Here is a 72,089-nt window from a genome sequence, read left to right as displayed (position 1 = left end):
CATGATCCTAGCGTATATGCCATTTAGACTCGCCAATCTTTGTATAACAGTCCAGACGTCAGCCGAGTGCTGAGGATCTACATTATAAGTGGAAACTAGCCTGTATATGTTAATCGGACGCTTTGCTTTTTACTGTTGGTCTTTTCTGGAGTGAAACGCCACGGTAGTATACCGTTTCTCTCGCCACTGCGATCTCTGTTGCAGTTTGGGCATTTTTTTACAAAAATGTGATGCTGCAGGCTCATGCCTGGCCACCAGGACCTTGATTGTAATTCTTCCAGAGAATCTTTTAGTTTGAGGTGTCCGAGACCCTCACCCATATGTGCGTCTGCAATTAACAAAGTTCTCGTGTCCATGTTTGGAATTACTCTATCCCCCACTCCAGGGATTCGAGCAAAAGGGACGGAGTTTGCATCGATTATGTATGTGTAATTGAGTGGATAGTTGATCGGTAGCGCTGAGCAGTCGCCTTTTGATGACGTTTTCACCGCCAGCACTGTTTCACCGTCAATGTATTTTAATGTACGCTTTTTTCTAGCTACGGAAGCCGATCTAGTTGCTACCGCTGTGGCTGTCTCAGCCAATGAATTCCCTGCAACGTGAACGCCATCACGCTGATGACTCAGTGAGTGTGTCACGTGAGTCTTAGGTAGTTCTTTTTGTAACAGAACTATTTGTTCCCAAAGCAGTTTTTGCTTTATTGTTGCACCTGTGTCATCTTTGTAACCGTTTTGAATCCATGTCTGCAAATCGTTGTTATATGATTTGACACAGTAATATGAATCGGACACTATAAGTGTCGGGAATTCGCGATCCGCATTATCTAGCGCCATTTTCAATGCTATTATTTCAGTCTGTTGTTCTGAATTAGTTTCTACTGAATGTGTTTTTATTAGCAGAGGTCTCAGTTTTCCTCCGCGCCACACTTCTTTTGTAATCTCACATGTGGGGTTGTATGCTTGTTCTCCCCAAACGGAGGGTTGAGCATATCCGTCTGTATAGATTACACAAGCGTATTGTCGTAAGGGCAGAATGTCGGTTGGCAGAGGGAATATTCTTTCATATTCTACATTTTTTAATTCCTTTAGTTCTGGATCAGAGTAGTAGTATACTTTGTCCGTTGTTATTGAATTCACCCATTGTATCCACTTTGGATTCAATGCTGTTGTTGGTAAATTACACGGGGTTGTTAGTGTCTCAAAGGCTGATTCTGCTGTTCTGACTGTGATACGTCTACCGTCAGCTTTATCTTTTTCTCTAGCTATTGCGGTTTGAACTGCATGAACAATGTTTTCTTTAATACTGAACTTCTTTTCAGCCTCTGTGTACAAGTGTGATTTGAATGCAATTGGTACCTTTTCTCCCTCATTAGAGGTCAGGTATGTGAATCCGCATCTTCCTGGGCTGACTCGAATCACAAGATTGCGTGTGTTATCACGTGTTTCTAATTTTGTTTTAATTAACATGTCTGTTTGTAAGGATCTCAGAATTTCTGTGTGTATTTGAGTCCAATTGGTTCTTTTAAAATCTGGTTTTATTAGATCATAAAGGGGTTTGACCCTCTCTGCGTAATTTGCAATGTATGTTCTTCCGAAATTTAGGAAGCCTAGAATTGACTGTAGGTTTTTTAGTGTTCTAGGTGCTTGGAGTACGGCACATTTCTCTAGGAAATTGTCAGCCAGGCTTTTGCCTTCACTTGATAATTCATATCCTAAGAACAGGACTGTCAGATGGGCAATTCTGGATTTTTTAAAGTTGAATTTGTAACCCTCTGCTGCGAACCCAAGTATTATGGTGTTCACTCTCTTCAAGTGAGTATCCAAGTCATCATCTGTTAGGTATATGTCGTCGACATAAGATAATGCTTCGTCATCATATGTTTGTAGTAATTCTGTTACTCTCGCTGAGAATACTCCCGGGCTGTTCTTGTACCCCTGGGCTAACCGACAGAATTGTTTTTGAGTGCCATTTATTGAGAACGCAGACAAATATCTGCTCTCTGGTGCTATGTTTTGACAAAAGAATCCATTAGAGATGTCTAATGTTGTTTTGTATTTTTTGCGCACTATGTTATTCATTAGTGCAGCACTATGCGAGTTTTGCACTGCAAAAGTTTTGCAACATGAGTTTAGGTGTCGGTAATCCAAAAATAGACGATATGAATTGTCTGGTTTGGAGACCGGAAACAAAGGGTTGTTCATTTGTGAGGTGCAAGTTTCAATCACCCCTTGGTATTCTAGTTGATCTAGGATTTCTTTTACCTGTTTTTTAGCTTCTTGCTTAATTGGTACTGTCTTTGTGCAGTAGGTTGTGATTTTAACTGGATTTTGTGAGGAGGAGAGTCCTCATCCCATCCTACGTGATTTTTATATAAAGCAGGAGCTTGAGCTACTGCCCACTTTCTAGCAAGTGTGTATTTTTTATGAATTGGGATATGATTTGAGAAGGCAGGAATAATTATTTCTTCGCCATGAGGGCAGACCCTGACAAACTCTGGTGGCCAGTCTTTTTCAGCTAGAAGGATGTCATAGCCCTTGGAGAGATTATCCAAAAATAGTCCCCTTATTTTTCTAGTCTTATCCCCCTCTATACGTAATGTTATTTCATATATTTTATGAGGTTTGCTAACTCTGGTGTCTGCAGTTTCCACTTGAAGATATTCATTCGTGTCCACTGTCTCCAGATGATTCATAAGGACTTTGCGAGCTATGCTCACTTCTGCTGCGCTGTCTAGCATTGTCTGAGCCCATTCTCCGTTTTCAGTTGTGTCCTCAGTATTCTCGGCATTGTTAACTATTTTAATGCTGGCTACCTTCTATTTTGGAAATTGTAATTTCTTTTTTAGATGAGCAGGTTCCTTGTCTTTGGACTTGACGTGCTCTTCTCTTTGTTCTGATCGTCCTCTTTTTTCCGATTTCTGCGAGGAAGTCTGAAAAGATTGAGAGGGACGTGTATCAATGTCTTGATATCTATCAGGCTTCTTTATATTATCCCTATTTCTAAGGTTGTATCTTTTCCCAGAGGGCTCACTTTGGGGAGACCTGTGTCCTTGGTTCGGAGATTTTTCTCTCCGCCGAGGAGATCTTCCTCTGGACTTGAATTTATTTTCTTTAGGATTGGATTGTTTGTTTCCAACCCAGCTCTTTTTTTGTGATGTTGAATTATTATTAAAAAATATTTTTTCAGGACTTTCAATCAGTTGTGGTTTTACTGGTATTCCACCTAAACTATCTCTACCTAGTTCTTCATAGGATTTTTCTATAATTCTGGCAATTTCAGCTGGTTGGTCTGCTATATCTGTTTCTTTTAACCTTTGGCGGATCGCCACGTTTGCTGCTTCTCCCTTTATGTTGGCTAGTAATATAGCCGAGACCTGCTTGAAGTCTTTCAGTAATTTCATACCAAGAGTTAAAGCGGGTTCTGGACCGTATTCATCTTGAATTTGTTTTAGCACATCTGGTATTACCGAGATGGACGGAACGCCATGCGTTTTTGTGTAAATGGAAGCAAAAACTGTACCCCAAGTGTCACAGTCCTCCACGTGTGGTGCGATTCCCATTGGAAGACAGATAGTCAGAATCCTGTGTTTTTCTAACGGGGTGGTGTCTGGAAACACCGCCTCTATTTGGGTGATTTTTTGTGCTAGCCAGAATGGTATTTGTTCCCGTTTAGCTGGTACTTTACCTAGGCAGGACTGTATGTTCTGTGGTGTAATTTTATTTGTGTTCCCCTGGTGAGGGGTCAGCTGTGCAATTTTAATTGCTGGTTGGATTGTTGAAGTCCGCATCACATATTGGACTAACTGTCTATGTAATTTTATTAATTGTTTTAGCTGTGTTAAAAGCTCTGGTGCAGGCATTCTTTCGATGTCTGGATGTGGTGTGTATCCGGCTAGGACCGGCCACGTTGCTCCTGGTCTACCTAAGGGACCGAGCCTGGTGATGTGATTATTATGTTTTAGGGCACCATTAAATAAGAGCAGGTGCTCTTGAAATTTAAGTGGTACTTCCACCTCCTCGAAAGGAGTGTACTCATTAGGAGGTTCCTCTGTTTTGTAATAGTGGAAGACCTTTGTTACAGCATTTGCTGCTGGAAAGTTTATCCATGTGTAGAATACCTCTGTCTGCCGATATTCGTGTGCCTCAATTACGAATATGACTGTGCCACCTCTAGGTGTCAGTCCATTTTCTATAAGTTTTAAAGTTATAGATTTTCTTATGTTGACCGGGATGATTATTATATCCGGGTCTGCGTCTTGCATTGCATTATCAGCTGCTGCGAGTTCAGTTGCTATTCTAACTGTCTCTCTTTCTTCATCACTGTCTACCATTTTACCGACAGGAAGGTTTTTTCGTTTGTTTGCAGATCAGGTTTCTTATGGAAACAAAAATTAGATGCACAATATTTTGGAACAGTGTATCCTTCAACGTTGACTAAACCAAGAACCATACATAGGAGTTTATTCCTGCGAGGTCTGGCGGATATTACCTTTCACCCACTCCAGACGTCTTCGGAGTATTATGGGAAAAAAGGGGTCTGAGTGAAAAAACACGACTGAGTTACTCTAAATGTCTTGATTTGTTTTATCGCCTATCCAAACGAGTTGGGCGCCATGTAGTGTAGTTCCTATTATCCCAATAGGCTCTGCGCATTGGAATAATACCTTTAATAGTATAGGCCTAGACCAGACGTTAACTAGGTCTACTACTGTCGATATTAGACTTAAAGTTTTGGGTTTGCCAGCTAGCTCAGAGTTCACTAGAAACTTTCTCGAATAGGCAAGGAGGAGTTGAACCTCCCTGGATAGACAAGAAGGGATTTAGTTTCTGACAACCATAGAACATGACAACTTTGCTCTCCCCTAATCAAGAGTGTATCTCTAGAGTCGTGTGAAAACAAAAGACGACTTATTTTACTCAGTCAGTACGTGCATTCTTAGTCTCACCAGATTGTAGAGAAAAGGAAGAGACGGGCGTGTTCAATAAAAGATGTTATTTATTGATCAGTCTCTTTTCTCATACAAGAGAAATGGATCGATATTATCACAATACTTATGGTTAAGTAAAGTGCATACAATAAAAGCAGAAGTATAAAATAATACTGTAAAAACATTTATATGGTTTCTAAGCCATATGAAGGTTTAAAATGAATAAAATAGATACATACACATATACATTTGACTAATCGTACTCAACTGGTGTTTCTAACTACGCCTACCCCAATGTACCTGACCTAAGCCTAATACGTGGGCGGGAATGGAAAGTAACAGTTTAAGTTAAGTTTGTTTTGCCAAGTGACTGTCTCAAGAATTCTCTGCGAGGGGTTATTCAGTTCTGTACCTGGAATTTAGGATGAATGAGGGATGGTATCTCTCGTCTCTGGTCTCGATATTCCAGGCTGCCTGCGAGGGCTGCTTGGAAGCGCCGGAGCTGGATTTCTCGGCAGGAGAAAGGCAGCGTCTCGTTCTCAGCGCGTCAGGAAGGCGGGGCTGCGCCAGGGGGTCTGCTCTGCTCTGGGCTTCGGCAAGTCTGGCTGCTCCGATCTCGTCACCACCGCGTGTGTTTGCATAGGGCAATATTGGTAATATTTATACCTTTAAGGTGCCGAGATTGACGTAAGGATGGACATAGATACGTCAATAAGGATGTCATACGACCTGGTCGTTAGCACATTCCTTTGCTGAAGTTCTCGGTGAAATCAAAACAATGGCCGCAGGGTTTTTCCCAGGTTGTCATAGGTTTGATTTGTTTTGAGAACTCCGTATGCCTTATCAGGGGCTGGAGGAATATCGCTTGTCTAATTAGATGGCAAGCGTTATGACCTAATCAGATAACACGTTCCTGTGCCGTAGTGTGGCTTAGTCAGATAACGGTTCCTGCATCATGGGGGTTTTCTGCATCATGGGATGGCTGCTAGTTAACTTGTTAACCAGAATAGGGTCAGGAATAGGGGGATCGATACAGAACCTATAGGAATACATCACACCCTAGCTAGGAACTATGTTTATAAAATATAGAAGGTCTCTTAGGCTTGAATAGGGGACCCCATACCTCCAAGATCAGCAGAAGTGAATCACATCAGGATCTGCAATAGCTCCCTGTCTCTCTGGAAACAGGCTTCCTTTCAGAGTGTCTAAATCATGCATGCAGTGTGATATTATAGATGCTAGGATTTCAGTTAGCTGCAGCTGCATGCATGTTTTGTCTAGTGCATAAGTCGATCAGCTCGAACAACACCGAACATTGTTTTGCTAACCTTGGAGGCTTCAGCACCCACTGTCCAGACTAAGGTCGAGCTGCAAGTCTAGGGATGTTGAAAACAAGCCATTCTTATGTGAAGCAATTCACGCAGCCTAACTTATAACAACATTTATATTTAGTGATGTGCGCAAAAGCAGCAAAAAGGTAAATTGGCGTTTAAACTTGTAATAAGCCTATGCTAACATAGCAATGTGCTCAAGTAAAGCCCAGCCCTCACTACAGTAGGCAATGAGAAAGTAATTAGCACTGATGAGTTTGAAGAAGAAATGGAAAATTTAATGTAGTGTGCTCTGAAATACCAAACTATGTTTGTTTTTGTTGTCGACGTACTAATTATAAAAGTCATAGTAGGAATGTTGATTTGTGATTGAAAAGTGAAAAGCAGGACAATGGTACGTGGGAAGAATTTGCAACTTGTTTGTTGAAGGTCAATTTGAGTTAGGTAGTGAACAACGTATATGTAAATATTGTTACGATAAATTAGGAAAGAACACAACATAGCAGTGCAAAAGAACTTGGAATTAGTAGCTATACCGGAGGAGCTGGCAAAATTGAGTACATATGAGTTCGTTCTAATTCAATCTGTATATCCTTTTCAAACTATATTTCGGATGGGGCCTAAAACAGGTAAACTGCCACCAACAGACTTGCAAAGAAAGCTGAAAGGAAGAGTGGTGTACTTACCTTTTGATTTTAAGAAAAACATTGAAACTATTGCTGAAGAGAAATTTGAAGATGAGGCAGTAGTTATTTTAATAAATCGTGTACCAGCAAGGAGTCGGAAAATATGGCTAGAATTTGTGGATGTTAATAAAGTTGAAAAGGCTACCTTATATCTCATGGAGAACAATTTTTATTACAAAAATGTAAATGAGAATGAACAGGAAATTTCAAGTCGTCAAATAGAGAAAGTGGACAAGTCAAGGACTAAAGAGATTATTGAACATTACACAATATGTCCTTTGCATTCAAAAGAAAGTGATAGGAAGTAGCATTGAGTCATTTCAAATGAAAAAAGCACAGGGAACTCTATTGAGTGTATGGGAGAAAAGCTTGGAAGCTCATTGTTTTCCACAGTTGCTTCCTACTGGAGAAGGTGGACAATATGATGACCAACATGCACAGATTCCAGCTTCAGAATATCAGTCAACAAGATTATATTCTGAAGATCCTAGATTTCAACAATGCATTCCAAACATATTTCACCTTTTGTTCGAAAGTGATATGTCTTCTCTCTCGTATGCAGTGAATCATATACTTAAAACTGGAGTTCATCAATGACTTCTTTCTGCGAAAGAATTTGTGGAGAAAGTTCAAGAAACAGATGAAAATTTAGAAGCACAGTTAATCAACTTGATGGTATGTCAATGTATAACAAATTAGTATTGGTATCGTAGTCATGGAGAACTCAAGTGTATGTTACGGAACTTAGGTACACCAACATGGTTTTTCACACTTAGCTGTGCAGAGTATGCATGGAAAGATTCGCTTGAGTTTCTGAGACAAGCGAATTCCAATATAACAAATGTGGAAATAAAGACTCCTGGTGAACTGTGTTCATTGGATCCTGTAAATGTATGCAGATATTTTAATCATCAGTCTCAAGCTATGATGCCTTTTATCTGTAATAAAAAAATCCACCTCTTGGAGAAGTTACCGATTTCTTTTGGAGAAAGGAGTATCAAGCAAGAGGTGCACCTCATATACATATGCTACTATGGATCAAGGATGCACTTAAATTTGGAAATGATTCTGATGAAACAGTATTGTCTTTCATCGAACAGTATGTGACATGTGAGATTCCAAGAGAAGAAGGAGAAAGAAGCTTGAGACAGCAAGTTTTACGTTTCCAAAATCATCTTTTTGGAAAGTATTGCAGAAGAAAATACAAAAGTAAAGGAACATTTTACACCAAATGTCGGTTTGGTTTTCCCCGTCCAGTCATTTATAAAGGAAGAGTAAATTCTTTTTTTCTTCTGTAAGGCACACAATAACTCGGAAATCTCCAAAGAATACTTATAACTTAAAAAGAACAGAAGTGTCAAAGTGTATCAATGACTACAATCCAGTAATTTACAAATGCGGAATGCGAATATGGACATCCAGTATGTTGCAGATAACTCAATTGCTGTTGCACGTTATGTTACATCATATATAACAAAATCTGAAAAAACAGAGATGAAACAATTGTGGAAAGAAATTGCACAAGTGAATAACCTTAGCAAAAAATTGTACAGCTTTAGTTTGAAAATTATTTTGCACCGAGAAAGTGGATCGCATTAATGTTCAGACCTTTTGTGCTCTTCAAGTTTATATTCAAAGTCATGAGGAATCATTTGTGTAAGTTTAGGTCTTGCATGCAAATGAAATAGAGTATTGAAATCATTGGAGAAAATTTAACAATTAGCAGCAAATGAGGTAGACAGTACAGACCTTATTAAAACTAATATGACATATACTATCCGGAAAGGAGTCAAGATCTGGCACAGCTATGTCTGTATGAAGTACCCCAACATTACAGCTTTAAAAGAAATGTTAAAAAGAGTTCAAAAGAAGGACAGTTTTCAGTAGTTGGATGTCGTTGTTTAGTAAAACATGCAAAGGGTAATCTTATAAACCACAAGAAACTTTGTTGTGAAACTCCAGATAAGCGAGAATTTTACTAATTAGCACTTCTGCAACTGTTTAACCCATGGGGAGGAGAAAGTGAATTACTTGGAGACTTTGACTGCTACTAAGATTGTTTTAATGCTTGTAAAGATTGCATTGGATGTCCAATTTTTCCAACATATTTAAAAATGTTGAATGATGAAGTTGAACAGGAAAAGACTATTATAGCTGAAATAGCTCATGAAAGTTCTCAAAATAGTCAAAGTAGTGGTCTATGTAGTCAAGATCCTCTTGGACAACCAATGCTGGAAAATGAAGCAGCGATTGCTATGCATGAAGTCCAAATTGCAATGCAACAAGCACACAAGGAGAATATTACATTGGAAAAGTTATAAGAACAATTAAATGTTGAACAGAAAGAAATATAAGTGCAAGTGAGAGAACAGATAGGTCATGGTTTGTTGCATGAAAAAAAAGAATGTCTGTGTTCATCTTTTAAACCTATTCTGATGTACATCAATGGTCAAGCTGGGACAGGTAAAACTTTTTTAATTAGCGTTTTGACCAGTTATCTTCAAACAACTACTGGTTCACATTTATGTTGTGTGGTAACAGCTCCAACTGGACTAGCTGCACACAATGTTAAAGAAGTTACTTTGCACAGATTATTGACCAGTGGAACATGACAATAAATTACAATATCAAAAGTTGTCTGTAGTGGCTTCTTAAGAAGTGTCAAGAGTGCTGAAGAATGCAACAGGTATTAAAAACAGATTATGACGTTCTCTTTGGGGGAAAACATTTAATTGTATTTGGAGATCTGCGACAACTAACCCCTGTAAAAGGAAAAAAACAGTGTTTAAAACTCCTCTACACGAAGACACTAAGAAATTTTTGGGAAGTATTGCAAATGTGAATCTTTGATTACATTTTGAATATGAAGAACTCACTCAGAATATACGACAAGCAAGAGATGAAGATTATACACATATTCTAAAAGATGTAAGAATTGGTGTTCTGAGCAAACATGGTAAGCAAGCTTTTCAAAGTCCTGTACTAAAGAACTTGTTTAGAAATGAAAACTCACCAGCAGAAGTAATGTACAAGAAAATGAAAGAAAAAAAGTCTGTAGTTTGCTTAATGCCTACAGTGGAAGAGTGTTATACATTTAATAGAGAGCTTATGAAATTGAAAAATCAAGAAATAGTTCACATTGAAACTATTGATAAAATCGAGCATCAAGGTATAACAATGGTTCTTTCAGAAAAACTACAGACTAAATTGGATTTTTTGGAAAAGTCTGTGTCAAAAACTGCTGGCTTAGAATTTTTTTTAGATGTGTGTTTAAACTGTCGGGTAATTTTGAAAAGTAATCTGAATTCAGAAGAAAGTTTAGTGAATGGAGCAATGGGGAAAGTTGTTGGTTTGTGCTGATTTTAAATGTGTAAGAGAATATTATCTTTTGAGAAGGCCTTGTGCTCCCATTTAGGTGAATATCCTATTCATGAGAAATGTGTTGTGTGTTCAAAATGGAAATATGTTGCCACCTTCTTCCACCGCAAGGTAGCAGACATCCATGAAAGCTTCAACACCCAGACAGCCCCAACAGATAGCAGCACAACAGACACCATTAACCACCACCGCCTGCTAGCCCGGGCCAGCATAAGCATCGATGACACCATTAAGACCATGTGCACAATTCACTCCGGCTCTCCGTCAGACCGATTCCCGCACCACATCTTCAACAGAGCATGCAGCTCCATCGCACCGGACCTGCACAACGTCATAAATCTCTCCCTCGGGACCGCCAACTTCCCAGAGATCTGGAAACACGCCAAGATCAACCATCAACAGACAGCTAACCCAATACCTCGAAGACAACAAAATCCTGGACCCTTCCCAGTCAGGGTTCTGCAGCAACCACAGCACCAAGACTGCCCACATCTCTGCCACCGATGACATCAGGACCCTGCTGGATAACGGCAAGACCGCAGCACTCATCCTCCTAGACCTCTCTGCCGCCTTCAACACCGTCTGCCACCACACACTACGCGCACGCCTCCATGCTGCAGGGATCCGAGACAAAGCTCTGGATTGGACCTCTCTGGCAGAACCCAGAGTGTCCGCCTCCCCAATTCCATTCCAAAGCCTCCGAGATCATCTGCGGCATACCACTGGGATCCTCCCTCAGCCCGACGCTCTTCAACATTTACATCGCCCCACTCACACACGTAGCCCAACAGCACGACCTCAACATAATCTCCTACGCCAACGACACTCAACTGATCCTCTCCCCCACCAAGGACCCCATCACAGCCAAAGCCAACCTCCGCGAAGGAATGAAGACCATCACCGACTGGATGAAGACCAGCCGTCTGAAGCTGAACTTGGACAAGAAGAGGTCCTCATCCTCGGCTCCAACCCTTCAGCCTGAGACTATTCCTAGTGGCAGAAGGCACTGGGGGCAGCCCCAACACCCTCTGACCACGCACGCAACCTGGGAATCATCTTCGACGCAAGCTCTCAATGACCAAGCAAGTCTAGGCCGTCTCCTCCTCCTGCTTCAACACCCTCCGCATTGCTCCACAAGATCTACAGATGGATCCCGACAGATACAAGAAAGACAGTCACCCTGGCCCTCATCAGCAGCAGATTCGACTACGGAAACGCCCTCTACTTGGGAGCCCCAACCAAGCTCATCAAACGACTACAATGCATCCAAAACGCCTCGGCACGACTGGTCCTCGACATACCACACAACGGCCACATCACCCCCCCCCCCACCTGCAAAACTTGCACTGGCTCCCCGTCAACAAGAGGATATCCTTTAAGCTCCTCACCCACGCAAACAAGGCACTCCACAAGACCGGCCCAGCCTACCTCAACAGACGACTCTCTTCTACATCCCCAACCGTCAGCTATGCTCCGCCAACCTCTCACTCGCTACCGTCCCGCGCATCCGAAGAACAACCACCGGTGGGAGATCCTTCTCCCACCTCGCTGCCAAGACATGGAACAGCCTCCCACTGGGCCTACGACAGACCCAGGACCTGCTGACCTTCAGGAGGATACTAAAAGACCTGGCTGTTCGATCAGTAGCGCCCGCCCACAGCACCTTGATACCCACGCGGGTATGTAGTGCGCTTTACAAATGATTGATTGATTGATTGAAGAGTTAACTATGGTTGAAAAACAGAAACAAAATCAACAGAAAAGAAAAGATTTAAAGAAGCAGAAAATACAAACAAGTGTTGATGTTCTTGGATATCATTTCGAAAATGTTTGTTGTGTCAATTGCTATGGTAATATTATTCTAAATGTTATATTTTATCTTGAAGTCATCAGTGATGTCACTGACCCTGTCATGAGTGATGTAATATGTGACAACATCAGCAGTGCATTGCGGGCATGCAAGTTATGGTTAGCTCAACCAACTATAACAGGCCAATTTCGCTGGTTTTATATGAGTCAAATGTACAACTAACTATAACGTCCATGTAACCTATGTTTTTTTCAGTGAATTTCTACGTTTTTTAAAATGCTTATTCCTAACTATAACATCTGCAAAACCTATGTTTTTTTTACTGTATATATATTGTCGCCAGTAGGTAGGTATAGTTAGGACCTAGTTATCACAGGAAAATTGCAGCATTCTATTCCCAATAACTTTGGCGTCAATCACCTAATCTTCACAACATTTTCAAAACATGTGGGGCACTCCGGTCCACTCTTATCTTGAAAGTTTTGGGGTGATTTGTCAAGAGGGGGCGGAGAAAAAAGGGGATCCCAAAACGTGTTTTCCCCATGCAATTTTCCATAGGAAACTTTAGCCACGGCTACATCCCGAACTGCTGAACGGAATTGCACCAATTTTTGCAAAAAGGTAGCCCTTGGTTCAGAAAGAACTCTTTTTATTAAATGGTGGAAATCCATTCAGTAGATGCTGAGAAAATCAAATACAAAAAAATAGTGATATCTATGGCCATACTGGATCCGCGCACCCTCCCGATCATGAGCTTTATGCTAATTGCCTGTCAACACTCCAAACCACGGGAAACATGGCGGCCGCTGGTTAGGGCGGTGCACGCGTCTCTAGCAGACCTCTCCTCCACCCTGGGGTAACGAGCGAAGTTTCACACCGGCATTCTGCATATTTTGTGTTCCAAATCCCTAATCTCTTGCGAATCCTTCAACTGGCAGCCTTACCGTAGCTCTCTCCTTCCCCACCCACATCGGTAGCTAGCACCTCGAGGCGGCGTGTGAAAGATGGCTCACTTTCATCAGGGTTAGCTCAGCGCCGATGTGCCTGAGCCTGAGCCTGACACTGCCCCCCGCCTCCCTCCTGCGGTGGAGGAAAGCCGCGGTGGAGCTTTGGCGGGGCCGCAGGGCGGCAGGGCACGGTCTCCTGAGAGGGAGTACTCGCGTTTCTGGTGGAGAGAGAGAGCCTGAGATTATGTCAGAGACAGAGCTGAGGACTACTGCAACGACAGCCCACAACTAGCAGTACTATTGCTAAGTATGGGCGAAATCAGCAAATTCGCGGTCCGCGAAATCGCGCGAATACGAATTTGCGATCCGCATAATTCCCGAATTCATGCGAAATTGCGAATGTTTGTTTTTTTGCGTGTTCGTGGGGCTTTTTGCGTGTTCGTGGGGCTTTTTGCGTGTTCCGCTTGCATGGCGAAGTTACCCATGCGGTCGTGCATGGGCACAGCACCCTCTGGTTCACCACTGCCACTCTCTGATTTATCACTGCCACCCTCTGGTTCGCCACTGCCACCCTCAGGATCATCACTGCCACCCTCTGCTTCATCACTGCCACCCTCTGGTTCATCACAGCACCCTCTGGTTCACCCTGCCACCCTCTGGTACAGCGCTGTCACCCTCTGGTTCACCACTGCCACCCTCTGGTTTACGACGGTCACCCTCTGGTTCATCACAGCACCTCTGGTTCACCCGTGCCACCCTCTGGTTCACCACTGCCACCCTCTGGTTCATTACTGCCACCCTCTGGTTCATCTCAGCACCCTCTGGTACACCCTGCCAACCTCTGGTACAGCACTGTCACCCTCTGGTTCACCACTGCCACCCTCTGGTTTATGACTGCCACCCTCTGGTTCATCACAGCACCTCTGGTTCACCCCTGCCACTCTTTGGTTCACCACTGCCACCCTCTGGTTCACCCCTGCCACCCCCTGGTTTACCACTGCAACCCTCTGGTTCATCACAACACCCTCTGGTACAACCTGCCACCCTCTAGTAGAGCACTGCCACCCTCTGGTTCATCACAGCACCCTCTGGTTCACCCTGCCACCCTCTGGAACAGCACTGTCACCCTCTGGTTCACCACTCTCACCCTCTTGTTCACCACTGTAGATTATGGGGGGAAAGCACACCTGCCCAGCCTCAACTGAGATGAATTAATTTCGGGCTGGTTAATGTGTCACTGAATTTGTGCTTCAAGTCTTGCACCTGCTTCCTTAGCTGTAAGTGCTCCTGTTGCAGTTATTTTTTTACAGGAGCATTGTGCCATACTTGTAACTATTCTCTGACCCTGCTTTGAGGGTCAGAGCAGGGTCAGAGAATAGTTGCAAGTAGGCAACTGAACACTGGAGGGGCCCCTCAGGAAGCACTACAGGGAATGGTTACAAATTAGCTTGAACTTTTGCACCTGCTAAGTGCTTTTAGTTTTCCAAAATTCGTGCAAATTTGCTGATTTCTTTTTTTTGCTTTTTCGCGCGGTTTTCTGCTTATTCGCGGACCGCTTGCAGCGCACCGACCCCGAGGTTGCCCATGAGGTCGTGTATTGGCGTGGCCATCTTGTTTGCGTGACGTGTTTCCGTTTCCGGGCGCTTGTTGCATGCTCGAGTCGTATGCGGCGCGCGATTACGTGTTCATGGGCGTTTTTGCGTGCTCGCGGGGAAAATATCGCGCAAACTTTCCCACGCGGTCCTCTACGGGCGCGGCCATCTTGTTTTTCATTCACTGCTATGGTTTTGGGCATGCTACCTTTCTATCCATCTCACATCTTCGTAATCCTATGTTTTTCTGAACTCTTTTTTGTCTTTTTTTGCTTATTATCTCTCTCGTCAATTTCCTACATCTATATTTTGTGTTTTTTTTTACTTTTTGTTACTTTATTACCTACTTTATTTCTTTCGCTCTCTCTCTTATTTTTTTCACACCTATTCTTTTTTCCTTCTTCTTGTGCCCAGGACCATAGCTAAGGGAGGCGACAAGGGCAAGGCGAAGGGCCCAGCACCCCGTACCCGGCTCCCTTGCGGGCGTTTGAGGGGGGTGGAAGTCCAGGCCAGGGAGATCTTCTCTGCGGTGGAGGTGGCCGCCTTGATGGTGTCTGTGCAAATCCACCTCCCTAAAACCGTGGCAGCAGGTGGGCGGATTGCTTCCGGTTACGGCCTCTGGGAGCGTCGCCAACTGTGGGAGAAGGTGTGCCGGCGCATGTATAAGAAGTCTGGGGTTCCGGCGCACCTACCAGCAAGTGACGCACCGGTGGAGTGACATCTTGGACCGGGAGCATGACATGCTCGACCTGCTCGGTGTGGAGATCCCTGGCCTTGGTAAGTAGCTATTTAATAACTACTTTTTTTCCTTCTGCTCTGTTATATTGCTAATCTATTTTTTTCCTGAAGAGTACGAATGCTGCTGATTCGATTACATTGCAGGTAAATTAATGTTTAAATAGCTCCTGTCATTGCAGGTGCTCGCCTGGTTATTGGCGTTGCTACTATGCTTACTTGTTTGCAACTTTTTAGTCATTTGAGAGCATTACTACGTAATGCTAGAGACAGTAGACTCAAGTCTAGTCCTTCTTTGTACTCCTGCCGCTGCAACTTTGAAGAGATAGTGGTGGATTGATACGTTGAGTATATTATTTATTACTTGTTATAGGACAAATGTTAGTGGTCTGCAATCATGATGACGGACTGTGTCTGTCACGCGACGTCTCGTGCTGCTGAGTGATGGCAGTCGTAGTAGAACCTTTTTGTTGTTGATGTAGTTAGTGAATTACATAACTTTCCTATTAGATGGTCTGCAAATCCTGACCATGACCAGATCAGATGCAATTGATGTTAATTTGTTTCCCAGACATAATTTTAGATTGAGTACAAAGAAAACAAATATTTCCCAAAAAACAATCATCCATGTTGTGTTTCATTATTTCATGATCACCAGGACCTCCCAGGGGCAAGGCGGCGGCGACATAGACTCCGGTGGCAGAAGGTGGAGAGGCTCAGTCCCTTGCAGGCTCTTCTGCTGGCCCCAGTAAGTTGTTCTATTGTTATATTAATACTTATACTTCCCTAACTTTTACAGCTCCTATTCATTACAAACTGGTTCCTAATAATTCTATGTTTTACAAAATAGTCTTTGATCTTTTTCTAATGTAGACTACTTTCTACATTCTTATCCTGCCTCTACCATCACTCTCTGTGCTACTACTATTTACAATTATGAGTTGGTCTGTGTAGGTAGCTAAGCTTGCCCATTCGGCAAACGGTGTGAAACAAAACTCTGATACAGCAATAGCTCTAGGCACTGAGTGCAGTCCTCTGGGTTGCACTTGCTGTCTATTCCAGTCTTCTTAATGTAAGTGCTTTGACAATTTCCAAAGACAAAATTTCATTGTTTACACCAAGTAAAAGGTAGCAGTTGCCTTTTTGATTTGAGAGGAGCACATCCCATACTGCTATTGTTTCAGGGACTATTCTGCACACGAAGAAGTATGGACAAGATAAATAGGACATTGTTGATGATAGGTGCAGTTCGACTTTCGACATACCTCATTCCGAACAGAAGTTGAACCCCGATTCCCCTGACCGACTATCTACAATGTCTGACCAATGATTTTACGACCCAGAAGAACAGAATAAGACTACCTCCGAGTCCCGGCCTATCTGAGTCACTGAAACATGACTGCCAAGTGCAGTAGTTCAAACCTTTCCGCTCACTCACTCGTGAACAAAAACCACACAGTGTTTGTTAGTTTTAAAGTTTTATTTTCAATTAAGAAATGAAAACATTATTTCTTTATTTTTAATAGCGTAGTATTCTGATGGATGAAGATGATGTTATAGTTTAAACAACATTCCCATGAATGAAATTAGTATGACTCAAACTTAATAATAGTTAACAGACACAGGAAATTATTAGAATAACTGTGTGTGAGCCCCCACCTTCTTTAAAGTTCTTAAAGTACTGCTGGTGATGACTCAGTAGTAGTTGGTGAATCGTCTGGCAGAAGGGCAATGGAATCTTCTTTCCGAAATGAGAAAAATAGTGCACGTTAAGCAAGCATTCATCAGTTGTCATAAGAAGAAGTGTAGCATTTAATGGAATAAGCATATAAAAGGTTAACACCCTCCCCAAAACCGTTACTTTTTTTCAATCACAGTAATAAAAAATGTGTTATGTAACATTTTCTTCCATTTCGAGACAAAATAGGGGCTTGTGTATGGCATCTGAAAATATGACATGTTTTTCCTAGACGTCACATCATCTGATGTGGTACAGATGACCACCAGTGCCGGGGGCAGCAGTGCGGAGGGGTCCTTTCTGGATGCGGCGGCACCAACAAGAGGAGCTGGGGGGGAAGACTCAGCGGCGGCGGATGGTGGTAAGTTATTATACTCCTTACTTATTGAAATTTTTTTGAGTAGGCTCGTAAAGGAGTGTATGATGTACTGTACAGTAGTACACAGTACACTAGTATAAGTACACTGTACTGTCAAGAACATTTACTACTTTTAGAACTACTTTTTTTGGGCTATCACGGAGAAGACAGTCAACCTTGACTTTTAATAGCATTAGCGGCAGTACTTCTCTGGTAACCAATGACCCCTCTATTTCACTTCAACTCAGCTGGCAAATTTTTATTGTGAAGCCAAGTCATATCAGATGTAGTTTAGGGATGTGAAGAACGTAAAGTTAAAGAAGGGTGAAACGAAGGACGAGCGAGTCTTAATATGTATTTATGACTGTAAAGAATGGTTTTGTTGAATGCAATTCAACATAAGAAAGAAGACGGCGGTTTCCAAAATATAATGAAAAGGGTGTTAGTTGGTTGTTGACAAAAAGAAATTTTGGTACATTTGAGACATTAAGAAGAATCATAGACGTACTTTGGAAGCCTGGATGTTATCTTCTTTATCTTCCTCGTCGATAGCAGAGGTGTATGATGTAGTAGAGCAGACTCTGAGTGGATGAAGTATGGCCAGTGGCAGTATGTATAAGTATCAAGGACCCCCTGAAGAAATGAATCTAATAATTCCTAGGTCAGGGATAAAAGAACAAGCGAAATGTAACAACCTAGGCAATTAAGTGCAACTAGTCATACAAGGATGATAATAGAGAGGAAAACACTAATTACAGTTCACATTCAGATATTTATTAACACAGTTAAAAATTCATTGAAAAACACATAATTATACAGTATGAATCAAATTACAACAATGAGATTAAAATCAACATCATGACAAAAATACAGATTATATTCAAAGTTTAAAAAGTGGCACAATTATATCTCGACGCGCGTTTCGGCGACCAGCGCCTTCTTCTGGAGTTGCCACACACTACTAGTTCTGTGACTTTAGAGTTTTTCAAGCAGTTTGTGATCCGTAAGTTCAAGGTCAAGGATAGTATAGATTGATTAGAACAGTGGGTAAAGTTGATTTTAGACTTATTTAAGTTCGTTTGTTTGGATATTTATAGATAGCGGTTCATACTATGAACTTTTGATGTATTGAACCAGGGATAACACAATAGCTTTTAAAATTGGTACTGGGGCCAGAATTCTCACAAATTTATGGATGAAACCCAAATCTGCTAACCGATAGATAGTTACATGCCAAGAGCGGTGGATAGATTAAAACATACGAATCTGAAATAGATATAAAACATGAGTAATGCTTCCTGGTCACTGATTATGCTGACGATAAACTGCATTAAGAAGTATCGAATAACATGTATAAGAGGTAACCTCCGGATATGAGTATTATTTTTCAATGTCAGTATTCCGCAATATATATACATTTTTAAGCCGGCCAGGGGCATACTACAAGCTTTTTCCAGGAATGTTTTAGCGGTGGAAGAAGCCCGTGGTATGCCCCTGGTCGGCTTAAAGATTTATACATATTGCGGAATACTGCCATTGAAAAATAATCCTCATATCCGGAGGTTACCTCTTATACATGTTATTCGATACTTCTTAATGCAGTTTATCATCAGCATAATCAGCGACCAGGAGACATTACTCATGTTTTATATCTATTTCAGATTTGTATGTTTTGATCTATCCACCGCTCTTGGCATGTAACTATCTATGGGTTACCAGATTTGGGTTTCATCCATAAATGTGTTAGACTTCTGGCTCCAGTACCATTTTTAAAAGCTATCGTGTTATCCCTGGTTCAATACATCAAAAGTTCATAGTATGAACCACTATCTATAAATATCCAAACAAACGAACTTAAATAAGTCTAAAATCAACTTTACTCACGGTTCTAATCAATCTATACTATCCTTGACCTTGAACTTACGGATCACAAACTGCTTGAAAAACTCTAAAGTCACAGAACTAGTAGTGTGTGGCAACTCCAGAAGAAGGTGCTGGTCGCCGAAACGCGTGTCGAGATATAATTGTGCCACTTTTTAAACTTTGAATATAATCTGTATTTTTGTCATGATGTTGATTTTAATCTTATTGTTGTAATTTGATTCATACTGTATAATTATGTGTTTTTCAATGAATTTTTAACTGTGTTAATAAATATCTGAATGTGAACTGTAATTAGTGTTTTCCTCTCTATTATCATCCTTATATGACTAGTTGCACTTAATTGCCTAGGTTGTTACATTTTGCTTGGCCAGTGGCAGTGCCACCCCTATAGAAAAGTAAGACATTCCCATCCTCACCTGCATGTACTGCTTAAAGTACTGCGAGTCTGCATCATCATGGCCTGTGTCTGTATTCCCTGGGTGAAAGCTGAGTGAGCTGCCATTATGGCGGCTACCACAAGTTCACGTACCAGTAATTTATTTTGCAAAACAAGAGAAAAAAAGTAAAAAAGGCCTTTTTTACTACTCTCTGACTATGTATGTAGTAGTGAGTCACCCTATAGTGCTGCTGGTGGAATTCCTGAAACTCACAGTGTCACAGGCTTACAAAGACGGCGGAAAGATACATGCCAAAATGTTATACTGTGTTTGCTACTTGCTGGTGTTACTGAGTGTCAACCTTCCGTTGAATTATTTTGACTTTATGTTAAAGACTATTGGCTACAGTATTTTTCTTTCTTTCTCCATAGATGCTACTCCCAAAAAGCTCACCCGTAAGGAGATGGCTGTCCGGGCCAGGGCCCGTAAGCTGGAGGAGATGGCTGTCCGGGCCAGGGCCCGTAAGCTGGAGGCTATTTGTGTCGAGTATCGGCGGTTGTGGGCTCGGGAGCATGAGGAGACATCAACATCTACATCCTCCTCCACTTCCCCCGGGTCCGCCAGCCAGAAGCCTCCAGCCAAACGGAGCCGTGGCCCGACATCCTCCCGCCACCACCGCACAGCAGCAACAACATCAGCGCCCCCCCAGATCCTGGATCGTTCGTGTGCGCCGACTACGCAAAAGAGTGGACTACCTGGAGCGATTCGCCAAAAAACATCAGCGCCAGCTCCGGGACCTCCGCAAAGAGCAGCGGGACATGAAGCAACAGCTTGCAAAACTACGCCACCGGAGGAAGTGCCTGTCCCTTGCCCCTTTTTTAAAGACTGTTGGGGTGGTGGGAATTGGGTGTTTGGGAAAGGGGACTTTTGGAATTTTGGACATTGGTTGGGGTTAGGTAGGGGGGTGAGTTGGGTTAATTTATTTAATTTTTTGACTACCTCAATATATTTCTTAATAATTATTTTTCATACCTAAACATAGTATAGGCGTTCATAATATTTTGTGTGGGGGTGGGCGGTGGTTACTGGACCTTTGGTTTCTTCCAACATACCAGCATGAATGAAACATCTAGTCCTGAAATGTACCAAAGTGCCAGTAACCGAGTTAGTGAATTCAGTAGCCCTACTAGTACTTTACTAGTAGTACTGGCAATCTCTGCTCTCCTCCCAGTCCCAGCCCATTATTCTACCTCTCCAAAATGCTTATCTTACCTGTGATTTGTGTTTGAGAATCGGGGTAGCCCCAGGGCTGGCTGCATTTCAAATGGTGATTAAGGTTGGTTGTTGACTTGAATCCTCGACCGATGCAATATCATTGTTGTGCTGGTAGCAGTAGTGGTACACACTTGCAGTATCACCATATGAAAAAAAGAGGAAATTAAACATTGAGTGGCCTGAGCGTAGCATTAGAAACAGTACAATAGATAGTACGGTACAGAACAGTGCCCTAAATTGTAGCCTAAGCAGGGCCAACGTAAGATAAGCATTAAGCATTAGATTGTTCACGTCATGTAGGAGGAGGATGTTCTTATTATCAATCCACGATGGCGCACATGAACTTCTGGTTGCTTTGACCTTATCCTCCCCAGCAAGTGTGTGGAATTTATTGTTGTTGTCAGTCACACCTCAATGAAATACCACACAGCCCGGGGGAAGAGGGTTAGGGTTTGAACATTGGATGGGAATGGGGTTTTTTGGGAAAGTTTGGTAGAGAGGAAAAAAAACACAGCATGGACAGTCAAACAACTAATGAAGAGAAACAGATCTTTGGATTTGAAGATATTGATAAACCTTTAAAGGTACTTAAAGGAAGTGCACTCATGCATGCCAGAAGTTGTTTGCTAAATGGATGGTTAGCTTACTGAAAAGTAGTACTACTACTTACTGCAACTTACTAGTAACTACGAAGGAACAAGTTGGCAGTACAGGGCTGCAGTCATTACGCAATTTCACTTGCCTCTCTGCCCTCAGAGCATAAACACTTAGAACATTAAATTAGTGTTAAACATAGCAAATACGTATCAAATAGCTGGAGGGATGAATTTGAAGCAGAGATCAAACAAACGTACAGAGTCACACTCGTAGAAGTAAGTTCAAGTTCACAAGAATATCATTTAAAAGATAAGGAGAATTTTGGATACTGTTACTGTTTTTTGTAGTTGTCCTGTTGAATTTGTGAAGTTGATGCATCCAGCCATTCCTCTTATTCGCGGTACTCCTTCATTCCATCGGATGCTCCGTCGATCAATCTTGGTGACCAGACACACTGACTGTCCACTGCCTGCCTGATGCGGATTTGCGGATCGCTAATTGTAAGCCTGAGTAGTACATCGATGGCACAGGGTAAAAGCCTGCCTGTAATTGATGATGGAAAAACACAACAGTAAGTGTTAAAGACACCTCAGAGAAAAAAATATATAAGGCACGCTGTGTAGTGCAAAAATTATACTGTCACTTTCAGAGATGACAATCCCCAAAATCTAGAACACCCCACATTACCCTCCCAAAAACGTGCAGAATACTGCTGCTACCTCGCAGAGGCCTAATTTCAAATCGTGCCAAAACGCACTCAGAAAGTATGGCCAAAAACCCCCTTTTCCACCATGGATTTTCCTCAAACCACTTGCAATCAAAATTAGACATTCCAACAAGTGTTCCAAGACCCCACCCAGTCGTAAAAATGTAGAACACCCGCCCAAACACATGCAATACAATACTGCTAACCCTAAAGAGCCCTAAGTTAAGAATAGCGGCAAACGCTATCTTTAACTAGGCCAAATCCCCCCTTTCCCACCATTGATTTTCTTCAAACCACTTGCAATCAAAATTACACATTCCCATGAGTGCTCTAAGACCCCAGAACCCAGTTGCAAAAATCTAGAACACTCTCAAACACATGCAATACTGCTGCCAGTGCTAACCCTAACAAGCCCTAAGTTAAAAAAGTGCCAAAACGCTTTTCAGCATGGATTGTCCCCAAACCACTTTTATCCGGTATTAGACCTTCCCAGCAATGCCCCAAGACCCGCCAACCCACCCTCAAAAAAGCAGAACACCCCCAAACAGGCAAAAAGCAAAAATGGAAAATCTCATACTTAGAATCGGCCTTCTTTCAATTCTGTCCAAACGCGCTGTGCAGCTAGGCCATAACTCCCGTTTTCCACCATGGATTTCCTGAAAAACAAATGCAATCAAAATTAGACTGTGCCAGCAGTGCTCCCAGACCCCAAAACCCACCCCAAACACCAGGAACGCCCCCAAACAGCACCCCAAAGACAAGCAAGTGAGCAAAAACGCAAACAAAATTTCAACTCCGATTTTCTTCAAAACACTTTTATCCGGTATTAGACCTTCCCAGCAATGCCCGCAGACCCGTCAACCCAGGCAGAAACAAGTAGAAGACCCCCAAACAGGCAAAAAGCAAATATACAAAAATGGGGACTTAGAAATTTTCAGGCAAATTTCCAAAATTACTTGACTCGCGCTCTGCAGCTAGGCCCTAACTCCCCTTTGCCACCATGGATTTGCTTCAAAACTCTTGCAATCAAAAGTATCCATACCCAGCGTTGCTCCAAGACCCCAAAACCCACCCCCAAACACCAGGAACCCCCCAAACATGCCCCCAAAAACGCTAAAGTGAGCAAAATGCCAGAAAATGGAAAAATATTTGTCACCTCCGATTTTCTCCAAAACACTTTTATCCAGTATTAGACCTTCCCAGCAATGCCCCCAGACCCGTCAACCCAGGCGGAAACAAGTAGAAGACCCCCAAACAGCCAAAAAGCAAAACCTTAAAAAGTGAGACTTAGCAAATTTCGGGCCAACGTGGAATTCAGTCCAAATGCGCTGTGCAGCTAGGCCCTAACTCCCCTTTTCCACCATGGATTTCCAGAAAAACAAATGCAATCAACATTAGACTGTGCCAGCAGTGCTCCCAGATCCCCCGACCCAGCACTGCAAATCTAGAACACCCCCAAATAAACCCCCAAAAACCTGCAATACTGGTTTATTGAAAACATGGCAAATTGCGCTGTTCACAAAAAACAAACAGCAATTGGTTTCAGCCATTGCTGTCCACTGCATGCCATCTTCTCATTATTCATTACCTGTTCTACTTTATGTCCGCATCTTCTTTGGAAAGTGAGGGCCCACAGGGCAGCCTCTCCTGTAAATTTCAGAAGTAGGTCTGTCAACAATCAACAAGCATGTAGTCAGTCAGTTATTTCAGTCCGACTTGAGGGGACTCATCTACGAAGACAAAGTTTGTTTTTTCTACATAATCCATCCATCTGCCTTGAGTGAAATGGATAGGGGGAGTCTGGAGGATGAGGATAGAGGAGCATGATTGAGTTGTGAACTTGTGAACATCTGAATGCAGACTGTGGCACCTTTAAATCAATAAGGAAAATAAGATGAAGACAGTGCTGATGATGACATTCACCTTCAGCCACGCCACCGGACTCCACTGGACCGACCGCAGCTGCGTCCTCTTCAGCTTCAAAAGATCCATGACCCACCACCACCCGCAACAGGTACCTCACAGAAATTGGAGCAAGATCACCGCAGACCAGCTAACCACCTCCCTCAGCCAGAGCCCACCCGCCAACACAACGGACCCCAACAAAGCAGCCCGCAACTTCACACAGTGGCTGACCGCCTGCGCCGACGACCTCGTGCCACTAAAGAAACCTCCCAGCAGACCCAGAAGCAAGAAGGCATCCTGGTTCACCGACGACCTCAAGGACTCCAAGAAGACCTGCCGCACCCTCGAGAAAGCCTGGCTCCTCGACCGGACCACCGACAACAAGCCCGCCCTCAAACACGCTACCCGCAAGCACCACCAGCTCATCCGCACCACCAAGAAGAAATCCCTGAAGGAACGACTGGACAACAACGCCCACGACAGCAAAGAGCTCTTCACTATCGTCAAGGAGTTCTCCAACCCCAGCACCGGCACCAACGACATCACTCCGTCACAAGACCTCTGCGACTCCCTCGCCTCGTTCTTACACTGGAAGATCGCCGACATCCACAACAGCTTCAGCGCCCCACCCACGCACCCAACCGCTGAACCAACGCCCCCCACCGCCACCCTTCGCACCTGGACCACGGTGACCACCGAAGACACAGCCCGCACGATGAACACCATCCACTCCGGATCACCGACCGACCCCTGCCCACACCACGTCTTCAACAAGGCCGAATCCACCATCGCCCCCCAACTCCGGAACATCATCAACGCCTCCTTCAACACCGCCACCTTCCCGGAGAGCTGGAAGCACGCCGAGATCAGCGCCCTCCTGAAGAAACCTACAGCGGACCCCACCGATCTCAAAAACGTCCGCCCCATCTCGCTCCTCCCGTTTCCTGCTAAAGTCATCGAGAAGATCGTCAACAGACAGCTGACCGCCTTCCTCGAGATGAATGGATCCCTCGACCCCTCGCAGTCCGGCTTCAGAGCCAACCACAGCACCGAGACCGCCCTCATCGCAGCCACCGACGACATCTGGACCCTGCTCGACAAGGGGGAAACAGTGGCCCTCATCCTCCTGGACCTCTCCGCTGCGTTCGACACGGTATGCCACCGCACCCTAGTCCAGCGCCTCAGCAACATCGGTATCCAAGAGAAGGCACTGGAGTGGATCATCTCGTTCCTCGCCGGAAGAACACAAAGAGTCCGCCTCCCCCCGTTTCGCTCCGAGGCCACCGAAGTCATCTGCGGCGTCCCGCAAGGATCTTCACTCAGCCCCACCCTCTTCAACATCTACATGAAAGCTCTCGCAGCCATCGCACGCCAGCACAACCTCAACATCATCTCTTACGCCTACGACACCCAGCTGATCCTCTCCCTCACCAGAGACCCCAACACCGCCAGAACCTGCCTACACGAAGGGATGAAAGAAGTCGCCGAGTGGATGAAGGACAACCGCCTGAAACTGAACTCGGACAAGACGGAAGTCCTCATCCTGGGATCTTCGCCCTCCGCCTGGGATGACTCCTGGTGGCCCCCAGCCCTGGGCACCGCACCCAAGCCAACCGACCACGCACGCAACCTGGGCTTCATCCTGGACCCCTCCCTCTCGATGACCAGACAAGTCAACGCCGTCTCCTCATCGTGCTTCAACACCCTGCGTATGCTTCGCAAGATCTTCCGCTGGATCCCGACCGAGACCAGGAAAACTGTCACCCAGGCACTCATCACCAGCCGACTGGACTACGGAAACACCCTCTACGCCGGAACCACAGCCAAGATACAGAAAAGACTCCAGCGCATCCAGAACGCCTCCGCCCGACTCATCCTGGATGTCCCCCGACACAGCCACTTCTCCAGCCACCTGAGGAACCTGCACTGGCTCCCCGTCGACAAGAGGATCACGTTCCGGCTCCTCACCCACGCACACAAGTCTCTCCACGACCTGGGCCCCAAGTACCTCAACGACCGCCTGACCTTCTACACGCCCACCCGCCAGCTACGGTCCACCAGCCTTGCCCTCGCAGCCGTACCACGCATCCGAAGAGCCACCGCCGGAGGAATATCCTTCTCTTACCTGGCTGCCAAGACTTGGAACTCCCTCCCCATCCACCTTCGGCCGACCCAGGACCATCTCGCCTTCAGGAAACAACTCAAGACCTGGCTGTTCGAGCAGTAGCATACCCCTCCCCCCAAGCGCCTTGAGACCCTCCCGGGTGAGTAGTGCGCTATACAAATGGCATGATTGATTGATTGATTGATTGATGATGGACTTATTGTGATTAGGTGATTAGAGTTTTGTTGTGGTAAAAGTAGCAAAACAAAGAAAGACACACAGGAATAAAAGGGAATAAGTACGGAAAAAAGGAAGTCATTTTCAGTCCTCGGTGTCAGGGAAGCAGAGCTCGTCCTCCAAGTCTATGAATTGAGACTGGAGTAGGTCTGGTGACCGAGAAGAACTTCCGTCGTCGTCACCTAAGTAGGTGTCCTCTTCTTCCTGCGTGCATTCACGTATTTTGTAATCGGGTGGTATGAAGTGCTGATTCATCTTGATTATTGTTAACCTCTCCACATTTTTGGGCAAAAGGCGGGTCCTTTTTGAAGTAACAATGGCACCAGCAGCACTGAAAACACGTTCAGAAGACACACTTGCGAGTGGGCAAGACAAATAATTTAGAGCCAGGTTGGTGATCAGTCACCATTTTGAGCTTTTCGTATACCAATATCCCAATGGGTTCTCATTATGACAGACCTCTGTTGGGTCATCCAGATAGGCCTGCACCACCGACTCGCGACTCAAGGTTCTCCAGGGTTGATCCACTTTGCGTACCATCTGCGACCTTTTCATCAGTGGACCGAGCTAACCCTTGCTGAGTTAGCCAATCCCCTTCCGACAATATTTGTTTGCGGCCTGGTGCAGGTGAGGATGATGATATGGTTGCTGGTGTCGTTAACGGCTGTGAGGGAAAGTGACTCCCTTCGGCCACAGATTGAGAAGTGGAGCTTGACGCCGGATGGCCTGCTGATTCAGTTGTACTTGTGCTGCCTCCTTGGAGGTTCTGCCGGTCTTTTTCGAACCGAGTGGCTGACACAGCTAGCCAATGTTTGTACTTTGAAACATCTGCTTCAGAAAAAGGAATGAAAGTATTGGTGGGCAGTGCCTTTTTGTACCGTGGATCAAGAATAGTGGCACAAATGTAATGTTGTTCTGTATGTATCTTTTTAAGCCTTTCATTGTCAAGTAGGCGCCATAATAACTTCTCCGCCAAACCATATGCTTCTCGCTTTTCACCATCATCTTGGAACGTAGAAGAGACCTCCTTCAGTTGGTGCTCTAGCATGCGCAACAATGGGATAGCTTTGCTCAAAGAACAGTCCTCCCTGCTGACTTCACATGTGAAGAGCTCAAAAGGACGAAGCATGTCTGTCAGGCTTGCAATTAGCTTCCATTCCTCCAACTCTAGCATCAAGTCTTTGTGAGTAGAACCCAGTTTAAAGACAAGCTCATGTATTACCTCCCACTGCTCAGAAAACGCTCAAGCATGTAAAAGGTTGAGTTCCAACGTGTTGCCAGCTCCTGGATTAGTCCTTTGACTGGCAGTTTACGTTCATATTGAAGGCTCCTCAGCTGCTTCCGGGCCTTAAAAGAATGGTTGAAATGTGTGCAGATTTTTCGGCAGATGGTCAGTACTTTGACGACTGGCTCTTCTGTTTTCTAGAAGGCTTGCACCACGATGTTAATACTGTGTGCCAAACACGGCACTCTGAAATAGCCACTGTTGTCCATGGCCTTAACTATATTACTGCCATTATCCGTGGAAACATAACCAACTGTGCGGTTTCTTGGATGCAGCCATTCATTGACCTTCCTGTTAAACTCCTCCAAAAGGTTAGGTGCAGTGTGAGATTTCTCCATGGCAAACATGCCTACTGTTTCATGTTTGCGAGTAGCTTGAAAAACTTCCTCCGTGTCAACATCTTTGTGTTTTAACTGTTTTTCGACCCCTGCAAAAGAGACCCAGTGTGCAGTGATGCACATGTAATCAAGGGCTTGGAAACTGGTCCACATGTCTGTTGTCATGTGGATAGTGTGAACAGCACTCTTCAGAATAGCTGCACCAATCACCTCCAGCACATCTTGATGTAGTGCTGGAACAGCAACCCTTGCAAAATAGGACCGGATAGGAACCTTCCATTTAGGGCAGACTGTTGCCACCAATTTACAAAAACCCACCTCTTCCACGGAAGAGAAAGGGAGAAGGTCCAGCGCTAGCATTTTATCCAGCTTTGCGTTATATAGACGCACCGTTGGGTGGTTGCGTTCAAATGGCGGATCCGACCAAAACATGCTGCTAATGGTGCACTGGACCGTTTTACGTGATGATGATGATGATGATGCAGACCAGTTAGGCTCATTGATTTAGTTTTTTGCATTGGTGTCTGTCCCAGACTCTTAGTGTGCCTCATTCATGTTGCAGCGGTAGAGGGTGTGGGCGCTACCACTGCAGTGCTGCTGCCAGGGGTACTGGGTGTACCAGAAACAATTTCTGTCGCTTCTTCACTTCCCCCCTGCACGATCAGCCTCTCGTCATCATCATCAGATGCAATATCAAGGGATACATTTGGATTTGTTTTTGTTTTGGCTTCCTCGATGTCACTTAGGTGCTTTTACCACTGGATAGGGTGGTGTTGTTTGAGATGACCTCTCTGGCCTCCGGTACCATAGTTGGTACCAAGCTTACCCCGACTAACTGATACTTTACAAATCGAACAAACGACCATGTTTTCCGCCTTTTTGCGAAATGTAAAGAAGTCCCAAACTGGGGACTGGAGATGTCTGCTGATGCCAGATGAAGCGGAGGATGGGCGTGGCTGAATTTGTTTCTGATGTCCACTTACAGCACCACTACTTGAGGTAATGGAGGTAGAGCTGGATGGAGGTCCCTGCCGGCCCTTCTGACGAGAAAATATGGAAGCTGGAGGTCGTGTTGGTGTTGTAGTTAACTGCGTTGGTGGTGGTACCAGTGCCACGCCGACCGCATCCCGCTCAGCAGCCATTCGGGCTAGGGTTAAAATGTTTGTCTGCTGCATGCCCGCTGTGGCTGGAGTGATGTCTGTGATGACTGGGTCATCGTCAGACTCTTCATCAGCAGCAGAAGGCACCACTTCTTGTTCATCGTCAGCAACCATAAGTCGAAGCCTTGCGGGAACCTTCCTTTTAGGCTTAGCTACCTTTGTCGGCTCATGGTGTGCCTCACTGTCAGACTGCATTGGTGGGTTCCAATCAAGATCAAGGTCATCAGAATGAAGTTGGCTTGAAGAAGAACTTGTAGTAGTAGCAGCCCTCCTTAACCTTTTTCTTGCTGGGGATCTGGAAAGCAATTGATCATCCTCAGGAGGAGTGGATTCCTCAGATGATTCTTCCACTTGAATATCAATTTCCTGATGTGCCCCTACTTCTGGAGCGTTGTAGGCAGTTGTGCCGCTCCATGAACCTCTAGTGGCACCTATCTATGCACCTCTACTTGCGCCTCTCCTTGCGCATGTACTTTCGCCTCTCCTTGCCCATGTACTTGTGCGTCTCCTTGCCCATGTACTTGCGCCTCTCCTTGCCCATGTACTTGCACTTGTACTAGTTGCACTTGTGGTTGTCATTGCGGCTGTGATTGTTGAACACTCGCCAGCTGAGTTGATTGGATGGTACTTTCTTGTGATGAGCCAACATCACTGGTCGATGGTGATTGAATAACCAAAGTGGCTGCCGCAGCAGCACTCATGGTCTTGGACCTAACTTGGCGTGGTGGCACTGACGTAGTTTATTTTTTCCCAAAAAAGGTGTCGGTGGGCACACCCGTTTCCTTGGTAGGTGGTGCCACTTGCTTCTCCTGCTCCTTCTTACTGGCAGTGGCACTGGCAACTTTCTTCGCTGAGGCGCTACGGCCACCTTTCTTTGGGCTCATCTTCTTCAGATGTCAGAACAGCAGGCCGCAGTTGCAGAGTTGTCTTGTCTGTGGCCACATGTGACGTCGAGTGACGTTGTGCTGCATACACCGCTGCAGGACTTCTTCCTGGTACTGGTGGTTCTCTTGTGCACCTAAAAGCAATGGAAGACAGAGGAACATCAGTTATACACCCCAAAAATCAAAAAACACATAAAAATCACCACAATTCCCTTGCCATCCATGCCCTCAATGATGTTTAAATTCCAGACACCCCACAGAAAGACTAGGCCCATGCCTGAGAATACTGCCTGCCTTCAAAATGGCCCCTTGCCCCCCAGCACATGGCCAGGCTCTGCCTGTACTAGCACTCAAAATGGCCCCCACCCACATGCCCAGTCCCCAACAACACCCCCAGAAATCGAAAAACACATACAAATCACCACAATCCCATGCCATCCATGCCCTCAATGATGTTTAAATTCAAGACACCCCGCAGAAAGACTAGGCACATGCACCACTAAGTACCCCTGGGCATAATGGATGCAAGCTAGGCAAATGGGTGCAGGCCTGAGAACACTGCCTGCCTTCAAAATGGCTACTTGACCCCCAGCACATGGCCAGGCCCTGCGTGTACCAGCACTCAAAATGGCCCCCACCCACATGGCCAGTCCCCAACAACACCCCCAAAAATCGAAAAACACATAAAAATCACCACAATCCCATGCCATCCATGCCCTAAATGATGTTTAACTTCAAGGCACCCCACAGAAACACTAGGCCCATGCACCACTGAGTATCCCTGGGCATAATGGATGAAAGCTAGGCAAAATGGGTGCAGGCCTGAGATCACTGCCTGCCTTCAAAATGGCCCCTTGACCCCCAGCACATGGCCAGGCCCTGCGTGTACCAGCACTCAAAATGGCCCCCACCCACATGGCCAGTCCCCAACAACACCCCAAAAATCGAAAAACACATAAAAATCACCACAATCCCATGCCATCCATGCCCTCAATGATGTTTAAATTCAAGACACCCCACAGAAAGACTAGGCCCATGCACCACTGAGTACCCCTGGGCATAATGGATGAAAGCTAGGCAAAATGGGTGCAGGCCTGAGAACACTGCCTGCCTTCAAAATGGCCCCTTGACCCCCAGCACATGGCCAGGCCCTGCCTGCACCAGCACTCAAAATGGCCCCACCCACAAGCCCAGTCCCCAACAATACCCCAAAAAATCTAAAAACACATAAAAATCACCACAATCCCATGCTATCCACGCCCTCAATGATGTTTAAATTCAAGACACCCCACAGAAAGACTTGGTCCATGCACCACTCACTACCCCTTGGCCTACTGGCTAGTGAGGCTTTACAGGCACCCCAAAATAAAAAATAAAACATATAACAGTGAGCTAAAATTCCATGACATAAATGAGAATTAAATTTAAAAAAAATCAGAGAAACAGTTGTATCATGCACCCATGACTAACCCTAGGCCTACTGGATACTGTGGCTAGCCACCCACCACAATATATATTTTGTTAAAGTTGTGAAAAAAGTTTTAGAACTGGAGTTGCCTCAACTGCAATGCCCCAAACAAACAACACCAACTTACTTGTAAAATCTCAAGTCCTAAAGTGATCCAAACTCCAAAGTCCAAAAAGTCCTCAAATACAAAAATCCACCAGCAGCAAGAAAAAGTAATCCTTCCAGCTCAACAGCCAAATGAAAAGTGGCCAGTACATGGACAAAGCACTGGGAGGAGCCTGCGGGACAGGAAAAGGAAGTTGGAGACTCTGAGGCACTTCCTTCCTCCCACCCCACCCCAGAAAATGGACTCCTGCACCATAAAGTGCAGCCAAATGTCAATCTGAGGAGTTATTCTGATCACAATCATCATTTTCACAAGGTTTATGCTTCCTGCGGTGGATTTCTTGTGCAGAATTGCAATTTTTGCAATTTCGGGAACTCAAGCTGTTCAAACCTTCCGCCGGAAGTCAGCTTTGCGCCGTCGCGGGCATTTATGACGTACTCACGTTGTCAAACTCTCGCCGTGCAAGATGGCAAGCCGCGATGATGTCATTGCGTTCAAAAAACTCTCGCGCGATCACGCAGCAAGATCGAACATGGCGCAGCACACACAAAACTGGGAGAAAAAAAACTCGGCAGGCTCAGAGTTAACGCCGCGCGCGCGATATTTTATTTTTCAAGCGCGACCAAGCAAAATAATTCGTAGCTTGCGAATTTGCGAATTATTGGGTAATTTCACGCGATTCGCGAATTGCGAAATTGTCAATAATTCGCCCGCGAAACGATTTTACGCCCACGCTTAACTATTGCAAGGCATGGGGGGAAGGGCAAAAGACGAGGGAAAAGTACCAGAGGAGGCATTTCTGCTGTGGGGTCAGGAACAGGCATAAATTGTACACTTGAGAGCGGGCCTGTGCACGGACTGGGCTCAGAAGGGGCAGGTGAGCCTGACAGTGAAGTGAGGGCGGAGGCTGGAGTTTCTGTGGACAAAATTCAAGGGACCACCATAAGAGAGGGCACTGCCCACCTTACAACAAACCTAAGCACTAGCGCCAGTTCTGGAATCCAGCTAAGAGGTAAAAGTAAATCTAAAGGGGCGAGCAGGGGTGCAACATGAGTTATGCCATCATTGCGTTCCTATTTCAAAAAATTGCCCCAAGCCCTTGACATCCTACAAAAAACAGAGGTGGTCAGTGGCAATCGTGAAAGAAACATGAGTGACACTAATACGCAGGTGGGAGAGTCCCCCGCCTCAGCCAGTACTGTATTGGTGCTTAAGCTAGTGTCAGCAGAAGAGCTCGGGCACCAAACTCATTAACAGAAGGCGATGGATGTGCAACTGTTGGTCCCACCATTGGCATAGAAAGTGGGGGCAACTCGGTGGAGGAACTTCTAATGGCAATGACGGAAGAGATTAAAAGTGGCTTTGCTGAATCTAAATTGAATCAAACCGAGATCAGGGCGGCATGTGAGACCCTGGAAAAAAAGGTGGATGGCCTCTTTGAGAGAACAGGGAACCTGGATGGGTCAGTGGAGGTGTTAAAAGCTAGTTTGGAGTCTGCAGAAACTAAAATCCAAGGCCTTCGGAGAGAAGGGGATGCAATGAAGCACAGGGTCGAGTCCTTGGAGAACTACTCATGAAGGAATAACCTTAGACTCTTAAAGATCCCAGAGGGGAAAGAGGGTGGTGATATCAAGGCATATGTGGTGTCTTTACTGAAAAATGCCCTCAACCTGGAAGAAGAAACGGAGGAGCTGGAAAAAGACATTCAGAGGATACACAGAGACCCCTTCCGCCTTAACCCTGGGAGAGTGAAGCCGAGGAAGATCTTAGTGAACTTCCTCACCTATGCCATAAAAGAAAACAATTCGAATCTTGCTTTCAAAGCAAAGTCGCTAAAGGCCCCCGATTTTACCTTTGAAGTCCGCTCAGACTTGTCAAAAACTATACTAGATAGACAGTGGGAGCTGGGCCAGAAAATGGAGAAGTTTAGGGCCTTAGGGGCTACCGTGCAGATGAGATTCCCTGCCTTCTTAAGGGTGATGTACAACAACAAAATGCATAACATCCGTTCCCCTTTAGAGGCTGACGAGTTACTAGCATCCATTAGCGACCACTCAAGGTGGGGTTACTAAGGTCACTAAGGTCTTGCTACCCTAGGTTAGACTGCCATACAAAGGGCTTGGAAATGTAACGTCTAATGTCATGTTTATAGAAAGAGAAAATTAATATGTAAAAAAGAGAGTAGTGTACTTTAGTAAAATAAAAAAATAAAAAAAAGATAACAGAAAATAAAAAATATATATATATATATCGCTCGCAAAGAGGTTTCAAGTTTCCTGGTGTCCAGAACTCTGTTACTTGCTGCAGGAGCAGCTCATTTCCATACCTGCCGCTTTCCAGGACATTCCACCGACGCTAGGAGCAGCGCGAGAGGGAGGCCGCAGAGGAGGTGAGAGGTGCGGCCCCGGGACTGCGGGGACCAGCAAGCAACATTAACAGCTGGTCCTCTTCCCGAGGGAGCCGCGCCCCCTCCCAGTGCCACGCCCCCTGCTGCGTCCATAACCTCTCGCGGCCCCCGCTTCGCGGGAGCCGCTCGCAAAGAGGTTTCAAGTTTCCTGGTGTCCAGAACTCTGTTACTTGCTGCAGGAGCAGCTCATTTCCATACCTGCCGCTTTCCAGGACATTCCACCGACGCTAGGAGCAGCGCGAGAGTGAGGCCGCAGAGGAGGTGAGAGGTGCGGCCCCGGGACTGCGAGGACCAGCAAGCAACATCAACAGCTGGTCCTCTTCCCGAGGGAGCCGCGCCCCCTCCCAGTGCCACGCCCCCCCTCAACCTCACAGCTATAAAAGAAAGATCGCTTTACGCAACGCGGGACGCGCGCGGGTCACAGCCCGAGCGAAGCCCGGGCCAAGGGCAGGCCCGTGGTTGCCCGTTAGTGCCCGATAGAGACCGGACCGGGCCATCTCTTTTCCATCACTGACCCCGAAACCAGGTAACATCATGCCACCAAAAACAAGGAGCACCACTAAGCCAAAATCCAAACACGCACAGGAGGTAGCACAAGTAACAGGTCCTATCGACCTATTCATTTCGCGGGTCCATGAGACAATAAACCAGAGTATAGCCCTAATGGAAAAGAGAGTATCACTAGATCTTATGAGCGCTAATGCGAAGCGTTCCTCTCTGGGTGCCATAGCAAACGCTACTTCTCCTATTCATCTTAGCACACAGAACTGTTCTCTTCCAATGACTTTATTAGCACCAGATTCAAACACAGTACCGTCGGTAGTAAATCTCTCCGTCACACAGTCTGAGTCAGATCTCTCTATAACATTTGACGATCTGGAAACCACTCCTGACCTAGCCGGTTGCCATACTCAGGGGGCCGCCCAGCTAAATGAAAACTTGCTCCAACAAGATGAAAGGGAAGGAGCAATCCCAAATAAACATCCACAAATCACTGAAGAATTAGGAACTAATATCTCGAGTTCAGAACACCTGATAACTCATTCAAATCTCACTATGTCACATAGCATACTACTTCTCCCAGTAACCGACCAACCACACAAGGCAATTTCAACCGACCATCTCGAAAACCAATGCAAAACTTGCAGAATTACCTCGCAAGTCCTTACCACAACGAAAGATCTATTATACCAATACCTAAAGCCTATCCAACTCAGCATTAGGAATCTAGAAGCTCAGTTATCCATAATCTCGGCGACCCTTCTAGACACAAACACCCGTATAGAAACAAAGGGTCAGCGGAATGCCCTACAGCCACCTAAAAAACAACATCAAGAACACTCACAGAAAATAGTGAAACATGCAAACCCAATGCTCTTAGCGCAGAAAAATCACAAACAAAGCACTTCACTTCCAAAGGCGGCACTCAAAGCGCCCCAACCCCAGAGAGAGAAACCTTCTCCTATATCCATTCAGCAATCAGTAAATGTAGACCCAGACATGATAGATACCCCAGGTCCGTCGACAAATACAGACACCAGTAGAGCCTGCCCAGAAAAAAGGGCTGAAACTTTTCCATCGAAACCACTGCCCTCTCAACCGACTCCTAAAAATACATCCAAAAAACCGGTAGCAGCTAGACGCCCTGCCCACTTGCCTCCGGAAGCCACCCCATACACAATAGTTCTCACAGGTGTACCCGAGCTAACAGATGACACACCTGAAACGGCATGGTCACTTAAAAACAAGGCCATGCAGTGGTTAAGCATCAATAGACCTCTCGAATCCCACCTATCCGGAGGGGTCACTACAGCCCGCAGGGTAGCCTGGATAGGCAAAACTACAAAAACAATCCGCGGAGACTGCATCATTGTAACATGTAGAGATCCCTCAACAGTGGACTACATCTGTGCCTGGCCTCAGCTTGAAAAAAAAGGGGGGATTGACGCTTGTCATCTCTCCTTCTTCTATCCCCCAGCTAAACAACAACGCAACCCCCCACCTTGGTCATGGCACCAGTTCCCTAAAGAACCTTGGAACCAAGAGCCATGGTATCAAGTGCCATGGAAACAGACGGAATACCCATATGATTATGAAGGTAGGGGTGGACCGAGAAATAGGTCTAGAGAACACCAGAGGCCCTACTGGCAAGAAAGACCCTATCAAACCTACGAAGGTTGGCAGGGCCTCCCAACCCGTAACCGTTTTGATTGTCTCGAAATGGTCGATTGACCATTCAGGGACAAAATGTGCCATCAGCAAGTCACAGCCATTGAAGTTTAATCCGAATATTCCTGTGTCAAAACAGGACAAACACCAGGCACCACGAACCCTAACAACCCGATAAGACCAGCACACACCATGACGGAACTCTCAACCTTGAGATTTGCCATCGCTTACTGGAATGTTGCAGGTCTAAACACAAAAATAACTTCTTCCTCATGGCTGGATACAGCAAAGAGTCACCAAATTCTGTGCCTACAAGAGACCTGGTGTATAACACCGCTCCATTTAGCTGGCTACAAAACTTTCTTCACTCAAGCACTATCAGGTACCATGGGCAGACCCAAAGGTGGTCTCACGACCTACATTTCCAATACCCTTCCCCTTACTGTGAAACTGTTAAAGGAAACACCCATTTTTCAAATCATACAAATCACACAGTCAACATCATTGAAAGGAAACCTATATCTCCTCATAAACTACTACAATAACTCATGCCCTCTGGAATGTTGCTTACATCTAGACGAAATAGTCAAATACTTATCTTCATTCCAAAAAATCAACAATAATCGTACAATCTACTTCATCTGGGGTGGAGACTTTAATCTCACACTGTGCCCAAAGCACAAAAACGGGAACTGCGGGCTTTACAACGAACTTGGAAATCCCATTGCACACTTTGTGCACACCCTAGGTGGTAACAAATTAAACGAAACCCTCTTTACTCTAGATCTTGACTTTGTAAACGAACTAGTGAACCCGGAACAGGCTTTTTTACCCACCTTTCATGGGCGAGGATGTTTGTCTACCATTGACTACATTTTAGCCTCAAACTCATATAAAGGGCAACTAAGCAACTACAAGATTGGATCTAATCCAATCAGCGACCACTACCCACTTAGTGTGGAAATACATATGAAACAAGCCGAGATACTCCCCACAAAAGCTAGTTCCCTCGATCAACAGTTGCTGGCGTTGAAGAAGCTGAACGGGTATGCAATTAAATGGACTAAGATCGACCCGAAAGAGATGACTCAAAGGATTCTCGAAAAAACACACATCTGGCTAACCAACTGTTTGTCCCCCGAGACACCCCCAGAACTAATTGTCACCTCTTTTCAAAACATCCAGGTTGTAATAAGGGACGAGCTATTCATTAATCCAAAAAATAAGCCCAGACTGCACACCAAGAGATGGTTTGATACCGCCTGTCGGAAGGCCCTTACATTTCTCAAAGAAGCCTTACACCAGCAACCGAGAGATCCTCAAAAAATTTCCCAACTGAGGAAAAAGTACAACACTGCTCGAAAAAGCTGTAAAAAACAGATTAAGCAAGACCTATGGCTTCGATTACATGAGACTGCACTAAGGAAAGACAGTACTGCCTTCTGGCAGACCATAAGATCTCCATTCTTGGCCAACATCAGCGATCTTGACCATCTCGACGTGGCAATAACCGAGAACGACTGGGTCTCTCATTTTTCAAAAATCTTTGAAATATCATCAGATGTCGTACCAACAACCCAAATGCATGAACCCGATCTGGTTAAGAGTAACATCTATCCAATCAACCTACGTTTTAGTCTAAATGAGGTTAGAAAGGCAATTAAGGCTTCAAAAACAGGCAAGGCCCCTGGTCCAGATGGGGTCCCCATGGACCTGTTTCTATATGACGTCGACTATTGGTCGAAAATAATCACACGGGTCATGGCTGCAGTAGTTTCAATCGGTCTCTTCCCCTCATGGTCAACATCAACACTACAGCCTATTTTCAAGAAAGGGGACCGAAATGACCCCGCGTGCTATAGGCCGATCTCCCTTCTGGACTCCACTGGCAAGATTGCAGGCCGAATACTCCTGGACCGACTACAATCTTGGGCCCGGGAGAATAACACCATCACTGACCTGCAATATGGTTTCCAGAAGGGACTCGGAACGGTTGAGCAGGCCCTAAATCTCGTCCTCCTGGCTGGAAAGTACGCGCGCGCTAAAGGAGGCAACATCTTCCTGGTCTATGTAGACTTAAGCGCGACGTTCGACTGCGTACAACACGCTAAGCTCTGGCAGATCCTAGCACACCTTGGAGTGGACCCACCTCTATTAGCCTTCCTAAGAGAACTATACACCAATGCAGAAGGTCGAGTTCGATTTGGCACCGGCGGTGAACTTTCACGATCCTTTAAAATCTCGAGAGGAGTAAGGCAAGGATGTGTACTGGCTCCCTTCCTGTTCAACCTATATACAAATGGGCTCGAGCAGGCTATGCTGGAAGGGAGCCAGGACCTCCCGCAAATAGACCACTGCCCTATACCTATTCTCCTGTATGCCGACGACTCTGTAATTCTGGCACGGACCTCTAACCAACTCCAGCTGCAGCTTAATAAGGATGTGAGTTTTATGGATTCACTTGGCCTTAAAGTTAATATCAAAAAGACTTTTACAATGAACATTGGCCCAAGGCCAAGAGTCTCCAAGCCCATACTTATAAACAACACCAGATTAGAAAAAACACCTGTGTACCCATACTTGGGCATCCTAGTGGACGACACAATGACCTGGCGCAAGGCAGTGGAAGCTAGAAATCTTAATTTTCGCCGCGCTACCTCAGCACTAACCGCTTTTTCAAGAAAACTAGGCAAACCAGCCCCAGCGGAATTGCTAACTATATACTATGCAAAATGCCACAGTGTGGCTACCTATGGAGCAGGTATCTGGGGCTATGGATGTATCGATCAACTCCAGGTCACCGAAAACGACTTTATTAAATACATTCTATCTCTCCCCCAAAGTTCCCCGATTTTAGCCTCGCACCGGGAGCTTGGGATGGAATATATAGTCGACACCATACGAAGCCAGCCCATCTTATTGTGGCAGCGAATATGGTGTAATCCTGAAAGTCACATTATCCGTTCCCTTATTTCCGACTGTCTTGGCCTAGCGCACTGGCGGAAAATTCCGTGGCTGAATTATATCTATAAATTCTTTGTAGATCTTGACTGTGAGCATTACTTTCTTGAACTACCCTCAATTGAAGACATCTCGAAGAAACAGTTGAAACAAATATGTATGGGCCATCTAAGGGAACTTCGCAACCAAGCAGAGATCACTAAAATACAAAATGAAAAAATCTGTAAACTGCAGACAGGGAAACTCATTCAGCCCTATTTGACATATCTGTTATCGAACTATGAAAAGCTCCTAATTACAAGGCTCCGGTTTGACCTTTTTTACCGACTGGTCTCATTTCCGGAAACGAAGAACTGGTCCCGTAATCTGATGAGCTGTCCCTGCGATGGAGTTTCTGCACAGTCCACGATCCACATAGTCCTTTTTTGTAAATATTACAGATCAGCAAGAAAATCATGGATCATTCCTATCCTCCGATCCAATGGACTTAGACAATCGTACCTAGCACTTTCCCATTTACAATCCCCGAAATCCCCACAAGAAGCGAAACTGATAGCGACCTTTCTCAAAGCAGTTATATTAACACGTCGCAAAGTTTCTAACTAATCTTGTATTATTTTCAATTTAGAGAGACTATATTACCATCCCGAAAACTCCATCTTTGTGATCTTATCTGCATACTGTTTTTATTTTCTGATTTAAGTTAAAAAATGTACTTTTTATGATTATATGATTCTATAATCGAATAAAAGTTTATGAAATGAAATATATATATATATATATATTCACTGAAAAAACCATAGGTTATAGACCATATATAATTAGGAATTAGCATTTAAAAAACCTTATTTTACTCACACAAAACCATTGAAATTCCATATATAGTTAGTTGCACTAACTATATATCGCGCACCTGCAATCCACTGCTGATCATGTCACATATTACATCATTCATGACATGGTCAGTGACATCACTGATGACATCACTGATGACATCTCAAATGACATCACTGATGACATCACTGATGACAACATCCAGTGACTGTATGTTTCTGTAAAGTTAAAATATATCTTACATATTGAAGAATGAGTGGATGTATAAGTGTCTGGATGAAGGATTTAGTAGGTGCGTGACTGACTGTATGAGTGAGTGATTAAATGTGTCTCACTGAATGCATGGGTTAGTGACTAAACTGTCTTAATTTGTGCATCATTATGTCGGTTGTTCTGTAAACTGCTGCATGTGTTGATCATTAGCTATACGAGAGGCTATATGTGTTATTAATTGCTTGCCCAAGTATTTCTATGGGAGATTGAGTTTGTGTGGGAGTTGAGAGTTGGCATATATAAATAACTGTGCATGAGAGCCACCGAATGAGTGAGTGGTTGTATCGATCATTGTGAACTTGTATCAGGGATTGTATAAGAGAGTAAATATGTGTTAGTATATGTTTCAATAAGTAAGGTGTGTTTAACTGTATAGTTGAAGAAATGGAGATGAGATTGTTTCTTTGCATGACTGACTGGGTGTGTGAGTAACTCCATGGATGAGTGGAAGTGTGTGAGTGTATGTTTACACTGAGTGTATCTAAGGTTATATTAGAGTCTGAAGAGGTTTATCGTATTAGCACAAGAATGATGTCAAATGAGATGTCATCAGTGATGTCATCAGTGATGTCATTTGAGATGTCATCAGTGATGTCATCAGTGATGTCACTGACCATGTCATGAATGATGTAATATGTGACATGATCAGCAGTGGATTGCAGGTGCGCGATATATAGTTAGTGCAACTAACTATATATGGAATTTCAATGGTTTTGTGTGAGTAAAATAAGGTTTTTTAAATGCTAATTCCTAACTATATATGGTCTATAACCTATGGTTTTTTCAGTGAATTTTCAAGGTTTTGTAAATGCTAATTCCTAACTATATATGGTCTATAACCTATGGTTTTTTCAGTGAATTTCAATGGTTTTTTAATAGCAAATATCATAAGCTGTCGAATGTCAAGTACGTGGTAAGTGAAAACATTTTCGTGTTTATGCACACTGATCTGCTTTGAATGGTGCCCCCCCCCCCTCATTTCTATTAGGAGTACTCTCTCTTTGCAGATAGTGAAAGGTAGTTAACGCAGGTCTTTGCCCCCATTATAATCCGTCGTGCCTGCTTCTCTCTCCATTTGATTGATTGTTATCCAAGTATTTACTGTTTTAGAATTAGTTCTCTTTGGTTCATTCTCTATTTACAAACAAACACAGAGTCGCAATACTCTGTTTAGTCTTTGCAGATAACGAAAAATCGTGTAAAAAAAAAAGAAAAGGAATCGAGCAAAATCAGTAGGCCACTAATGGGATCTCTTTTTGACCTCGCTAAAATAGAAACATTAGGAACAACCCCTCATGACAAATACAAAACTAGTGAGATGAACTGAACTCCACACAATGATGGCTGCAAAACAGCTCGGCTCCGCCACCCACCCCGCCCAAAATAACGATAAAGAACGGCTGCCATGATTGGTTGCGGAATGACCACGACGGAGCTACGAAATGGTGCTGCTCTCATGCTAACCCCAGCTTCAGTCTGAAACATCCAGAAACACTGTAGACTACCAATTCGATCAGTTCCGGTAGCGCCCCAATGTAACCCGGTAGAGAAGAACTAGCTCTCCCCTCTTTGACTGATGGTTCTTGTTGCCTGTCCCTTCTGTTGTCATTTAACAGAACTATTTAGCCTGCTGAAAGGGGTTGTGTTCCGACCGCTGGTTGGTGGAGACATTTTGACTATATTCTGTACCTGCGTTGTCGCGTAATGCGTCATATGACGCGCCGCGTTAGCGCATCCGGAAGTCATCCGGGGCGCGCACCGCGTAACGTAAGCATAACAAGTCATGTGACTTGTTAATAAAACTTTTCATTGGTTCATTTTACTTTTCTTATTGTAATGATGAAAGGCTTGGTCATATGACCTAAAAATTACGCTTTTCATTACTTCCGAACATTATTTTTTCTTAAATATATGTCATAATGTTCCAGGCTAATGTACTTTCCCGGAAATTTTACAACTGTCCTGCAAGTAAAATATATTCTTTTTTCGAGAAAAAGAGCGTTTCTTCGTCCCATGACGGAGCCGTTGAGCAAAAGAGGGTCGACCTGCTGTCTTAGTCGCCGATACGCCTGAATATGAGATTCTTATCGATCACTTTATGTTGCAGGAATAGAAAACACAACAGCCCTTGACCATTTATCTTTACTGCGTTCCTTCGTATTATACCTTTTACCCTTCATGTAATTGGTCTGCTTTATTTCACTTGCCTTTTAATGATTCTAAAACAGTCACTATTATTAAAAACTTTACCAATGTATATACTACTACCATGTTTTCTTTTAAAAACCTTTATTGAGAAAATTTCATTATACAAATACGAGCCTATAACCACGTGGGCCTGCCACAGAGCAAACTGTAATCGTATATGATGAATAGACATTTACACTGTAGAGGAACGTAACGGGCGGGCCATTAGGTTGCAAGAACTAAGGTGTCTAACAGTTACGGAATCGGTGGACGTACATTTTATAATTAAAATACGACAGGGCCAGTTACAATAAAATTATCTAGATATACATTTGCGGGCAAGTACCATGGGTGACGTTAATTCGAACTTTCAACAGTACAGTAATCAATAACACATCAGAACTTAATATCAATAGGGATGTCGAAATATTCAATCAATTCTCGTCCCCGCCCGCCATGTGCTTCAAAACTGCATACGTATCTCGTGATTTCAAGGTTCTGCAACCAGTACACAACAAGGAGTTATGAGTCCCATTTATTCTGGCGCCATTTTGGGCGAGGACGGGCAGGTCCAGGATATAGTCAAAATGTCTCTACCAACCATCGACTATGATGATGTTCATATGCTGTATTTATTAGAGTAACACTCATCTGTCCACATGAAATTAATTTGCCACAATCTAAACATGTCATTTTAATCTTTCCAAAGTTCTTCTAAATATTTGGGACCGTTTCCCTTGCCTCTGAAGCTCTCAGTGCCACTTCTTTGATGAATGTACTAGCAGGTCAGGGGTTCTCCTCCAAATCTCTCTTTTATGCAGCACTATAATTAATTGGTGCCACCTCTCCATATGACGATGCATGGTATAGTTACCACAACTATATTTTTTCTCGGTTCCTCTGGAGAGTTCATCGTGGCAGATGAAGCGTGTAACGTACCGGGCATTTACCTTTTTTTGCATGTACAGGAAAGGAAAAAAAAATCGAGCGTCCGAGTTCTAAGGTGTCCCAGGGTCATTTTGGTGGACCAGGCCCAAATCCAAAGAACAGCCATCTCACAGGCTAATGGGGCGACCCACGCCGAGTTTCAGCATTGTAGGATGACCACACAAGTACAGCAACTTGCTAGACATCACCTCGGTGCCATCCGGATCTCGGCGCCCCACTGCAGATGAAGTGCCTCTCAACTATGAAACCACCACGGTGACATCCGGATCTTGGCGCGTTGTGCTGCCTTCGGCCTATTCGCACATCGGTCCGCTACTGACGCCATCTCACAGGCTAATGGGGCGACCCACGCCGAGTTTCAGCATTGTAGGATGACCACACCAGTACAGCAACTTGCTAGACATCACCTCGGTGCCATCCGGATCTCGGCGCCCCACTGCAGATGAAGTGCCTCTCAACTATGAAACCACCACGGTGACATCCGGATCTTGGCGCGTTGTGCTGCCTTCGGCCTATTCGCACATCGGTCCGCTACTGACGCCATCTCACAGGCTAATGGGGCGACCCACGCCGAGTTTCAGCATTGTAGGATGACCACACCAGTACAGCAACTTGCTAGACATCACCTCGGTGCCATCCGGATCTCGGTGCCCCACTGCAGATGAAGTGCCTCTCAACTATGAAACCACCACGGTGACATCCGGATCTTGGCGCGTTGTGCTGCCTTCGGCCTATTCGCACATCGGTCCGCTACTGACGCCATCTCACAGGCTAATGGGGCGACCCACGCCGAGTTTCAGCATTGTAGGATGACCACACCAACTTGCTAGACATCACCTCAGTGCCATCCGAATCTTGGCATCTCAACGCCTAGTGGTATCTTCCATACAAAAAATATTGTTACGCTGCCTTTGGCCCCATTCGCACATCAGTCCGCAACTTAGACATCACCTCGGTGCCATCCGGATCTTGGCATCTCAGCGCCTTGTGGTGTCAGTCAGAAAATATTGTTGTGCTGCCTTCGGCCTATTCGCACATCGGTCCGCTACTGACGCCATCTCACAGGCCAACGGGGCGCCCCACGCCGACTTTCAACATTGTAGGATGGCCACAGAAGTGCGACAACTTACTAGACACCACCTCGGTGCCATCCGGATCTTGGCGCGTTGTGCTGCCTTCGGCCTATTCGCACATCGGTCCGCTACTGACGCAAACTCACAGGCCAACGGGGCGCCCCACGCCGACTTTCAGCATTGTAGGATGGCCACACCAGTGCGGCAACTTGCTACACACCACCTCGGTGCCATCCGGATCTTGGCGCGTAGTGAAGCTGCAGCAGCTGCAAATAAGCTTCAGACAGTGTTACAACCGCTGCTCAGAACTCTCCACTATGACACCACCTCGGTGCCATCCGGATCTTGGCGCGTTGTATTGCCTTCGGCCTATTCGCACATCGGTCCGCTACTGACGCCGCCTCACGTGCCAACGTATTTTCTCCGCATTTTATACCCTATGCCGCATAACAGGTCATGTGACTTGTTTATAAAACTTTTCATTGGTTCATTTTACTTTTGGTTTCCGAATGATGGAAGGCTTGATCATATGACCTAAAAACAACACTTTTCATTGGATGAAAACTTTTTTTTTCCCCCAAACGATGAAAGCCCCACCTTGTTTCTGGATGTTTCAGACTAAACTGGCGTCAGCATGAGAGCACCACCATCTCGTAGCTCCGTCGTGGTCATTCCGCGAGCAATCATGGCAGCCGCTCCCCACCAGAAGCCTGCAGGAGTCGGGGCCCCCAAAACTTTTGATGAATTCTCAAGGCGGAGGGGACGCTTTCGAGAATGGGGTCCAAGACCTAGCAGACAAGCGTCCGATTTCCAAGGTGTCCCAGGGCCATTTCAGTGGACCACGCCCAAAAAGGAAAGAGCCTGCCGCCATTTTGAGAGTCCTGTGGCAGCCGCCTATCGCTGCACCGCAAGAGTGGGCGCAACTCAGCTGAATGGCGGATTTTGACACAGTGGACCAAAAGCGGACGGAATGGCAACTGAAACGGTAAAGGGGCGCCCCACTAAAACAGATGAGACTCCACCTGGAGAGGCCCGTTCACGCCGCCTCCCCCGGGGCGCTCCACGCCGTTATTCGGAGCAGCATTGTAGGATACCAAAACCAGTGCGGCAACTTACTGGACATCACCTTGGTGCCATCGTTCTGCTGCCTTGGAACTATTCGCACAACAGTTTGCTACTGATGACCCACCCCCCGCGACGCCCCATGCCGTTATTTGCTGGGTGGCAACTTACTAGACATCACTTTCGTGTCATCTAGATTTCGGCGCGTTCTGCTGCCTTGGAACTATTCGCACAACAGTTTGCTACTGATGACCCACCCCCCGCGACGCCCCACGCCGGAAATCTGGACGTTGTGCTGCGTTGGGACTATTCGCACAGCCGACCGCTACTTCATTGTTTTTCTCTAAAAATGTTTATATGTTATTACTATTTTTGTTTTCTTGTATATATTTATAAATTATTAAAGTTTTATAATCTTACTACTTTGTCGGAGTGCTATATATTTTTAATGTGACACATAATTGTAAAAACTTTGATGTACAAAGAGTCATCCCTGGAATCTTCCGCTTCACGCTCGGTCCCCTCCCCAATCACAATACAGGATGGTTTTCAGATAATAGCAACGCTTCTGCTGTGACGGATCTCATCGAGTGTGGGCCTTGATCTACTATAACTCCTTTGAAGAGGGGTGATTCTTTACAGCTGTGGCCATAAACTACATCTGCAGGGCTAGCTGATAGCCTAGGACCGGCCTGGACAATCGGACACAGAGGAAAAGGAGTGTCAGAGGGTGCGGTAGTGAATAGGGCGAAAGGGAGGTGTCGGGCGGGCACAGGGTGTGATTCTCAGGGAAGAGCAGCGCAGATGGGGGGAGGTTTATTACCCATGCATAAGACAGAGAGCGGGGGTGACCACTGCCTGGGTGAGATGCTTGCGAGGGTGGGGAGCCATGCTAAGGATCGACAGCGTGCACAGAGTGGGTCTGGTCAAGGCATCTAAAATGGCTGCCGTGCACGACAAAAGTGTGGCATTTGAAAAAAGACAAGATGGCGCACACAATGTTTTTCAACAATTCCTGATTTCCTTCGAATCGAACGTTAACAGACGTTGGGGCATATTACCAAAGTTAAGCGATATTTATCCCTAACGATGCATTGCAAAGATTTTTTTACCGTCAGAAATTATCGCAGATAAACCTTGCTATTATCAAGGTTTATCGCAAATACGATAAAAAACGAGCGCAATGCATTAATATCGCTGAAAACTCCGCGATATTCATGCATTACCGAGCTAATGCTCTTAGCCATGTTATCCACCTCCCATTGGATAACATGGCTAAGAACTGCTCAGGGCAGCTGTTACTTTTTGGAGATATTCGCGCTTATCTCGAATATTTCCAAAAGTTGATAATAGGAGATAGCGATGTTAGCGACTGTTTCCAGTCGCTAACATCTTGGCATGCCCACTTTGCATGTCATTAGTGATAAATATCACTCACATGCAAAGTGGGACCCAAGATGGTCGCTATCTCCTACTAGCCGTCGCTAACTGGTGTTAGCAACAGCTAGGTAATACAGATATAATTTTATCTCCGCGAAGCGGAGCGCTGTTACAGATATATATCTTGTTTTTGAACGTTAATTTCTCAAAATGCACTGAAGCACATATATTGAGACATAGCAAAGGCACATCGGGCTACCAGTCCCTAATATTTTACCAAGTTTCGTGCAAATCCATTCAGCCGTTCGATTATTATTATTATTATTTTTTTTTGCCCCGCGGGGCCCTTTTAAAACCTCCACATCAAACCTAGGGGGTCAGCGAGGATCTACTATGCCCCCTTATGGTCATTTGCCCCTTCGCTTTGGCCTCCTCTTGTCTCTCGATCCTACCGAGAGACAAGATGGCGGCCGCTACGTACTGTTTGGAATGTTTACAGACACCGGAGAGCCAATCAGCTTCGCTTCGCAAAGCTCCGTAACGCGAAAAGTACGCGAAGCGGTGCGCTGTTACAGATATATATCTTTTTTTGAATGTTAATTTCTCAAAATCCACTGAAGCACATATATTGAGACCTAGCAAAGGCACATCGGGCTACCAGTCCCTACAATTTTGCCAAGTTTCGTGCAAATCCATTCAGCCGTTCGATTATTATTATTATTATTTTTTTTTGCCCCGCGGCGCCCTTTTAAAACCTCCACATCAAACCTAGGGGGTCAGCGAGGATCTACTATGCCCCCTTATAGTTATTTCCCCCTTTGTTTTGACCTCCTCTTGTCTCTCGATCCTACCGAGAGACAAGATGGCGGCCGCTACGGACTGTTTGGAATGTTGACAGACGCCGGAGAACCAATCAGCTTCGCTTCACAAAGCTCCGTTGCGCGAAAAGTCCGCGAACCAGTGCGCTGCCCGGTCCGCTGTTACAGATATATATCTTTTTTTAAACGTTAATTTCTCAAAATCCACTGGAGCACATATATTGAGACCTACAAAAGGCACATCGGGCTACCAGTCCCTACAATTTTGCCAAGTTTCGTGCAAATCCATTCAGCCGTTCGGGCTAAAAGTGAGGCCAACCGCCCTATGGAAAACTCAATGTTAAAAACACGTTTTGGGACCCCCCTTTTTTCTCGGCCCCCACTGGACGAACCCCCCCCAAATTTTCAAGGGCTGCTCAGAAACAAAATGTGCCATTTTCCTGAAAATTTCAGCCAATTCCGTCCACAAACGCCAAAGTTATTAGACATAGAATTTTCAAAAAACCCATAGAGAAAAAATCCTAACTATATATACCTACTGGCGACCGCCAGTAGGTAATTACCTACTGGCGGTCGCCAGTAGGTATATATAGTTAGGATTTTTTCTCTATGGGATTTTTGAAAATTCTATGTCTAATAACTTTGGCGTTTGTGGACGGAATTGGCTGAAATTTTCAGGAAAATGGAACATTTGGGGGGGTTTCGTCAAGGGGGGGCCGAGAAAAAAGGGGGGTCCCAAAACGTGTTTTTAACATTGAGTTTTCCATAGGGCGGTTGGCCTCACTTTTAGCCCGAACGGCTGAATGGATTTCCACGAAACTTGGCAAAATTGTAGATATTGTTTGCCCGATGTGCCTTTGCTAGGTCTCAAGATATGTGGTCCTGTGAATTTTGAGTAAATTAGGTTTAAAAAAGATATATATCTAGAGCCGCGCCCGGTACGCGTACCAGGGAGCGCTTCAGGCGCGCCACGCGACTTGCGCATGGCAAGCTGATTGGTTCTCGGGTGTCTGTAAACATTCGAAACAGTCCGCAGCGGCCGCCATCTTGTGTCTCGGTGGGATTGAGACACAAGAGGTGGCAAGAATCAAAGGGGGGAAATGAGCAAAAGGGGGCAGGGTACACCCCCGACCCCCTACTTTTGATGTGGGGGCCATAAAAGGCTCTCGCGGGTGAAATTTTTTTTTTTTTTAAATCGATTTTCGCAGGGGGGAGCGCCCGGTACGCGCACCGGGGAGCTTACGGGGGAGCGTACCATGGAGATTAAAAATGACAGACTTTAAAAAAAAAAAAAAGCTTCTTTTTATAAATTGGAGGTAGTTCTGAAAAGAACTCTTTTTGATTTTGTTGTTTTATATATTTTTTTTGTTTTTGTTGTTTTATATTTTTTTTTAGACTTTTTAAAACAATTTTATATTTTTTTTGGATTTTTGTCAAGGGAAAAACAAAAACAGGGATTCCAAAACGGCTCAACAGGAGCAAAAAAATTTGAAAATGTAGGGACTGGCAGAGCAGCGGTGTTGCTGTTTCTTTAGGGCAATGAGTTCAACACTCTGCTCCCCATAGCAGAGCAGTTCGTTACACTCCGTGCACAAAAATTTGATGCCTGCAAACACCGGCTGAATGTTAGGGACCATTCTTCCACGGGGTGGTCCCGAAGGTGTTGCTCCACCGGTGGAGGTGCTGCCGCCATCTGTTGGTACATTCCGTGCCAGCTCTCTGACACTCTCCCTGGCAAAGTTGTTAGGGTGTCTTCTTTTCACATGCCTGATCAAATTAGCATTCCCAAAACTATATTTTTTCAGAGGATTGCCTCTGGATAAACTACTCCCACATATTTTGCAGGTTACTTTGGGAGCGTTGACTTTTTTCTGTCCTTCAGGGATGTCGTAAAATTTCCAGATGAAATGGTTTTTTTTCTTTTGCTGAGGAGGGTCCTCATCTAAAAATCCATCTGAATCACTGCTGGATGACTCTCTTGCAGCCATTGCTGGAGATCAGAAAAGTAGGAGATAGAGTAGACAGAACAGCTCTTGCTCTCTCCAAGTACAAAGCAATAGTGAGAGAAATGGGTGGGTTTCACACAATTTGGAAAAAAAAAAGTTCTGAACCAATGAAAAGTGTTATTTTAAAGTCACATGGTTTGACGCGCTTACGCTACGCGCCTCGGGGCGCGTCCCGGGCGTGTATCGTAAGCGCATCGGGGCGCTTACGTTGCGCGATCGTATGCGCTTCCGGGTGCGCTTACGCGGTGCGTCATAAGACGCATCTCGCGGCTACGCGATACGTGTCTTATGACGCAAGGCGTGGCGGCTACGCGATACGTCACGATGTTGTTTTCGTTCGCGGCTATAGCGCTTCCGGGACGCGTATCAGTACGCGCCCCGAGGCGCGCCGCAAGATTGCGCTTACCCGTGCGTTCACCTGTCCGCGCCCCGGGAGCGAACAAAAAAAAAGTATTAAAAAAATTTAAAAAAAAAAAAATGTATTAATAAACATTTTACAGCTACAGATATTAGCTTTTAAAAAACCAATGAAATTCACTGAAAAAACCATAGGTTATAGACCATATATAGTTAGGAATTAGCATTTACAAAACCTTGAAAATTCACTGAAAAAACCATAGGTTATAGACCATATATAGTTAGGAATTAGCATTTAAAAAACCTAATTTTACTCACACAAAACCATTGAAATTCCATATATAGTTAGTTGTACTAACTATATATCGCGCACCCGCAATCCACTGCTGATGATGTCACATATTACATCATTCATGACATGGTCAGTGACATCACTGATGACATCACTGATGACATCTCAAATGACATCACTGATGACATCACTGATGACATCTCAAATGACATCACTGATGACATCACTGATGACATCTCAAATGACATTACTGATCACATCACTGATGACATCATTCATGTGATGATACGATGAACCTCTTCAGACTCTAATATAACCTTAGATACACTCAGTGTAAACAGACACTCACAGACTGTCACTCATCCATGGAGTTACTCACACACCTAATCAGTCTTGCAAAGAATCAATCACACCTCCATTTCCTCAACTATATAGTTAAACACACCTTACTTATTGAAACATATAATAACACATATTTACTCTGTTATACAATCCCTGATACAAGTTCACAATAATCCATACAGCCACTCACACATTCACTGGCTCTTATGCACAGTTATTTATATATGTCAACTACCACATGTACTGTGTTTTACATATGTACTTACTTTGACATGTAGCACTGAGATATCCATTCACTCACCAATACACTCATGCACACAGTAAACCGCCCATACAGCTGTTTCCACATGCACTTTTGAACCCATACATCTAGTGAATCAACTGCTCACACATCTATGCACAGAGTCATACACCTCCCAGACACCCACACACACACTCAGTATCCCATACAAATACTTGGCCAACTAATCAATAACCCATATAGTTAGTCATATAGCTAATGATCAACAATTGCATCAGATTACAAAACAACAGACACAATGGTGCACAATTTAAAACAGTTTAGTCACTGACCCATGCACTCAGTGAGACACATTTAATCACTCACTTATACAGTCAATCATGCACCTACTAAATACATCATCCAGACACTTATACATCCACTCATTCTTCAATATATAAGACATATTTTAACTTTACAGAAACATACAGTCACTGGATGTTATCATCAGTGATGTCATCAGTGATGTCATCAGTGATGTCATCAGTGATGTCATAAGAGATGTCATCAGTGATGTCATCAGTGATGTCACTGACCATGTCACGAATGATGTAATATGTGACATCATCAGCAGTGGATTGCGGGTGCGCGATATATAGTTAGTACAACTAACTATATATGGAATTTCAATGGTTTTGTGTGAGTAAAATAAGGTTTTTTAAATGCTAATTCCTAACTATATATGGTCTATAACCTATGGTTTTTTCAGTGAATATATATATATATATATATATATATATATATATATATATATAAATTAATTTGACTATGTCTACACGTTGGTTACACAAGGGTTTGAATCATGTCACAAATGTCACAAATGGGGGAGGGTGGTGGGACACTCCACCCCGACAAACCAACGCCTGCTTAACAAATATCCAGTTGTGAATGCCTGTGTTTAGTCGTATCTCTTTTAGTCAGGGCAAGAGGAGAGGGTCTGTCCACAGACGCAAAGCTGGCTATCCATCTGGTCAGCGTAAGTAGGGGTGGCTTTTCCGAGGGGGGGGTGTGATAAAGTTAAAAAGTCCTTATATGCCGGTCCTCATTTCTAACGTTCCGATTTGTAACTTCTTTAAGCGCCCCATTAATAGGGAAACCCAGGGTAATAGTTGGTACACTGAGTACATAAGAGAGGATGTTTCTATAGGTGGGTGGGAAAAATGGAGAATAACAGGGGATTGATGGGGTTGCAGTTCCTATCCTGCAATGTTAATGACCTGCATGTCAGGCGTAGGAGACATAAAATCTTACAATATTTGAGAGACTCCCCCGCGCAGGTCATCATTATTCAGGAGACACATCTACTTAAAGATGAGGTCAACGAGATGTTGAAGAAGCTGAAGTGGGTTGACAATTATTTATGTACGGACCATAATGCCAACATACGGGGAATCCTTATTATCTTCAAAAAGCAGGCTAAAGCTCAAATCGTGGATTATAAGGAGGACCACACTGGCAGATGGCTTTTTTCAAATATTCGGTTAGACGACTGTCCTCTCACACTAATAGGGTACTATGGCCCGAACCTCGATGACCCCTCATACCTGAATAAGATTGAGAACCATTTGATTTCTTCCCCAAACCCAGTAATATGGGTGGGAGACTTCAATATAGTATTAAATCCAAAGTTTGATAAGTCACCTAATTCCCGTGTGATGAAGCTGTCAAAATCCAGGCAAACTCTATTAGCAATAATATCAACTCTGGGTCTAGCGGATATTTGGAGGGAGAGAGCGGGGAACGCTCTTGGAGTTTCCTTTCACATTTATAAATATAATCACAAATCAAGACTTGATTATGCCCTCCTCAGTTACTGTCTCAAAGACGCATTGAAGGAGTTAGTTTATCTCCCCTCGCACTTGTCTGACCATTCAGCTATCCTTTTTTCTTTAAACCTTTTTCAGCATTCAAAACACTATTCCTGGTCCTTTGACCGATCGATCCTGCTGGAGGAAGAGGAGACAAGTTTTCTTATGGCAGAGTCAGCCTCCTTTTTGGAAATTAATGTGAACTCAGCCAAGACTGTGACTGTATGGGAAGCTTTCAAACCCTATCTAAGAGGGTGCAAAACCAACCGCGCCTCATATAGAGCAAAGGTTTATAGAGAAGCGATCACAGGTATAGAAAGAGAATTGGCTCTCTTGGATCGGGGGAGTGACTTCGTCACTGGATCTTCAGTCGACCAAGATAGGCGGGCGGAATTAAAACTAAACTTGGAAAATTTACTTCAAGAAAGGGTGGCTAGGAAGCGGGAGGCAAGTAAGCTTTCACAATTCGAGTATGGTGAAGCAGCAGGTAAGGTTCTGGCATGGAAAACCAAATCAGACCAGGCCAAAAAATACCTCAGGGAAATAAAAGTGGAAGGGGAAACTACAACTAGGACCTCAAACCCCGGAATTGGAAGTGCTTTTCATGAATTTTTCCGGAATATCTATAAGGAGGAGATTACAGAAAACCAAATGGCCAGGGACCTGTGGCTAGATACAGTTAGATTGCCTACCCTCTCACTAGAGCAGAGCAATTGTCTGGACGAGGCAATACCCGAAGCTGAAGTCAACACAGTGATCAATAAACTGAAGCGGGGGAAGGCTGCGGGACCAGATGGCCTGCCTGGGGAGCTCTACCGAGTACTGGGTCCTGTTATCATCCGAACCCTGGCTGCCCTTTTTAATGACATCTTTGTAAACAGGGAGGTGGAATGAAGCAACTATTGTCTTGATCCCCAAACCTGGTAAGGACCCGACTGACTGCAGATCCTATCGGCCTATATCTCTCATAAACAACGATTACAAGATCTTCCTGCCACTTTGTCAGCACGGCTTGGAAGAGAGATAGGCTCAATCATCCATCAAGACCAGAAGGGATTTATAAGGGGGCGCCAGATGGCAGACCTCACGCATGACCTGGTAGGTGCAATAGATATTGCCTCAGCTTTTGGTCTGCCCCTGGCTACCTTGACCTTGGATGCTACTAAAGCATTTTATAGGGTCAACTGGCCCTATCTGGCTGCAGTGATGAGGAAATTTTAGTTGGGAAATAGGTTTTGCAGAGCCATCAATCTTCTATATCGGGACCCGAGAGCCAGACTGTTGGTCAATAGTGCCCTTACTGAATCTTTTCAAATCATGAGGGGTACGAGGCAGGGCTGCCCACTTTCCCCGCTCTTATTCAATTTATATATTGAACCCTTCATGCAAATATTGAAAGAAGAACAAAACATCCCCACATTTGTATTCAGAGGTTGGCAAAAGTGTGTAGGACTCTATGCGGATGATATCCTGGTCTATACAACTGATCCAGTTCAAGCTTTTCCTGTAGTGGTAAAAAGAGCAGACGAGTTTGGGCGCATCTCTGGGTATGAAATCAATGTGGGAAAAACCGAGATATGACCTGGAACATTGACAACCTACAGTTTGTAGGGACTCCTTCCATGCGCTACTTGGGAATTAGGATCACTCAGGACATCAATACCCTGGCACAGACCAAATTGTATAAGGTTTTTAGAGAATGCAGGGCGCTGTTAAAATCTTGGTCTTTCCTCCCTTTGACTATTCTCGGGAGAATAAGCTTGGTGAAAATGTCTATTCTTCCCAAGTTTACATTTCTTTTTAACTCCATCCCAGTAGCCTTCGATTCAAAACAACTATATAAATGTCAGCAGGAAATAAATTCCTTTATTTGGTCCTACAAGGCAACTAGGCTGGCATGGAAGAAACTAAGGAGGAGGAGGGAAAAGGGAGGACTCGCACTGCCGGGCCTAGAATACTATGCTTGGGTATTTTTGCTGTCCCATTCAAGGATGTGGAGAAGCGTGGCTCAGTGGTTAGAGGCGGCAGACCCGGAAGCTGAGATCGGCCGTGGACCAGGGTTCGATTCCCCGCCTCGGCGGGTCTCGGGCTCAAAAAATTCCACGGACTCGACAATTCTTGCTCCGGTGCCTACTCGACACACAGGGTCACACTCTGCGACTCTGGGCAATAGCTTGCTTAATCTCCACTACGGCCCCTCGTGGCGGGATGCCTGGCTTTCACCTTGTGGATACCCTGCCGGGGTATCTCACAGGGGAATACCAGGACGGGTTCCCTAAGCAAGTGCTTAGATACCGTGTCGGTGATTTGCGCTATATAAATACATGTACATTTACATTTACATTTACATGTCGTTGAAAACTCCATCAGGCCCCACAAAAGGGATTATGTTTAAGGCTATGTTAATGGGGGCGAATTTGCCACTTGATGGATGATATTCAAATTCGGAGACCAGAGGTACTTCAAGAAGGTGAGGTTGAAGACTTTACAATCCTTGGCGAAGGCTTGGGCACAAATTAAAAGGAAAGTTGGGCTAGCTTACTACTCAGCCCTTGCCCCAATCTGGGACTCCCCAGGGCTTCCGTTGTGCTTAAAGGACAGGCTTGCGGTCCCCATAAAGGAGGCAGGAATTCTAACATGGGGGCAGTTACGAGCAAAAGGATCACTAGTTAATTGGGGGGATTTATATGGGAGGGTTGGTCCTACCTTATCCAAATTCAAATATATACAACTTGTTAGTTGGTCCCGGGAGTTGATTAGGAAAAAGGCCCCAGTTGGGAGGAGTAGCCCTTTGGAACAACAACTGGTAGAGAGGCAAGTGGGGAGTAAAGAGGTAGCCTTCTGGTACTGGACTATTTTAGAGGAGGTAGATGGGGAACTTGCTCTCCCGGAAGAACTATGGGGAGAGGTCCTGGGTGTCCAGTATGAGGAATTATGGACAAGATCGTTTACTCTCTTGTTTAAAACAGTTAAGCCTGCTTGGTTGAGGAGCAACGATTTGTTTACATTACACTGCGCATATCTTTAACCCCTTAGGTTATCCAAGTTTCAATCAGGGAAGTTTTGTAACAAGTGTCTCCACCCCGCAGCCTTCGACATTCACATGTTTTTGGATTGTCCCCTCATTAAAGTTTTTTGGGACGAAGTAAAGGGCACTTTGGACTCGATCCTTAAAACATCAATACCTTTTACCCTGTCCCTTATAATATTTGGTTTGAATGAAAACATCATCGGACCTGCAAGGAACTTCCTTTTCTACGCAATTCTCCTCGCAAGATGACAGATCTGCAAATTTTGGGTTGAGTCGAACGCACCATCACATGCAGGATGGCTAATGTCTCTATACAAAACATCAAAGGTGGATCTGGCCAGGTCCTGTAGCAAGGTTCGCCGTGTTTTTTTGTTTTTTTTCCCCGGGTCCAATGAATAAGCTGACATACTGCTCGTACCTGCTTATGGCTTCGCTCAATAAAGTGGGTCCAAAAGGCTGTAAGATGCCTTGATGGAGTAAAGATTCCTGAAAGCCTCTCCCACAATTCTGGTACCGTTGTTTTGGGCTGGGTTTATGGTTCTGCCCTGTGCCAAATGTTACTCAAGGTGGTTGGCGCTTTCTATGGAACGAGAGTTCGGCAAATGAGGACACAAAGAAAAAAAAAAGAGAAAAACCCCCCAAAAAAACCACTCCAAACCAGGAACTGTTGGCAGCCATCTTGTGCCTCGGTAGAACCTAGGAACAAGAAATCAATAAAACAAATGCGCAAAACACAAAAAGTGGGCAGGGTAGAAACACCCTGACCCCTAGGCCTGCTTAGGGTGTCCCACAAGGACCCCCAGGCTCCCCAAAAAGTATTCTTTTTTTTAAATCGGCAAAATCCGCAGAGGATCTGTGGATCCGGCTGCATAAAAAAAAAGAAGCGCGTCCTCCCACGCTTCGTTAATATTTAGCCCCCGGTTAGGCCAAATCCCAGGGGCAATCTTTTATTGTAATGGGGGCCCAAAGGGGTCCCCCAGCTCTGGGCAACACCACCCCTGGGGCTTTTTAAACATATTTGTAGGGGGCTCACAGCCCCCCCTGCCCGGGGAGTGCCATGCCCCAGGGCTTCTAAAATAAATAGGTCAGGGGGCTCAAAGGCCCCCAAGCCCCGGGGGTGGCCACCCCCTGGACTTTTTGAAAATATTTGTGGGAGGGGCTCATAGCCCCCACAGACTTGGTGACCACCACCATCTGGGGCTTCTAAAATAAATGGGTCGGGAGGGTCAAAGGCCCGCCATGCCCCAGGGAATGCCACCCCCTGGGCTTTCCGAAAAAATTGCAGGGAGGCTCACTGCCACCCACACACCCCAGGGACCGCCACCTCCCTGGGGCTCTAAAAATTAAAATTGGGTCCTCCATGATGGACCCGCAAGCCCCGGCGACCATCCCCTGGGGCTTCCTAAATGGTTAGAGGGGGGCCGCATGGCCCCTATCCAGGAGCCTTCAATGGCCCTGGGGACCACCACCCCCAAGGGGTGGCTCCTGCAGTTTCCCGGGGTGCCCACCTGGGATAATGCTGTTTGCTCTTGCAGGACAGGAGCCTCACGGCTCCTGCTCTGTCAAAGCAAACTACTTTGGTTTTTGGAAGAGAGAGCAGGGAATCCTGCTCTCGCTTACAAAAACCTAAGACTATTGCTTTTCCACAAGGGAAGTTGCATCTTAGCAGCTCCCCATGTGGAAAAGCAATGCCGGCTCCCGCAGGACACGGGGAGCCGGCGGAACCATGGGGGGATTGAAGACCCCCTACAGTCCCCAATGGATGGGGCCGGCCACGGGGGATGGGGTCCCTTGGGCCATAAGTGGCCCAGGAGGGGGACCACATGGCCCCCCTCCACCATTATGTTATGTTACTATTTTTTTTATATAGCGCGCAGCGACTCAAAAAGAGTATCCTGGCGCTTTCACAGCGAGACCTACAGAAAGTAACACAACACGACAATAAAAACAGCAGGGAATAAAATAAACAGAAAGGAAACCTATAAAGTAAACAACCAAGTCTTGAGACCCTTCCTGAAGGCCAACAGACTAGTAGCACCACGAAGTGACAGCGGCAAGGCGTTCCACAACTGGGGGGCGCGCAAACCAAAGGAGCGGCCTCCGATGCGAGCTTTTTGGACGCGCGGCACAACAGCCAGAAACTGTGATTCTGATCTGAGCGCCCGGGCCGGGTGATAAAAGGACAATCTCCTTTGGAGATACTTCGCACCTCCAGAGTGTAAGGCCTTGAAGGTCAAAGTCAGCGTCTTAAAAATAATGCGGTTGCGAATAGGCAGCCAGTGCAGGTCCTGCAAGAGGCCCGACACCCTAGCTCGCCTATTTAGACCAAAAATGGCTCTAGCGGCCGCATTCTGCGTCACCTGAAGGCGCTGTAACAGGTACTCCGGCAGGCCCAGGTAGAGGACGTTGGCATAGTCCAGCCTGGACCCAATCAGAGCCTGCACAGTCAGCTTCCGATGTTCTTCCGATAACAAGGGTAGAAACTTTCTAAGAACCTTCAGGAGACCGAAGCAGGAACCCGTCACTCCCAGGATCTGGGCTCTCATCGACAAACCCTTGTCCATCTTTACCCCTAGATTTTTGGCAACTAAAGAAGGGGAAGAGGGTGGAAACATGTCAATGGGCCACCAGCCATGCCAGTCAGGATCAGACGCACACCCAAAGAAGAGCACCTCAGATTTCTCTGGGTTGCACTTGAGGCCACTCGAATGAAACCATCCGAAAACAGCCCCAAGGCAATCCCGGATGCTCTCCCCGTTAAAATCTCCTCCCCTCTCACAGGAGAAGAGGAGCTGAGTGTCGTCTGCATAGGACACGATCCGGGCCCCGAAAGACTCCGCCAGAGCCGCCAAAGGGGTCATAAAGATGTTAAAGAGGGTCGGGCTCAAAATAGAGCCCTGAGGGACCCCGACACCCAGTGGCGGCATCACAGCAGAATCCGGGGGTAATTAATAAAAATTATTGGAAAAAAATACGGAAAGGCTGGCCCCGGGAAATGGGGTCCCTGGGGCCATTAATGGCCTGAGGAGGGGTCCACGCAGCACCCCTCCAATTAAATTAAATTTAAAAAAATTGCCATGCCCTGGGGGGGGGATCCCGGAGCCAATTACGGCTTAGGGAGGGGGGCCTCCTTCCTAATAAAAAAAAATAAAAAAAAATAGGGGTTGGGCCCTGGGGGATAGGGTTCCCAGGGCCAATGAATTAGGAAAAGAAGGGCGCCACGCAGCCCCCCTTATTAAAAAAAAGTAAAAAAAAGACCGGCATCTTGCAGGAGGCCCCACCCACTCCCTGCAGATCTGTAAACGCGCCACTTGGTGTGTTTGGAGATGGGGAACAAATTTCCCTTGAATAGTGGGGGTCCCAAGGGCCAACTAGCCCACCAGGAACCTCCAGTATGCGCCAGGGAGCTGCATTCGAGAGAGGTGTTCTGAGGCCACGCCACTTTTTACACCTCTTTGCAACATAGCTCTGTGGCGCTTAATGGAGGTACTGGTAGGCTAGTTGCACCCCAGGGACCCTCAGGAATCAAGGGGAGTTAATCCCCCAACTTAAAACATGCTACAGGGCGCGTTTGCACAGTGGTGAAGAGAGGGGGCGTGCCTTGAGTTGACCTGTGTGCAAACACGCCCTGTGGCATGTTTTAAGTAGGGGAATTAATTCCTCTTCAATCCTGAGGGTCCCTGGGTGCCACCTAGTCCATTAGGTACCTCCAGTAAGCGCCACAGAGCTGTGTTGCAGAGTGTCCTAAAAAGGGGCGTGGCCTCTGAACACCTCTCTGCAACACGGCTCTCTGGTGCATACTGGAGGTACCTGGTGGGCTAGTTGGCGCCCAGAGACCCTCAGGATTGTAGAGGAATTAATTCCCCAACTTAAAACGTGCCATAGGGCGTGTTTGAAGACATGTCATCTCAGACCCCGCCCCCCTTCCTTCACCATTGTGCAAACGCGCCCCCTGGCACGTTGTAAGTTGGGGAATTAAGGGTACTTATTTTCCCAACTTAAGACTGCCACAGGGCGCGTATACACAGTGGTGAAAGGAGGAGACGTTACCTTTAAGTTGGGGAAATAATTCCCCTTCAATCCTGAGAGCCCCTGGGGGTCAACTAGTCCACCAGGTCCATCCAATAAGTGCCACTGTGCTGCATTGCAGAGAGGTGGTCCAGGCCGTGCCCCTTTCTACACCTCTCTGCAACGGCGCTTACTGGAGGTACCTAGTGGGATAGTTTTACCCCAGGGACTATTAGGAATCAAGGGAGTTTTATCCTCCAATTTGAAATGGCCACAGGGCATGTTTGCACACATTTCACCTCAGGCCCCCCTCCATTCACCAGTGTGCAAACGCACCTTGTGGTGCGTTTTAAGAGGTAGTTTTAACCCCCCTGGCTTATTATGTACTAGGGTCTTACAGAGGAGGCCATGGTAATCACAGGGGTACCATAACGCATAGTGTTCCCTAGTGTATGTAGGTGTTTTCACTAAATTCTAAGTGCCTATTAACATAGCACTGGCTCTAGCACTGGTTAGTCAGACTCAGTTACCATCAGTACCCATCTGAAAAATTTGACGGTACAGAATGTATTTGCAACAATGCTTCTTTCTGCTCCTCTGTTTGTTCTTTCTGCACGGTTTACTTCTTACTGCACTTTTCTTCGTCTTTGAGGACTTATGTTGCTTCGTTCTGCATGACTTTTTTTTTCTTTCTGTGCTTTTTTTCTTCTTTATTCACATGTCCTACCTCTGTAGGGATAGTTAGAAACGAGCATGTAAAAAATCCGTTGAAATTCACTTACAAAAACCATAGGTTTCAGTCACGTTAAAGTTAGAAAATAGCATTTAAAAAACCTTAGAAATTAACTGAAAAAAACCTAGGTTTCAGGGGAGGTTATAGTTAGCTGGACATTTCACTCGTACAAAAACATTGAAATTCCCCCATTATAGTTAGTTCAGCTAACTATAAATCGTGAGCCCGCGTAACACTACCCCATATTTGCTCACCAAGCTTCTTTTTTCGATGACCTTTAAGGGCATATAAGCTATACTCCATATTGCATACTGCAAAGAAACGTGCCCTCCATATTTCAAAGGAAGGCGGTTCCTGCTGCAACCAAAAGGAGGCTATACTAAGCCTATATACAGCTGTATATAAAAATATTAAGTTAACATGTTGCCTTATTATATTGTTCTCCACTAATCCCATTTCTACACCTAAGAGAATCTGCGTAGCGGTTAATTGCACTGGGGTACCTGTAATATCTGATAGAGATTGCTCCACCTGCGTCAATAAATATGCCAATGATGGATATCCCCAAAAAATATTGAGATCATCTGCAGATGGAAATCCACAACAGAAACATTTCCCAATTACATCCCCCGACCATTTTGAGAGCTTATCTGGTGTGTAGTATAACTTAAAAAGTGATTTAAAGTGTGCGCAGATAACTTTGCAGAGAGGACACATTTTTAGCCATTTCCAAAGAAGTTTCTATCTGTATGTCCTGCCTACCCAATTTGATCCCCCATTTAGTATTTTGTTGATCAATATCATTGACCTTCGTATTTAGCAGATGACCATATAACACACCAATCCTTACAGATTTCACATTATCTTCTATCAGGGGATTAACCTGAAAAATGCCTCCACTATTCAACAAATGACTCCTTATCTGTAAATACTTAGCAAAATGCTCCCGAGGGAGCTGATACTGTTCCCGCAATTTTTCAAAGGATTTAAAACAGCCTTCGCTGTACAGGTCACCCACCACCCTTATTCCCTTCAGCCTCCAATTATACACAACCCGATCCCATAAATCGACTGGCAAAAATAATGAAGATACAAGTGGGGTGTACCAAGAAATATGCTCAAAGCCAAACATGTTCCTTACTATTCGCCAGCCCTTGTATGCAGCCTCCAAGACCTAAAATCTTGTGCGTTTATAGTAGCTCCACTCAAGATACAAAAACAAACAATTTTTAGCTTTCACCCCCAGAAGCATCTGATATATAGATGGGCATTCCGCAAAATCGGGGGGGGGCCGGACCATGTTAACAAAATGTTCATACCTTGTATCATACAGGCATAATAATACAACATAAAATCTGGTACCGACCAACCGCCTAATTTTCTTGGTAGAGTCATGTATCGCCCAGCACGGTGGGCCTTGCCCCTGGACCACATAAAGCACAATCAAATAGCTTGGAGCTGTGTCAAACTGGCCTTAGGGATTTCTAGAGGGACACATTTAAAAAAATACAGTATTTTCGGGAGTATCATCGTTTTTAGTAAACTGCATCGCCCCACTAGGGAGAGATGCAAACATTCCGCCTGGTCCAACTGTTTCCTTACCCCTGATAAGAGACCCTCCCAATTTGATTAAACCAAGGCAGTGGTAGAAATCCTTAGCTTGATCCCCAAATAAGTGGCCTCTTGGCATACCCTTGGATCAGCATACTTCGGCATATTGGCGCATAACAACTGGGTTTTGGCCGTATTCAACTTATAGCCAGAAGCCAGGCCAAATTTTGTAGCTAGATGTTCAATCTCCTGCATCGCAATAGTTGGACTCGGCGTAATGACAGCAACATCATCCGCGTAGGCGAGGACCTTAAAATGATAAGTTTGTATGGCTACAGGTTGTATCCTAGTACTGAGTGTCAACATTCTTAAAAACGGCTCAATATATAGTGAAAATAAAAGGGGGGAACAGGGGCAGCCTTGCCTTGTGCCCCTCTGTATTTGAACCACTGCCGACTCGAGTCCCATGGTGCTAATGTGGGCTACAAGTTGGCAATACAGTGTCTGCAACGATGTTATAAACTCTCGCCCAAAGCCCGATGCCTCATGACATCCCACAGAAAGCACCATGAGACCCGGTCGAAGGCCTTCTCCGCATCCAATAAAATTAAACAGAAAGGTTCCCAAGTTAGATTAACATAATCAAACAAAGTTATTACACGGCGAACATGATTCGCCGTTCCTCGATGCGGGATGAACCCATGTTGTATGGTGGAAACTAATGTAGGAATAACAGAGGACAACCTGTTGGCTAGGATCTTAGAATAGATCTTCCCATCCGCATTTAAAAGCGAGATAGGATGATAAGAACCAGGCAGATTCGCCGGTTTGCCTTTTTTATGGAATATAACTATAGATGCTTCATTCCAACTCGTAGGAGGAGCACCTTTCTGAGCCATTCGCATTGTTACAAGAAGATCTGCCTTTAAGACAGAAAAAAAGTTTTATAAATTTCCAGCGGTAACTTGTCTGGCCCTGCCGCCTTACCCCTTGCCAACCCATTTACCGCCAATTCCAATTCCTCTAGTGTATTAGGCGCTTCTAAAGCTTCCGCCTCCTCAAATGGGAGATCTGCCATGCAATACTGACTAATAAGAAGGGCAGCACATTCCGCATCATACTCATCCCTGCGGTATAATACCTCATAAAATTGTATGAACACATTCAAAATACCACTTTCATTTTCAACAGGTGCCCCATTTGAATCCAGAATATTATCTATCCGTTGGGCTGCCTCCCTCAATCTTATTTTTTGGGCAAGGCATCTGCCACTTGCCTCGCCATACTCGTAGTGAATTTGCTGTTTAACAAAGAATTTTTTTGCAGTTTCCTGGGACCAGTTGAGATTTAATCTTGCTTTAAGCCGTGCCACTGACCTAATCAAGTCAGTTATATCCACGCCAGCCTGAATGCCCTGCATGAGTAACTCCTCCGCCTTCATCAACTCTTGATATAGCGCTTGAAATTTTACTGCCTGACTTTTTTGATAGTACAAGCCAAGACTCAGAGCTTCCCCTCTAAAGGCTACCTTAAAACTATCCCAAACACAACCCACGCTACTGGTCCCACGATTAATATTGAAGAAGGCCGTGATCCATTGTTTCATATAGTCTATAAATTGCTGCTCTAATAATAATTTACGGTCGAACGAGAAACCCCTTGGCCTTATAACTACTACTATGCCCGTTATCGAGAGAACTACCGGCCCGTGGTCAGATGTAATTCTTGGGTATACCTGGATTACAGCCTTATTTAGTAAAGATTTAGAGGTAAAAATATAATCGAGCCGAACTAACTTCCGATGTGGGAAAGAAATAAAAGTGTATCCAGGAGCCGCCCCTCTTAAAAAAGCCCACACATCCACCAACCCATGAGCGATCATTAGTGCCTGCAACGCTTTAAAAACACGCTGTTTCCTACCACTCTATCTCGACTCTTCGTTGCATAAGCTATTAGGCGTTAGATTTATATTCAAATCCCCACACAGGATCAGTGGTGTGGGCCAAGATGCTAACTCCACATTTAAAAACTCTAGAGTGATTGCTTCAGCTAGATTAGCCCCATAAACTGCGCAGAACGTTAAAATTGTAGGGCCTACAACACATTCTGCAATTGCCCACCTACCCAAAGCGTCAGTTAAAATTCTACCAGTGTTGCCTATATGTTTTTTACCCAAAATTGCAACTCCTCTAGCCGTGCCAGAGTATTTAGTAGAGGCTATCAGATTAAATACCAGCTCCTCAAGCAATTGGCGCTTTGACCATACCATATGAGTCTCCTGGTGACAAATTATATCACAACAGAGAGCTTGTAACTCTTGCGCCACCCGCCGTCTTTTATCTACTGAATTCAGCCCCCTCACATTCAGTGTACCTATCCTAATGCCCCTGCCTGCCATTTAGCTGTGTGAAGATCCCCTCGACTAGCTCCACAAAATACTTGTGAAAAAAAAATATCTGCCAAAAAAAGACTCATTTCCATCCTGTACTCATGTATTATTTTCTGTTTTAACGACCCCACCCCGTACCCCCTTCCATGCCACCCTTCACCTCTTTCACACCCCCCATCACCCAAAAAGAGGCGCAAGGAACAAGTCCTCAGCGATGTACAAGTGCTTTGTCCCGTGCCCCCCAATATGACTCCCCTGCCCCCACCCTCTATCTCTCTCTCTAATAAATAAACCAGCAAGCTAGCAACAAGCCCTAAAGAGAAAAAAATGAGAAATGCAGCTCCCTTCACACATACCATAGGTATTGCCATAGGTATTAATTTATTAATTGCCAGAAACATACAACTTAACTTCCCATTTACCCCTATTGCTCTATAATCACAATTTCAAATACAATTTTTTAAAGTTACTTAGGAAGCTTACAAATATTAACCCCAATCTTTAGGCAATAAACACAAAGAAACAGAAATCAAAAGAAAAGAAGAAAGAAGAAATCTTATACGAGAGAAAGGTAACCCCTATAACCGCACATAATAATTACAAATTTCGCCCCGTGATGCACCCATTATAAAGTTGTAGTGTGAGCCTTTAACTTGTCGGACTCTTATCCAATTCCTTCAAATAATCCTGTGCAACCGTCCCGAATGTAATGTATCTGGTTTGGCCGCTACAAATGATCTTTAATTTGGAGGGATTGAGCAAAAAGACCTGGCCCCCTTTTGCTTGAAAAGGTGCGATTAATTTCCTAAGTTGCCAATGTTCGTGCACCGTTGCAGGGCAGAAATCCAGGCGCACGAAGAACTCACACTCCATACCACTCCGTTTTTTCTCAGGGCGTGCAAGATCATATAACGCTTCTTGGAGCAGATAGTTATTCAAGCAAATTAAAATCGCCCTGGGATATGAGTTCTGATCAACTTGTCGCTCTTTACCATGCTGACGTGCCGCGAATGGGAACCTACGTGCCCAAATCACTTCCATTACCCAATTCCAAGCACTAAGTTCTGGGAAGGCTTCCTTGAAAAGCTGAATGATAAACTTACGTGGATCGGCACCTTCTTTTGTCTCAGCTATACCTAGCACGCGCAGGTTGTTGCAATGTGCGCGGTTCTCTAAATCCGTGAGTTTCCAATCCACGTCTGTTTTGGATTTTTTCAGAGTCTCGATCACCGATTGTTGTTTGACCAAACAATCCTCTGCTGAGGAGACTCTCTCCTCTACCTCTACCACACGGGTGGTGACTTCAGCACACATCTTCACCAAGCGCCGTACTGTGTTCTGAAGTTTCCCTACGGCCCCTTGTGTACGTAAACCTTCAGCTTTAGTTTCACTGCAATGTGCCATTATACTCTTATAGATCAAGCCAAGAGTGATCGAGTCCTCTTCAAAATCCTCGTCCCAATTGAACTGACCTAAGGGAAGGCTTTGCTCATACACTGGTCTTTCGCACACCTCCACCACCTTTCTTACTGTTTCATGGGACAGGGATTGTTCAAACTCCTCACCTTCCTCATCATCCGGTATGTCCCCCCAGTCGCCTGGGTTACTGGAACTATCCTCGTTGTGCTCCTTGTCTGACGCCGTCGTTAAATCCGACATGGAGTAACATTTACCGTCCGATCCGGCATACTCTGACTCACTACCCTTCTCCGTCAATAGAGTAGTAGCGTCAGTACTTGACCCTGGTAATGAGCTAATGTCTTCTGCAGCTGTTACGGTTACTGTCACTGTATTGCCTCCATTAGCTGCCACAGCTTCCATTGAGATGGTATTAATTCCACTACCTTGCTCAGCCGGGGCCAAGGCCAGCGAGGCTCCAGTAGAGGCACTCACCACTGCCAAAGGGGACTCATGCAGGGCGCCAGGAGCTGCACAGCCATTATCGCTCTCAACCACAGACTCAGCCATCAATTTAGCCTTTACTCCTTGTTTTTTATTAAAGATTGCATGGACAGATCGTTGTTTTACCGGGGTGTCCTGTTTCTGATGCACTATCTGGCTCTGGGGACCCTGTATCTTTGAGGTACCCACGTACCCATGCACCTGCTGAGTATTGTTGCCTTTAGAGCCCTTAGTGCTGCCACTGTTATTATCCTTGCCATGGATGGCTTTACTCGCACCCATTCCATGAGTACCTGTCGTAGCATTGCCATTATTATTCACTGCGGCAGCAGCTGCATTAACACCGTCAATAGCACCATTAATAGCAGTAGCACTGTCCCCCCAGCCGCCGCACCGACCATCACAATAAATTCAGTCACCTCTCCAGGGGGTACTCCACTGCGGTTCCTTGTGCTTCCTCTGCCCTTCGACACCATTGCCTGTTCGTTTCATCCCGTCCGAGGCAGTAGCACTATCAAATCAGCGTGAGAATGCCCCAATCCCCACTCAAAAATGCCTCTCTCACTCTACAACTCCATTTCAGACAAACGACTCGGTCGTAGCAGTACAGAGTAATGTAGAGAGTTACAAATGCCGTAGCCGCCGAAGCTGAGAAAAGCCCAAGGTAAATAGCAGCAGCTCACCGCAATCAGATAGTACTTTCAGCGCGTCCCAGCAAGCACGACGTGGTGGTATACTTGATACTGGAGCCAAGTGCTAAGTGCCAAATGCCAGACCGATAAACCTCAACTCAGCTCCGTACTGCAGGAGCTAGACCGTAAAGATGCAGAAACTTGCAGAAGCTGTAACTGCCAGGACCGGAGAAATCACAGGTGAGCGGCAGCAGTAAATCCCCACGCTGAGCCCAGCGCGGTCAGGGTAATACGATCAACGCCTCCTTGTCAGCACGTTCAGCTGGGAAGCACTCAGCCCATCAATCTCGGCGTGGGGCTACACTGGATACTCGAGTGAAACTCGCAGGATAGCAATGAGCGGTAAGCCCCCATTCGACTCCTCACTACAGGAGCTGCTCGTAGCGGTATCACAGTAGCATCCGGGAGAAATCACCAGCAGCTGGGGTAGAGGGGAATCACACGGAGCTACGGACAAAGCGCCTCACACAGACACAGTTGCGGCCGCCATCTTGCCTTGGTGAGCAAATATGGGGTAGTGTTACGCGTTACCTTGAGCCCGAAATCTGAACCCTGGCGCCGTTTGGGTCTTTAATTGTTTGCATTTCTTTTTTTATCACTGCTCCTCATTGTATTCAATGAATTCATTTCTGCTAATTGTGTTGCTTCAGCCTCTTTTTCTGTATTATGTATGTTTCACTATTATTAACTGTGGTTTGATTGTGTATATTTATTTCTTTTGTTGAGTTGTTTGGCTGTAACTATATATTTCTAGTGCAAAAGTGATTCATTCCAGCCGACTCATGTATTTTCGCAAAAATAAATAAAAAATAAATAAAATAAAAAAATAAATTGCGAGCCCGCAATGCACTGCTGATGATGACACATATTACATCACTCATGACATGGTCAGTGACATCACTCGTGACATCTCAAGTGACTTCACTGATGACATCACTAATGACATTATCCTTGTGATAGAGTGACAGACCTCCTCTCACTCTAATATAACCTTTGATACACACATTCAAAACTAGAAACTACAATTTTCAAAAACAGTGAACATACCAATACCAGTTACAACAACCTATTCAGTCATTACAAGATCTACATACACATCCACTCATTCACCAAAAGTCCTTTATAGTTACTCATACATGTACTCACTCATCATATGTACTCATACACCTATACATCCTGTTACACACTGCCACTCATCCATAGAGTTACTCACACACATAGTCACCCATGCTAATAAACTATCAAACATCCATTTACTCACATATACAGCTATACACACACCTCTACACTTACTTCTACAGAAAAGTACACATACTTACTCTCTTACACAATCACTTATAGAAATACATAGTTATTTATACAGGAACTCTTCCAATCTCTCACTCTCACATATACTCACTTATATACATCAATACTCACATATACTAGTTTAAAACATATGTTGTTACTCAAAAAGATTCTATTGAGACAGTCATTCACTCACTAACACACCCATGCACACACTCATGTACCCATACAGTCCTGCATACATGCTGTCTACAAAACACATACAAACAGTGAGTCACTCATTCATGCATCTATGCGTTAAGTAATACCCCCACCAAACCATACAGACACTCATATTGATACTCAATTTTACCAAAAAAATCCATTTAGACAGTTATTTATCCATTTATTCTTCAGTCGACCTTTAGATATTGATATAAAAACATATTTATTTTTCAGAAAGACACACATTTACTGGTTGAGGTCATTAGTGATGTCATCAGTGATGTCATTTGAGATGTCAAATAGTGATGTCATGAGTGATGTCACTGACCATGTCATGAGTGATGTAATATGTGACATCATCAGCAGTGCATTGTGGGTGCGCGAGTTATAGTTAGCTGAACTAACTATAACGGGGGAATTTCAATGGCTTTGTATGAGTGAAATGTCCAGCTAACTATAACATGTGTGAAACCTATGTTTTTTTCAGTGAATTTCTGAGGTTTTTTAAATGCTAATTCCTAACTACAACGTGTGTGAAACCTATGGTTTTTTCAGTGAATTTGCTAGGTTTTTGAAATGCTAATTTCTAACTATAACGTGGCTGAAACCTAGGGTTTTTTCAGTGAATTTCAAAGGTTTTGTAAATGCTAATTTTTAGATGTACTAATTATTATATTTTTTATAATGATTCTCTACATTGTTTTAAAGTATTTATTTTTAGATATTTTATTTTTTACATTACATTACATATTTTTAATATAAATTGAAAAAAAAGTTTTTAAATATTGAAATTGTAATATATTTTAATTGTATTTTATATTTTTTTTAATTTATGTATATTTTATATAGCAGGCAATGATATCCTATGGAAGGACATTCAAGTTACTAGTGAGTAGGTTTAAAATTACTCAGTAGTGGGCTGAAAGATGCAGCACTGAGGTCTCTCCTGATAACAGGTGAGTAATCGGAATTCGTAGTTTGGCTAAATTTAGAGGAATATTTGCACGTTTCAAAAATAGACACGGCAAAACTTTTCTGGTGAAAACTAAGTATGGGCTGAAAATCCGTTCCGTTTGCGGAATTTGCTGAGTGCTGCAGAGGCAGCCACTTTAATTGCTCAATCACCATCGACCAGTGATGTTGGCTCATCGCAAGAAAGTAGCATCCAATCAACGCAGGGTGTAACTCATCTGACGAGTGTTCAACAACGACAGCCGCAACGACAACCACAGGTGCAACTAGTACAAGCGCAAGTACATGCACAAGGAGAGGCGCAAGGAGAGGCACAAGTAAAGGCGCAAGTAGAGCCGCAAGTAGAGGCACACGGAGAGGCGCATGGAGGGGCACAACTAGAGGCGCATGGAGTGGCACAACTGCCAACAATACTTGTTCCTCCAGAAGTAGGGGCACATCAGGAAATTGAGATTCAAGCAGAGGTATCATCCGAGGAAGTTACTCCTCCTGATGATGATCCATTGTCTTCCATATCCCCAGAAAGAAAAAGGTCAAGGAGGGCTACTACTACAAGTTCTTCTTCAAGCCCCCTTCCTTCTGATGATCTTGATGTTGATGGAACCCACCAATGCAGTCTGAGAGTGAGGCACACCATGAGCCGACAAAGGTAGCTAAGCCTAAAAGGAAGGTTCCTGCAAGGCTTTTACTTATGGGTGATGACGACGAACAAGAAGTGGTGTATTCTGCTGCTGTTGAAGAGTCTGATGATGATGACCCAGTCATCACAGTCATCACTCCAGCCCCAGTGGGCATGCAGCAGACAGACATTTTGACCCTATCCCGAATTACTGCTGAGCGGGATGTGGGCGGCGTGGCACTGGTACCACGACCAACGCAGTTAACTACTACTCCAACACGACCTAGAGCGTCCATATTTTCTCATCAGAAGGGCCGGCAGGGAACTCCATCCAGCTCAACCTCCATTACCTCAAGTAGTGGTGCTGTAAGTGCACAACAGAGTCAAATTCAGCCACGCCCATCCTCCACTTCATCTGGCATTCAAAGTAGCACCTCCACCACCAGCAGACATCTCCTGTCCCCAGTTCGGGACTTCTTTAGTGTTAGCAAAAAGGCGGAAAACATGGTCTTTTGTTCGATTTGTAAAACTGTAGTTAGTCTTGGTACCAACTATGGTACCGTAGGCCAGAGAGGTCATCTCCAAAAACACCACACTCATTTGGGAGGCGCACCTAAGGAAGATCTGGGAAGCCAAAAGTACAACAAATCCAAATGTATCCATTCATATTGCATCTGATGATGACGAGGGGCTGATCGTGCAGGGAGGAAGTGAAGAAGCGACAGACATTTTTTCTGGTACACCCATTACCCCTGGCAGCAGCACTGCAGTGGTAGCGCCCACACCCTCTACCCCAGCAACATGTATGAGGCACACTAAGAGTCTGGGAGAGACGCCAATGCGAAAAAGTACATCAATGAGCCTAACTGGGTTGAAGAAGTCTCCATCATCATCATCATCATCATCACGTATGAAAACGGTCCAGACCACCATTAAAAGCATGTTTTGGTCGGATGCGCCATTTGAACGCAACCACCCTACGGCACGTCTTTATAATGCAATGCTGGCTAAAATGTTAGCGCTGGACCTTTTCCCTTTTTCTTTCGTGGAAGGGGTGGGTTTTCTAGAATTTGTGGCAACAGTCTGCCCTGAATGGAAGGTTCCAAGCCAGTCCTATTTTGCCAGAGTTGCAGTTTTAGCACTACATCAAGATGTGCTGGAGGCGATTGGGGCAGCTTTGCAGAAGAGTGCTGTTCACACTATCCACCTAACAACAGACATGTGGACCAGTTGCCAAGCCCTTGACTACATGTGCATCACTGCACACTGGGTCACTTTTGCAGGGATTAGAGACAAGTTATATGCAGGTGTTGACCCGGACACAGTTTTTCAAGCTACTCAGAAAAATGCAACAGTAGCCATGTTTGCCATGGAGAAATCTCATACTGCACTAAACCTTTTGGATGAGTTTCAGAGTAAGGTCTATAAATGGCTGCATCCAATAAAGCGCATGATTGGTTATGTTTCCACGGATAATGGCAGTAATATAGTTAAGGCTATGCATGATGGTGGCTATTTTAGAGTGCTGTGTTTGGGGCACAGTATTAACGTAGTTGTTCAAGATTTCTTGAGAAAAGAAAACACAGTCAGCAAGTTACTGACCACCTGCCGAAGAATCTGCATACATTTCAGCCATTCTTTTAAGGCATGGAAGCAGGTGAGGAACATGCAACGTG

The sequence above is a fragment of the Lissotriton helveticus genome, chromosome 8 (genome assembly GCF_964261635.1).
Source record: "Lissotriton helveticus chromosome 8, aLisHel1.1, whole genome shotgun sequence".
NCBI classification, from domain to species: Eukaryota; Metazoa; Chordata; class Amphibia; order Caudata; family Salamandridae; genus Lissotriton; species Lissotriton helveticus.
This window is presented reverse-complemented; position numbering follows the sequence as displayed.